The sequence below is a fragment of the Diceros bicornis genome, chromosome 31 (genome assembly GCF_020826845.1).
Source record: "Diceros bicornis minor isolate mBicDic1 chromosome 31, mDicBic1.mat.cur, whole genome shotgun sequence".
Taxonomy (NCBI): domain Eukaryota; kingdom Metazoa; phylum Chordata; class Mammalia; order Perissodactyla; family Rhinocerotidae; genus Diceros; species Diceros bicornis.
In genome coordinates, this window is record NC_080770.1 from 6,961,680 (window position 1) to 7,022,627 (window position 60,948).

At 50.4% G+C, this 60,948-nt stretch overlaps 4 protein-coding genes and 1 non-coding gene across 10 annotated transcripts; 4 read left to right on the top strand and 1 right to left on the bottom strand.

Moving 5' to 3' along the window:
* Positions 1-25,613: 25,613 nt before the first annotated feature.
* SLC29A2 (solute carrier family 29 member 2) lies at positions 25,614-35,300 on the top strand. Of its 3 annotated transcripts, none has more exons than XM_058526341.1 (12): positions 25,614-26,516; positions 26,769-26,850; positions 28,319-28,479; positions 28,705-28,844; positions 29,225-29,359; positions 30,019-30,116; positions 30,325-30,409; positions 30,964-31,100; positions 31,366-31,471; positions 31,572-31,657; positions 32,675-32,874; positions 33,588-35,300. In XM_058526341.1, exons 1-12 carry the CDS (start codon positions 26,488-26,490, stop codon positions 33,697-33,699), a joined length of 1,371 nt encoding a protein of 456 aa, XP_058382324.1. In that variant the 5' UTR covers positions 25,614-26,487; the 3' UTR covers positions 33,700-35,300. The 3 variants fall into 3 exon arrangements, with proteins under 3 accessions (XP_058382324.1, XP_058382325.1, XP_058382326.1); XM_058526342.1 differs by having other exon boundaries at positions 29,237-29,359; XM_058526343.1 differs by lacking the exons at positions 25,614-26,516; positions 26,769-26,850 and having other exon boundaries at positions 28,407-28,479; positions 28,611-28,844.
* A 6,945-nt stretch (positions 35,301-42,245) lies between these two features.
* Positions 42,246-42,327, bottom strand: TRNAS-GCU (transfer RNA serine (anticodon GCU)). The gene has a single exon. It is a non-coding gene; the product is annotated as a tRNA-Ser (tRNA).
* A 499-nt stretch (positions 42,328-42,826) lies between these two features.
* B4GAT1 (beta-1,4-glucuronyltransferase 1) lies at positions 42,827-45,055 on the top strand. The gene is made up of 2 exons (XM_058526344.1): positions 42,827-43,964; positions 44,198-45,055. Exons 1-2 carry the CDS (start codon positions 42,909-42,911, stop codon positions 44,387-44,389), a joined length of 1,248 nt encoding a protein of 415 aa, XP_058382327.1. The 5' UTR covers positions 42,827-42,908; the 3' UTR covers positions 44,390-45,055.
* Positions 45,056-45,382: 327 nt separating this feature from the next.
* BRMS1 (BRMS1 transcriptional repressor and anoikis regulator) lies at positions 45,383-52,723 on the top strand. 4 transcript variants are annotated; one of them, XM_058526351.1, is made up of 10 exons: positions 45,383-45,451; positions 48,342-48,487; positions 48,559-48,649; positions 48,808-48,935; positions 49,117-49,196; positions 49,286-49,382; positions 49,950-50,042; positions 51,253-51,317; positions 51,785-51,824; positions 52,177-52,723. In XM_058526351.1, the coding sequence occupies exons 2-10, from the start codon at positions 48,349-48,351 to the stop codon at positions 52,182-52,184; spliced, it is 741 nt and encodes a 246-aa protein (XP_058382334.1). In that variant the 5' UTR covers positions 45,383-45,451; positions 48,342-48,348; the 3' UTR covers positions 52,185-52,723. The 4 variants fall into 4 exon arrangements, with proteins under 4 accessions (XP_058382334.1, XP_058382332.1, XP_058382335.1 ...); XM_058526349.1 differs by having other exon boundaries at positions 52,456-52,723; XM_058526352.1 differs by having other exon boundaries at positions 49,319-49,382; positions 52,456-52,723.
* Positions 52,724-53,732: 1,009 nt separating this feature from the next.
* Positions 53,733-60,347, top strand: RIN1 (Ras and Rab interactor 1). Its single transcript, XM_058526330.1, has 10 exons — positions 53,733-53,818; positions 53,959-54,139; positions 54,242-54,356; positions 54,450-54,522; positions 54,668-54,759; positions 54,918-55,655; positions 55,966-56,271; positions 56,578-56,709; positions 56,854-57,002; positions 58,183-60,347. Exons 1-10 carry the CDS (start codon positions 53,733-53,735, stop codon positions 58,672-58,674), a joined length of 2,364 nt encoding a protein of 787 aa, XP_058382313.1. The 3' UTR covers positions 58,675-60,347.
* Positions 60,348-60,948: the final 601 nt, after the last annotated feature.

Sequence of the window (60,948 nt, forward strand, 5' to 3'; positions counted from 1 at the left end):
ACCCATAAATAGATCCACACAAATGTGCCCAATGATTTTGGACAGAGGTTCAAGAGCAATCTAATGGAGGAAAGACAGTCCTTTCAACAAATGGTGCTGGAGAAATGGGACATTCACAGGCAAAAAATCGAACCTTGACCTAGTTCACATCTTATACACAAACAAATTATCTCAAAATGGATCACAGACAACATCAAATTCTGGCAAGAATGCGTATATCGCTCATACATTGCTGGTGGGCACATAAAATGGTATAGACACTCTGGAAAGCAGTTTGGCCATTTCTTTGGAAACTAAACATGCAATTACAATACAACCCACCAGTTGCTCCAGGGCATTTGTGAAGATTGATGTCCACGCAACAACCTGTATATGAATGTTTATGGCAGGTTTCTTCATAATAACCCCAAACCAGAAACAACCCAGATGTCCCTCAACAGATGAATTGTTGACAACTGTGGCACATCCATACTGGGGAATACTACTCAGCAATGAAAATGAATGAAGTTCTGCTGCAACAAGCTGGATGAATCTCCAGAGAATTATGCTGAGCACAAAAAGCCAATCCCATGGTATATATATACAATAGAATACTACTCAGCCATAAAAAAGACGAAATCGTCCATGTTGCAACAACATGGATGGGCCTGGAGGGTATTATGTTAAGTGAAGTAAGCCAGAAAGAGAAAGACAAACACTGTATGATCTCACTCATATGTGGAATATAAACCAACACATGGACAGAGAAAACTGTATTGTGGTTACCAGGGGCAATGGGGGTGGGGGGTGGGCACAAGGGGTGAAGGGAGACATATATATGGTGATGGACAAACAAAAATGTACAACCCAAAATTTCACAATGTTAAAAACTATTAAAACATCAATAAAAATAAAAAGCCAATCCCACAAGGTTACATACCATATGGTTCTATTTATATGACATTCTTGAGATGGTAAAATTATAGAAATGGAGAACAGATTAGTGGTTGCCAGGGATTGAGGATGTGGGGAGGGAGAGGGGGATAGAAGGGATGTGGATGTGTCTATAAAATAGTTACACGGATGATCTTGAAGTGATAGAAATGTTCTGTATCTTGACTGTGTCAATGTCAGTATCCTGGTTGTGAGGTTGTACAAAGGTTTGCAAGATGTTACCATTGGGGGAAACTGGGTAAAGTGTACATGGGATCTCTCTGTATTATTTCTTTAAATGCATGTAAACCTACAATTATCTCAAAATTAAAAGTTTAGTTTAAAAGATAAACAAGGAACGTGCTGCAACTTTCCTACATAGCCTTGCCATGAGCTCCAGGCAGTCTCTTGATCTGGCACCACTGTGTCTACCGAGTCATAAGGGCCAAGACGTAGAGCCTTATGTTGCAGCCTGGTTCTGCTGGAGAGTCTTTTCTTGCTCTGGGCCACATGGTAAATTCTTCAAGCTGGCTGTAACAAATTGCCACAAACTTAGTGGCTTAAAACAGCACAGATTTATTATCTTACAGTTCTGGAGGTCAGAAGTCTGAAATGAGTCTCACTGGGCTAAGATCAAGGTGTTGGCAGGGCTGCACTCCTTCTGGAGGCTCCAGGGGAGAAGCCGTTTCCTTTCCTTTTCCAGCCTTGGGAGGCCACCTGCATTCCTCGGCTTGTGGCCTCTTCCTCCATCTTCAAAGCCATCAGGGTAGCATCTTCAAATCTCTCCCCAACTCACACTACCACCTCCCTCTGTTACTTATAAGGACCCTTGTGATCACATTGGGCCTGCCCAGATAATCCAGGATAATCTCCCCATCTCAAGATCCTTAATTTCATCATAGCTGCAAAGTCCCCTTTGCTGTGTAAGGTAACATATTCACAGATTCTGGGGATTAGGACGTAGATATCTTGGGGGGCCAGGGAAGGGGGGCGGGGGAGATGGTTTTACCTACCACACATGGCAAATGATTCAGAGCATCACACTCATATTGGTATATGTCGCCTTTAAAATCCAGAGAGTCCAATCAAGCTTATGCCTCTTTCTTTCTCGTGAGAAATTCAAGTTCTAGCAACTTGAGTACCTGATGTCGATATGTCTTATTATTGGTGATTTTAACTCTGATCACTTGGTTAAGGCAGTGTCTGCTGGGTTTCTCCACTATAAAGTTACTATTTTTCTTTTTGTAATTAATAAATATCTTGTGGGAACAGGCCAAATGCTTTTGATTGCACCAGAGAGCTTAAAAAAAATGAAAACTTCAGGGCATTAAATTCTTGGCTCAAGGCACAAAGCACCAAACAGTTCCCATGCCTGCCCTAGAAGAATTTCTTACCCCAGTAGACAAAGGGCTGGTGTAGCTGAACATTAGAGTCATAATCAACAAGTAAATTGAATTCATACTATTTCCAGGTCTTTTGTGTGAAAGGGTATTGACTGGGAAAATTTGGGAACCTCAAGAATTCAAATGACAACATTTGGGAGGCATCGTATGACACCAAGTATCCTGAACCCCCAAATCTCATACCAACTAAAGCCTGTACTGCCCTTACAAGAGAATGCCAGTTCTCTTCAGGTCCTATCCCCACCTTTCCTCACTGACTTCAGACCTAACTAAAGCCCCTTCCCACCACGCTTCAGAGGGACTAGTACAAAGTCTGATGCAGAAAAAAGCCTAAATGCCAAGGTTTTTGGTTACCCAGAGGTACATATTATATAAGCAAGGCAGGTTAAATGCTTAATCCATTTCTTTACCAGTTTTCAAGATAAAGAGTTGGCGTCTTATCATCAAGCAAAGGTTGCCAGTTATTTTTTTAATATTATTATGATCTCATGGTTTTAAATACATTTGATGGGCTTCCATCCCTTGCAATTGTTACTCTTATTGAAGCTCAAATTACCCCATCTTTGGCCTCTTCAAGTTGGCACCTGAGGTCTTTTGAGTGTGACCCTGGCAGTCTTTGATAGCCTCTTGCTCTCTGGTGTGACAAGATATTCCAGGCTCCAGGGAATTTTGGATCAAACATTACGCACCTTTTATATTTTGCCCAATTACTTTCTCCCAAAATGTGGTAATTTACTAACCTCTTGATGATGCGCATCATTACCATTTAATCTCAAAGGCATTACGGGAAATGAAAGAAGCCAGACCCAAAAGGCTACACACTGCATGCTTCACATATATGACATTCTGGAAAAGGCAGAACTACAGGGACAGAGAACAGGTCAGTGGTTGGGAGGGTTTGTGGGCCGGAGGAGGGGTTGACTCCAAAGTGGCAGCATGAGGGGATTTTCTAAGTGGGTATGGAGTTTCACAATTCTATGCATTTGTAAAAAGTCATATAATATAACTACATGTAAAAAAATGAATTCTACTGGGTGTAACTGTTAAAAATTCCTGTACACACTTAGATCTGTTTGGGAACCCTTAGTCTCTTCAATTCATTTGTTGTCAATTGCTGGGCCATACTCCACTGTTTTGATCACAATAGTTTTCTAGTCTAGATTAGGTTTTATATAAGAAGCCTATTGATAGTATTAATTCGAAATGTACATATAAACTGCACATATTTAAAGGGTACAATTCGATGAGGGTTTTTTTTATTATTTTATTGAGGTCATATTGGTTTATAACATTGTATAATTTCAGGTGTACATTATTCTTCATCAATTTCTGTATAAACTGCATCATGCTCACCACCAGTAGTTTAATTTTTATCCCTCACCATACATATGTGTCCCTTTAACCCCATCCTCCTCCCCGCCCCCAGCCCCTTCCGCTCTGGTAACCACTATTCTGTTCTCCTTATCCATGTGTTTGTTTATCTTCCACATATGAGTGAAATCATATGGTGTTTGTCTTTCTCTGTTTGGCTTATGTCGCTTAACATAATACCCTCAAATTCTATCCATGTTGTTGCAAATGGAATGATTTTGTCTTTTTTGTGGCTGAGTAGTATTCCATTGTATATATACACCACATCTTCTTTATCCATTCATCAGTTGATGGGTACTTGAGTTGCTTCCACATCTTGGCTATTGTGAATAATGAGGCAATGAACACAGGGGTGCATAAATCTCTTTATACTGTTGATTTCAAGTTCTTTGGATAAATACCCACTAGGGGGATAGCTGGATCGTATGGTATTTCTATTTTTAGTTTTTTGAGAAGTCTCCATACTGTTTTCCATAGTGGCTGCACCAGTTTGCATTCCCACTAGCAGCGTATGAGGGTTCTCTTTTCTCCACATCCTCTCCAACATTTGTTGTTTTTTCATCTTGTCAATTATAGCCATTTTGATTGGTGTAAGGTGATATCTCATTGTAGTTTTGATTTGCATTTCCCTAATAATTAGCATGTTGAACATGCCTGTTGGCCATCTGTGTATCTTCTTTGGAAAAATGTTCATATCTTCTGCCCATTTGTTGATCAGTTTGCTTGTTATTGTGTTGTTGAGTTGTACAATTTCTTTATATATTTTGGAAATTAGCCCCTTGTAGGATATATGATATGCAAATATTTTCTCCCAGTTGGTGGGTTGTTTTTTCGTTTTGTTCGTGGTTTCCTTTGCCTTGCAGAAGCTTTTCAGTCTGATGTAGTCCCATTTGTTTATTTTTTCTTTTGTTTCCCTTGCCTGAGCAGACATAGTATTCGAAAAGATACTGCTAAAGTGGTGTCAAAGAGTGTACTGCCTATATTTTCTTCTAGGAGTTTTATGATTTCAGGTCTTACATTCAAGTCTTTAATCCATTTTGAGTTTATTTTTGTGTGTGGTGTAAGATAATGGTCTACTTTCATTCTTTTGCCTGTGGCTGTCCAGTTTTCCCAACACCATTTATTGAAGAGACTTTCCTTTCTCCAGTGTATGTTCTTGGCTCCGCTGTCAAAGATTAGCTGTCCAAAGATGTGTGGATTTATTTATGGGCTTTCAATTCTGTTCCACTGATCTGTGTGTCTGTTTTTCTGCTAGTACCATGCTGTTTTGATTACTATAGCTTTGTAGTGTATTTTGAAGTCAGGTATTGTGATGCCTCCAGCTTTGTTCTTTTTTCTCAGGATTGCTTTGGCTATTAGGGGTCTTTTGTTGTCCCATGTAAATTTTAGGATTCTTTGTTCTATTTCCATGAAGAATGTCATTGGGATTCTGATTAGTATTGCATTGAATCTGTAGATTGCTTTAGATAATATAGACATTTTAACTATGTTTATTCTTCCAGTCCATGGGCATGGAATGTCTTCCCATTTCTTTATATCTTCTTTGATTTCTTTCAATAATGTCTTATAGTTTTCAGTGGATAGGTCTTTCATCTCCTTGGTTAAATTTATTCCTAGATATTTTATTTCTTTTGTTGTGATTGTAAATGGGATTTTATTCTTGACTTCTCTTTCTGCTAGTTCATTATTAGTGTATAGAAATGCAATTGATTTTTATAAGTTGATTTTGTACCCTGCAACTATGCTGTAGTTGTCAATTATTTCTAATAGTTTTCTGGGATTCTTTAGGGTTTTCTATGTATCCATTCATATCATCCACAAACAGTGAGAGTTTTACTTCTTCCTCTCCAATTTGGATACCTTTTATTTCTTTTTCTTGCCTAATTTCTCTTGCCAAAAACCTCCAGTACTATTCAAATAAGAGTGGCGGGGGTGGGCACCCTTGTCTTGTTCCTGTCCTCAGAGGAATGGCTTTCAGGTTTTCACCATTAAGTATGATGTTGGCTGTGGGTTTGTCATATACAGGCTTTATTATGTTGAGGTACTTTCCTTCTATACCCATCCATCCTAAATGGACGTTGGATCTTGTCAAATTCTTTCTCTGCATCTTTTGAGATGATCATGTGATTTTTATTCCTCATTTTCTTAATGTGGTGTATCACATTGATTGATTTGAGGATGTTGAACCATCCCTGCATCCCTGGCTTAAATCCCACTTGATTATGGTGGATGATCATTTTAATATATTGCTGTATTCAGTTTGCTAGTATTTTGTTGAGGATTTTTGCATGTATGTTCATCAGTGATATTGGCCTACAGTATTCCTTTTTTGTGTTGTCCTTGCCTGGTTTTGGTATCAGGGTAATGTTGGCCTCGTAGAATGAGTTAGGAAGCATCCTGTTCTCTTCAATTTTTTGGAATAGTTTGAAAAGGATAAGTATTAAATCTTCTTTGAATATTTGGTAGAATTCTCCAGAAAAGCCATCTGGTCCTGGACTTTTGTTTTTTGGGAGGTTTTTGATTACTGTTTCAAGCTATGTACATGCGATTGGTCTGTTCAGATTCTCTATTTCTTCTTGATTCAGTTTTGGGAGCTTGTATGATTCTAAGAAGGTATGCGTTTCTTCTAGGTTATCCAATTTGTTGGCATATAGTTTTCCACAGTATTCTCTTATAATCTTTTGTGTTTCTGTGCTACCCGTTGTAATTTCTCCTCTTTCATTTTTGACTTTGCTTATTTGAGCCTTCTCTGTTTTTCTCTTAGCGAGTCTGGCTAAGGATTTGTCAATTTTGTTTATCTTCTCAAAGAACCAGCTCTTAATTTCTTTTTTTTAATTTAATTTATTTTTAACAGCTTTATTGAGATACAATTCACATATCATACAATTCACTTATTTAAAGTGTACAATTCAATGGTTTTTAGTATATTCAGAGTCGTGTATCTATCACCACAATCAACTTTAGAGCATTTTCATTACCCTCCCCCCCAAGAAACCCCACACCCATTAGCAATCACTCTTTTCCCTCATTCCTCCAGCCAGCCCTAGGCAACCACTGATCTTTCTTTTCTTTTTTTTTCCCCCCTTATCTCCCCAAAGCCCCAGTAGATAGTTGTATGTCATAGTTGCACATCCTTCTAGTTGCTGTATGTGGGACACCACCTCAGCATGGCCAGACAAGCAGTGCATCGGTGAGCACCCAGGATCTGAACCAGGGCTGCCAGTAGCGGAGTGCATGCACTTAATGCTAAGCCATGGGGCTGGCCCCCCAGCTCTTAATTTCATTGATTCTTTCTATTGGTTTTTGACTCTCTATTTCATTTATTTCTGCTCTAATTTTTATTATTTCCCTTTTCCCTTTGGGCTTTGATTGTCCTTCTTTTTCTAGTTCTGTTAGGTGTAGTTTAAGATTACTTACTTGAGATTTTTCTTGTTTGTTGAGGTAGGCCTGTATTGCTATAAATTTGCCTCTTAGTACTGTTTTTGCTGCATCCCATAAGAGTTGGTATGTTGTGTTTTCATTTTCATTTGTCTCCAAGTATTTTTTTTTCTTTTTTTGTGAGGGAAATCAGCCCTGAGCTAACATCCATGCCAATCCTCCTCTTTTTTTTGCCGAGGAAGACAGGCCCTGGGCTAACATCTGTGCCCATCTTCCTCCACTTTATGTGGGATGCCCCCACAGCATGGCCTGACAAGCAGTGCATAGGTGCGTTCCTGGGATCTGAACCTGGGCCGCCAGCAGTAGAGTGCGCATGCTTAACCGCTACGCCACAGGGCCAGCCCCTCCAAGTATTTCTTTTTTCCTCGTTGATTTCTTCATTGATCCAATGGTTGTTCAGTAGCATGTTCTTTTTTTGTGTGTGAGGAAGATCAGCCCTGAGCTAACATCCATGCCAATCCTCCTCTTTTTGCTGAGGAAGACCGGCTCTGAGCTAACATCTATTGCCAATCCTCCTCCTTTTATTTGTTTTCCCCAAAGCCCCAGTAGTTGTATGTCATAGTTGCACATCCTTATAGTTGCTGTATGTGGGACGCGGCCTCAGCATGGCCAGAGAAGCGGTGTGTCGGTGTGTGCCCGGGATCCAAACCCGGGCCACCAGTAGCGGTGCGCGCGCACTTAACCGAGTAGCATGTTCTTTAGTCTTCACATATTTGTGACTTTCTCAGCATTTTTCTCGTAGTTGATTTCTGGTTTCACAGCATTGTGGTCCAAAAAGATACTTGATATGACTTCAATCTTCTTAAATTTATTGAGGCTTGCCTCATTTCCCAACATATGGTCTATCTTTGACAATATTCCTTGTGCACTTGAGAATAATGTGTATTCTGCTGTTTTTGGACGGAATGATCTATATATATCTATTAAGTCCATCTGGTCTAACTTAAGGCCACTGTTTTCTTGTTGACTTTCTGTCTGGATGATCTATCCACTGGTGTAAGTGGGGTGTTGAGGTCCCCTACTATTATTGTGTTTCTGTCAATCTCTCCCTTTAGGGCTGTTAATAGTTGCTTTATATACTTTTGTGCTCCTGTGTTAGATGCATATATAGCTATGTCCTCTTGGTGGAATGTCCCTTTTATCATTATATATTGCCCTTCTTTGTCTCTCATTATCTTTTTATTTTGAAGTCTGCTTTGTCTGATAGAAGTATAGCTACACCTGCTTTCTTTTGGTTGCCATTTGCTTGGAGTATCATCTTCCATCCCTTCACTCTGAGTCCATGTTTGTCTTTAGAGCTGAGATGCGTTTCCTGGAGGCAGCATACTATTGGGTCTTGTTTTTCAATCCATCCAGCTACTCTCTGTCTTTTTATTGGAGAATTCAATCCATTTACATTTAGAGTGATTATTGATATATGAGGGCTTAATACTGCCATTTTATTTCTTATTTTCCAGTTGTTCTATATTTCCATTGTTTCTTTTCACTTGTATTTCTGACTGCCATTTCAGTTCGGTGGTTTTCTGTGATGGTTTTCTCATTTTCTCTTTTTTTATGATTTGTGTCTCTACTCTGATTTTTTGTTTAGTGGTTACCCTGAGGTTTGTATAAAAGATCTCGTATATGAGCCAGTCCATTTTCTGATAGCCTCTTATCTCCATTAGCCTAAGCACATTCCATCCCTTTCCTCTTCCCCTTCTGAGTCATTGTTGTCACAAATTATTCTTTTTTGTGTTGTGAGTTTGTGACTAAATTGAAGTGTTTATAGTTATTTTTGATGCTTTCCTTCCCTTTATCTTTTATGTTATAATTAAGAATTTGCTAACCTATTCTGATAGCTGCAATTTTCTGATTGTGTCTATCTATTTATCTCCTTGCTCATAGCTTTGTAAACCGTTGCCTTTTTGTTTCAGGTAGGAGGGCTTCTTTCATCATTTCTTTTAAGGCAAGTCTAGTGCAGATGAACTCCCTCAGCTTTTGTTTATCTGGGAAAGCTTTTATTTCTCCATCATATCTGAAGGATAATTTTGCTGGATAGAGTATTCTTGACTGAAAGTTTTTGTCTTCCAGTATTTTGAATATATCATTCCATTCTCTCCTAGCCTGTAAGGTCTCTGCTGAGAAATCCTCTGAAAGCCTGATAGGGGTTCCTTTATAGGTTATATTCTTCTGCCTTGCTGCCTTTAATATTTTTTATTTGTCGTTGACTTTTGATAGTTTTACTATTACATGCCTTGGAGAAGGTCTTTTTGAATTGATGTAATTAGGAGTTCTATTGGCTTCATGTATTTGTAAGTCCAGTTCCTTCCCCAGGTTTGGGAAGTTCTCAGCTATTATTTGTTTGAAAAAGCTCTCTGCTCCTTTCTCCCTCCCTTCTCCTTCTGGAATACCTATAATCCTTATGTTACTTTTCCTAATTGTCAGAAATTTCTCGAAGAATTCCTTCATTAAAAAAAAAATCTTTGTTCTCTCTCCTCCACCACCCGAAGCACTTCTGTATTTCTATCTTCTAATTCACTAATTCTGTCCTCCATAATGTCTGCTCTATTTTTTACAGTTTCTACATTATTCTTTATCTCATGGATTGTATTCTTAATATCCAGAATTTCTGTATAGTTTTTTTTAAGGTCTTCAATCTCTTTGGTGTAGTATTCCTTCTGCTCATTAATTTTTTTCCTGAGTTCATTGAACTGTCTTTCTGTGTTTTCTCATAACTTGCTGGGTTTCTTTATGACAAGTATTTTGAATTCTCTGTCATTTAGATTGTAATCTTCTGTGACTTCAGAATTGGTTTCTGGAGACTTGTCATTTTCCTTCAGCTCTGTAGTGTTACTGTAGTTCTTCATGGTGTTTGATTAATTGATCCTCTGCTAGTGCATTTGTGGTAGTATCAGGTCACAGATTCCACCTGCTACCGCTGGGGGGTAGCAGGAGCTGTTTTCTGATCCTGCCCCATCTGCTGATAGTTGTCCTGGTCCGGCCACTCTGCATTCACGGGGGCCAGCTGCAGCTGCTCAGCAAGTTGTGCTCACACAGGTGGGGCCTCTGTGCTCAGTGGGCAGGTCTCTGTGGCATGGGCAGGGCACTGCACTCAGCAGGTGTGTCCAGCTGAGCTACTGCATTAGGTGGGAGGGGTGCTTTTGCATGGGCCCACACTTTGCTTGGGGTCAGATCAGCTGAGTTGCTGCTTGGTGGGTGGGGTGCCTTGGTGTGGGCTGAGCCACTCAGTGGGGAGCATTTGTGCCAGTGGGGCCGCTGTAGCATGGTGGGCACTCCAGCAAGCCAGGCTACCATTCTGAAAGCCTTCGCGGGAGGCAGGCTGCTCCTGCCTCCACTCACAGTCATGCTGGCAGCTGTGTGAGGATCCACATCCTGGATCACTGCCTCTGGGGAGAGGGAGGCGTCTTCTCACCTACTGCCACTGCTTTCCAGGGATCTAGTCCCCCCAGCTTCAGACATATGGCTGCATGGATCTCTCAGGCATCCTGTTGCATTGTGTAGGGAATCCTCCGTTGGTTAATGAATGTCTGTTTAGTTGTAACTTAGAGGGGAGAGACAGAGGGAAGAGCTCACTCTGCCACGATGCTGACGTCACTCCTCTGATGAGTTTTGACATATATGTACACCCATGAAACCATCACCACAATCAAGATAACAAACATCTCCATCAACCTCAAGTTTCCTCGTGATCCTTTGTAATCTCTTCCTCTCTCTGCTCCCTGCCTGGCCCCATCTCTAAGCAACAACTTCTTTGCTTTCTGTTATTACAGATTTTTGCATTTTCTAGAATTTTGTATAAATGGGACCATATAATAGGTATTCTTTTGGGGAGAGGGTGAGTCTAGCTTCTTTCTCTCAGCATTATTATTTTGAGATCCATCCATGCTGTTGTGTCTTTACAGTAGTTCTTTACTTTTTAATCCTGGGTAGTATTCCTTTCTACAGATATACCATAATTGTTCATCCATTCACCTATTGACAGATATTTGGGTTGTTTTCAATTTTGTGCTATTACAAATAAGCCTGCTATGAGTATTTGTTTACAAGTCCTTGTGTGGACATATGCTTTCATTCCTCTTGGATCTATACCTAGAAGTAGAATGGCTGGGTCATGCAGTAGGTATGTGTTTAACTTTTTAAGAAACTGCCAATTATGTTTCCAAAATGATGGTACCATTTTATAGCCTCATCAACACTGTATGAGAGTTCCAGCTGCTCCTATCATAGCCGACACTCAGTATGGTCAGTCTTTTTAATTTAGTGATTCTAATAGGTGCATAAGTGGTATCTCATTGTGGTTTTAATTTGCATTCCCCTGATGACTAATGATGTCGAGCATATTATACTTGCTGATTTACAATCTGTTCATCTTTTTTGGTGAGGTTTCTGTTCAAATCATCTCCACTTTTAAAATGGGGTTGATTTATTATTACTGAGTTGTAAGAGTTCTTTGTATATTCTAGATCAAAGTTTTTTGTTGGATATATGTTCTGTAAATATTTTCTCCCAGTTTGTGACTTGTCTTATTTTCAACTTGGTATATTTTGTTGTTTTTTTTTAAGAACCATTTTATTTTTTTTATTTATTTACTTTTTTTTTTGTGAGGAAGATCAGCCCTGCTGTGCCTATCTTCCTCCACTTTACATGGGACGCCACCACAGCATGGCCTGACAAGCAGTGCATTGGTGCGCACCTGGGATCCAAACCAGGCTGCCAGCAGTGGAGCACGCGCACCTAACCACTATGCCACAGGGCTGGCCCTTCACTCTAGTATATTTTTAAGATCAAAAATTTTAAATTTTTATGAAGTCCAATTTATCATTTTTTTCTTTTATGGATCATGATTTTGGTGCCATATCTAAGAAAACTGTCCATAACCTGAGATCACAAACATTTCCTTAATTTTTTTTTTAGAATTTTTATACTTTAAGCACTTACAGGGGCCGGCCCCGTGGCTTAGCAGTTAAGTGCGCGCGCTCCGCTACTGGTGGCCGGGGTTCGGATCCCAGGCGCGCACAGACACACTGCTTCTCCAGCCATGCTGAGGCCACGTCCCACATACAGCAACTAGAAGGATGTGCGACTATGACATACAACTATCTACTGGGGCTTTGGGGGAAAAAAGGAGGAGGATTGGCAATAGATGTTAGCTCAGCGCCGGTCTTCCTCAGCAAAAAAAAGAGGAGGATTAGCATGGATGTTAGCTCAGGGCTGATCTTCCTCACAAAAAAAAAAAAAGCACTTACAGGTAGGTTTGCTGTTCCATATTCCACTGTTTTTATTACAGCACATCTATAGTCTAGATTAGGTTTTGTGTCAGAAGCATGCACATAGAGTTTCAATTAGAAATGTAAGAAACTTTTTTCTGATTTTAAAAATAGAAAGTGTTCTTAATTTGATTTTTATTCTTTTATTTTTAACTACACAAATGACACCAGAGAATAAACTGCACAAAAACAGTGAAAGTACAAGCTGAAAGTCACTCTGGCATACACTGTTTTTCATTCACTCAAGAAATCTTGGTTAGCTCACCATTTACATATTAGTTTTCCAATTCAAGGTTCATTAGTCTACCTACAAAAATGCTGTATATGGATTGCCATTGACATTATTACGGCAATAATTTTTTGTGTGTGTGTGAGGAAGACCAGCCCTGAGCTAACATCTGATGCCAATCCTCCTCTTTTTTTTTTTTTTGCTGAGGAAGACTGGCCCTGGGCTAACATCTGTGCCCATCTTCCTCTACTTTATCTGGGATGCTGCCACAGCATGGCTTAACAGGCGGTGTGTCAGTGCGTGCCCGGGATCCAAACCGGCGAACCTCGGGCCGCCGCAGCGGAGCACCACGCACTTAACCGCTTGCGCCACCGGGCCGGCCCCATATGGCAATTATTTTACCATCTTCCCATAGCTTCTTATTCTTATTTCAAAGACAATAAAATGAAAATCTTTGTGTCATGAAAAAAACTTTGTACATGCATAGTTAAGTTTAAAAAATAACTTAGAGGATGCAGGTTCCAGAGACAGAAGAAATTGCTATGAGTTGTGAACCACGTCTTGTTCACCAAGACTCAAATGAAAAGGGTTCCCAAGTGGTGCTAATGTCTTTCAGATGTGTTAGAAAATTGAGGTTGCAGGACAAGTCAGGAGCTTCCTTGTTATGTCTGCACTTCGAAAAGACTCTTTCTTGTAAGAGTTTGTGTCTTTTTTTAATCTACATTCAAATGGCTATCATCATGATCCAGCTTCTTCTTCACTTTCTCCAATTAACTGATCATGGAAATAGCAAGAAAGACACATATGATGTCTTTGACACAAAATCAGAACAGAGTTGCTACCATCTCCCGGTGACTCAACAACTTTGACTTCACCTGGAGGGCACTGGGATGTTTCTCATCTGCTTCAGCTGGGAAATCATTTGGGCATGATGTCCACCTGTAGTCAGGTTCAGCTGATCATCCACTATTTTCATACTGTAGCTCTGCTGTCCTTCACAAATTCCTGCAGTGTTATCTCCAGAGGCAAAATTGATCAGTGTCATTTCAACAGATTTTAAGTCTTCAAATACTGAATCATTTTGCACTGAAAGACCAATGCTTGCACTTAGAATTGTAACTTTATTTCTTCTGCGGTCTTTGAAACCTAGAGTAGTAAATCCAAGAAGTAGCTTACTTGAGAGGGGCCTCCAGTCCACTGAGTGGGTCTTCCCTCTCTGGCTGCAAGATCTGACTCAGTTAACTACACAGTCCAGTGGACTTCCATCTCCCTTGTTTTATTAGCTATCTTGCCAGAAATCCTGTCCCTACCAATAGGGGGCGCTGAAAAGACACAGGAGGAGGACGGGGTTTTCCTGGTTCTGGTGGATCTCCCTTGCCAGTCTCCTGCAGAGCCCCCTTTAGTCCTCAGCTATTAGGCAGGCAGTTTTTCACACTAGGCTCCTCCAGGGCACAGCCTTCTCTAGCATCTGGCTCATGCACAATAGTTTTTCCAGTGACCAGCTCTGCTGAGGTCAGCTTCCCCAGCTCCCAGTTCCTGAGCAGGTGGTGGCCAGCAGTGCCCAACAGCCAGCAGCTGCCCCTGGCATATCCTCTGACAGCTTTGTGATATTGCCAGAAAGGCACTTCAGCAACTTCTCATTGCTCTCTCCAGCAAGGTCTGGCCCCCAACCTGGGGGTGAGGGGTGGGGCCTCTTCTTTGGGCACTGTATCTCAGAGTGCTGCTCAGGGTGGGGTCTGCTCCCTATATCTGCCATCTCTTTGTTCTTTAAAGGTCTCTTTAAGTCTTACTCATAAACCCCCCATTATTCCAATCCCCTGGAAAGAATTCTTTACATTAAACTTTCCCCGTTCAAATTACTGTGTGGAGCCTGTCTCCTGATTTGACCTTGACTGACAGAATAATGTTATAGCATCCTTGGATAATCTTTAAGGCAAGTCTGGCTTCATGGTTCTTTTTCATACGGTCATTAGTTTTTCTGCCTCATTTTTTCTCCCAGATGAATTTCAAAATCAGTTTCCAAATGCTGGAAACAATCCTTAAGCTTTTTAATTACGATAACCTTGAAATAACGTGAAATTGTTGAGAATGGGCATCTTATAGTAATAAGTCTTCCTATCCGGAAACATGAGTTAGCTCCTGAGGTAGGGAATGCTCTCAATAGTTGGGTTTCCTTGTGCTTGCTCGTGGGGAATTGTTTCTTCGTTGGGCTGTGAGCACCTTAAGAAGGGCTTGGTTTCACCAAAGTGGTCTCAGGGCTGCTTCCGCTGGGCTTCCAAGACATAGAAGCAGCCTGGGATTAATTTTTATGATAATTTCTCAGCTTGAGTTTCCCACATAATGGGTAAATTCTGGCTCCACGCCTGCCTGAATATGAAGAAACAATTTTTGCAAGCCGGAGCCACGGCTGAGACAGCTTCCTAGTCGCCTCCCTGGGCCAGAGGGAAGTTTGTTGGTTCTCGTTACAAAGCAATTGCAGCCTTCAAGGATCCCAGCTTTGTGCACGGGTCCCGTTTCCAGCTCATCCCCTCTCAAAGCCTGAGATTTCATCTTTTGTTCCCGAGTGAGGTTAAAAACCAAGCCTTCTCCCTTGGGGAATTTATAAGTAAGTGTTAGACTGCCCCCTTGTGGAAACTCAAGGCAAAGTTGGAATGGCCTTTTCCGATAGTCTGCAGATGTAACAAATTAGAATGGTTGACACCTCCTCCCCACTGTTGATCTATCTGTAATTATCTGAAAAAGCTCCTTCCTGTGTTTAAGGGAGAATACTTCTGTACTGAGTGACAAAAGAGTGGCTCAGGTCCGGAGGACCCCTAGGATGTGAAATAACGTCATTTTCCCAGTCCCTATGCTCTGCTTACATCACAACTACAGCCTCAGAAGGGGAGACCTGAACGTATTCCTAACAGCAGCTCCCTAAATGAAACACAAATTTTTTTGACTGGGAAAATATTAGTTTTATTACTTTTCTTATATTTGTGATTTAAATATTCCAAAACCATATGATTTTATTTTTTAATTCTTTTTATTGAGATCACATTGGTTTATAACATTGTCTAAATTTCATGTGTACATTATTACATTTCAGCTTCTGTATGGACTGCATCGTGTTCACCACCAAAAGTCTAGTTTCCATCTATCACCATACATATGTGCCCTTTTAACCCTCTCTCTCTCTCCCCACCCCCTTCCCCTTTGGTAACCACCAATCTGTTTTCCTCATCTATGTGTTTGTTTGTCTTTCACATACGAGTGAAATCATACAGTATTTGTATTTCTCTGCCAAGACCTTATTTGTGAGGAGATTAGTAAGAGGGGATGATTGTGCAGAAGATAGGGAGACGGAGAAGGAAGAGTGGGAACACACAAAAATGAAGCTTCCATAACAGAGTTCCTGGTGGAGATGGCAGACACTAGTAGAATATTTTTTTTCCAAGAGTTAAAACGTAGGAAACATCTATGATGACACAATTAGCTGGAAGTAATGGAGACATCCAATTTCAAATTCACATTTAAAATGCCTGTTTGCAATCAGCCAGGAGCCAGGCATGACAGTCACCTCCCTGCTGGTTAACAGGAGGGCTTCCCGGGATCCATGGAACACAGGGGGCTGCAGTGCTGTCTCCTTAGGCAGAGACTTATGTGAATCCATCTCACGGCACCTTGTTCTTCAGAAGGAAAGAGCATAGGGAATAAAAAAGAATTTGATACCCCGCCCCCCAAGACCATAAAGAGTCTTGTCTGGCAGGGCTGTGGACAGCCTGGAAGGCAGCAGGAACAGTCTGTCTATTTCCTGGCTTAATGCAGCCTCCTTGGATTCTGTGGGCCACGGGGTGCACGGGCTCTGATGGGTGCCACGCCAGGACCATCACTCCCAACGTAAAACTGAGTCCTAAACTGAACTGATACAGTACTCATCTTTCTCCTTGTCACACTGGCATATTGTAGTAACACGTGCTGCTTAAGAGCGCAGACTCAGAAGCAAGACAGCCACAAGTCTGGCTCTGCCTCTTTCTCCCTGTGAGACCACAGACAAGTGACTTAACGTCTCTGTGCTTCAGTTTCCTCATCAGTAAAATGGGACCGTTAACAGTACCTCCTTCATGAGGTTGTGACAATTAAGTGAGTGGATCCACACAAAGAGCTTAGAACAGTGACTGGCACTTAGTAAGTGTTCAACAAATGTTATTTTTAAGTCTCTAAAAGAAAAGCAAGCAAACAACAATGACAGCACACCACGCCTCTAACCCCTCCCAGCCTCAGGGACTGCCAGTCGCTCAGCTCACAGGCTGCTTCTCCAGCACTCAGGTTCCTCTTTGCTTTTGGTACTTGGGGATTTCTCTTTTCTCCTTGCAAGCTCGGCCTGGCACTACATTTATGAAGTTGGATATTTTATTCCACATCTGCAAGGGTTGTAGTTGACAATATTCAGCACTAGCCTGATTTCCATTCAGACGAGAAGCTCTGCCTTCGTTTCTCCAGTCTTCCTGCCACATGCCACTGAAAGCATCTGAACTGAACTGGAGGGTGTTTTTCAATGGGTTAGGCCCAGCTGCTGAAACAAACAGGCCCCAGAAGTGTTTGGTTCTCTTCCACGTAACAGTTTAGGGTGGCAGGTCCAGGTTGGTGGGGAGCTCTGCCCAATGCTGTGATTCAAGTGCCAGGCTGACATCAGAGCTGCCATCTTCTGCACGAAGTTTCCATGAACCCCTGATTGTGGCCATTCCAGCCCTCAGGATGGGAAAGGGCACGGAGGGCATAGATGGAAGTTTCTATGGGCCAGTCCAGGAAGTGGCACGTGTCACTTCCAGTCAAATTCTACTACAGAGAACTTAGCACATGGCCAAACCCTACTCCAAAGGAGGCTGGGAAGGAAAGTGTAGATGGTGTCATGTGCCCTGCTAACGTCTACTACTACCAAAAAGAGAAAGGATTTTGGAGGATAGTAAGCAGTCTCTGCCACAGAAGAAAAAATACTGGGTCCTACAACAGTGAGGCCGAATTAGATTTGGGGATTGGGCGGGAGAGAGTCAGTAGACAGAATCTCTCTCAGGAAGGATCAGTTCAAGAGGAATCAGTTCTCAGAGGATGAAACACTCATGTCGGCCTCAAGAACAGCAAACTTGGAATATCCTGGGAAGTGAAAGGGTAGCATGGCTGGGGCGTGGTGGGCTGAGGGGAGAGGAGCCAGCTGGGGCAGGGGGTTACAGGAGCCCACTTGGGCAGGCTCTTACAAGCTGTGCACAGACTCAGCTCTAACTCTGAGCACAGTGGGAAGTCATCCATGAGCGTATGCAGGAAATTGACATAATCCGAATTTCATTTTTAAAAGGTCACTTTGGGGCCGGCCCCGTGGCTTAGCGGTTAAGTGCACGCGCTCGGCTACTGGTGGCCCGGGTTCGGATCCTGGGCGTGCACCGACGCACCGCTTCTCCAGCCATGCTGAGGCCGCATGCGTCCCACATACAGCAACTAGAAGGATGTGCAACTATGACGTACAGCTATCTACTGGGGCTTTGGGGAAAAAATAAAAAATAAATAAGTAAATAAATAAAATAAAAATAAAAATAATAATAAAAGGTCACTGTGGCTCTCAGTGCCCAAATCTCGGTTTCTGAATACCATTCTCCAATAAAAGCAACAGGGCTCCTGGGGGGGGGGATGGCTGATTCAGGGCCAGGGCAAGGAGAACACAAGATGAGCCTGGAGCATTTTGTAGTACCAGAAAGTAGGGCAGTACTCAAAACAACAAAAGGATGGGAGCACGTCAAGGGGGCACAGCAGCCAACTTGAAAGAGCTCCCGGTGGCCAATGCTGGAACAATCTGAGCAACGAAGTAAATAACGTAGTGCTGGATTATAACTCAAAGTATAAACTATATATACCCGAGTCCATGGTGATATAAAGAAATGGAGAAGAGACAAATCTCCCTTAGAGAAGAATCCCAAAGAATCTATGTAGCTCCTCCCCCTTCCAGGAGTGCTGAGCCCCGCCCACCTGTGGCTGTGGGCTGGACTCCGCCACCGGCTTTTAAAGGACCAAGTATGGGAAGGAGAAACGGGAGCTGTCTAGAGGATAAAGCTGGGAATGTGACCTTAACCGAGTGATCAGATTACTTCGCCAGAGATGTCTCATTCACATCGGGGACTCTGATACGTGAGGAGAGGGCACCTCACCGCTGTGGTGTTTTGCCCCATTATACCAGTGTAGTCATAGTGAAAACAGAAAAACACAATTTGGGGGACATCCTACAAAATTCCTGAACAGCACTGCTCAAAAGTGTCAAAGTCATGAAAAACAAGGAAAGGCTGAGAAAAGATCATAGGCCAGAGAAGCCTGGGAGTTTAGTTAACAGTAATGTACCTACGTCCGTTACTGAGTTTGGGTTTTGGCAAACGCGCTGCGGTGGCGTAAGGCGGTAACATTAGGCTGAGGGTATATACGAGCTCTCTGTACTATCTTAAAATAAAAGTTGTGTTTTTTTTTTTTTTAAAGTCATTTTGGCAGCAAAAGATAAAATACCTGGGCATAAACGTAACAAGAAATGTGCATGGTATTTGTAAAGAAGACTTTAAAACTCTACTCAGGAACATTAAAAAAAGACGAGTGAACAGAAAGAGCCATCACGTTCTTGGATAAGAAGAGTCAACACTGTAAAGATGTCAATTTTCCAAAAATAATCTACACTTTTAATATAATTCCAATAAAAGTGCAAACAGGATTTTTTTAACTACACAAGCTAATTCTGGAGTTCAGCTGGAAAAATAAATAAGCAAAAATATCAAGGATATTTCTGATAAAGAAGAGTAGTTAGGAGGCACTCTTCCTGCCATACATTAAAACATATGTTAAAGCTATAATAACTAACACATAGCGATGTTGGCACACAAATAGACAGACAGATCCATGGACAGATTAGAAAGCCTAAAAACACACCCAGATATATGTGGGGATTTAATAGATGATAAAAGAGGCATTTCACATCAGTAGGGCAAAGTGGATGATTTATCAAACCATGCTAGCACCCAACTAGGAAAAAATTAGGTAGGATTCTGTGATGGTGAGTTTTATGCATCCATCAATAGAGGAATTACTCTAAAATGTTATGGTTTAACTATACAATGAAACACTATGTAGTTATTTAAAGAAAAGTTTAAGGAGTCTGGCAATATGATTCAGAGAGACTGCTCCTGCCTGATATAGCACAGCTAAAATGCTGGGGAAAATACCAAAACGTCTCTCTGATGAATGGTTCAACTAACAGGAAATGCGAGAGAAATCCTTACTTTTAAAACTTTTTGTTATAAAGAGCTTCAAACCTATAGAAAGATAGACAGAAAAGCAAAATGAACACTCATACACCCACAACCTAGGTACAACAATTGTTGATATTTTGCCACATTTTTTCATCTGTGTGAAAGGGTGAGGGGCCGACCCGGTGGCACAAGCGGTTAAGTGCGCGCATTCCGCTGTGGCGGCTCCGGGTTCGCCGGTTCGGATCCCAGACACGCACCAACGCACCGCTTGTGAAGCCATGCTGGGTGGCATCCCATATAAAGTAGAGGAAGATGGGCACGGATGTTAGCTCAGGGCCAATCTTCCTCAGCAAAAGGAAAAACAAAGAGAGGAGGATTGGGGGGGCTAGCCCTGTGGCGTAGTGATTAAGTGCTCGCATTCCACTGCGGTGGCCCGGGTTTGGATCCCGGGCGCACACCGACGCACCACTTGTCAAGGCCATGCTGTGGCGGCGTCCCGTATAAAGTGGAAGAAGATGGGCACGGATGTTAGCCCAGGGCCAGTCTTCCTCAGTAAAAAGAGGAGGATTGGCATAGGATGTTAGCTCAGCACTGATTTCCTCACAAAAATAAATAAATAAAGGAATCTTTAAAAAAAAAGAGAGAGAGAGAGGAGGATTGGCATCAGATGTTAGCTCAGGGCTGGTCTTCCTCACCAAAAAAGAAAAAAGAAAAAAGTGACAATATAAATATATAATAAGCAAATTTTGATATAAATAAATATAACACATACATAAAGTAGAAACCAGGTATCATGACATTTCAATCCTAATTACTTCTCATACATGCTGAATTTTTTCCTTTTAATTACCAGTGTTCAGAGTTAAGAGTTGGGGTAATGGCCACCTCCAGTGGTGGCAAAGATGGTGGCTTTTTGTTTTGTTTTTGTTTCTTTTTGATTATCATCATGGACTCATGGGTTGTTATAGATCCAGTGTATTTTACTCAATTACAATCATTTTTGAAAAAGAGCTCCCATAAGACTTCTCAACCACAAGGCTGTCCTTACGTGGGTTGGGAGCCAATGAGATTTTGTGACCAACTGAACAAAAAGGTGACAGGCAACTCAGCAGTTCATTGAATTGTTCCTCAACACTTGGCCACCAAGAATCTTTATGAAAGACTCTACAAATGAATTGTTTTCCCATGTTATTAGGCTGAATTACGTGAAACTGACATTTTTGTGGGTAAAAAAGATCAAATATTGGCATTTTCATACGGTGCAACTTAATAGTAAAGTAAAGGGTGATCCCTTGAATTATAGATTGTTTCCTAAACTTCACAGTGACAATGAAGAAGGGTCCAAACATTTTATCTTACCCTTGGAAATGAAATGGCTCTCCAAAGGCAATTCTTTAAAAATATTCTCTTTACTCTTTGGTATTATTGGGGAATTATTTAATTCAATAAAGGAAATATTAGACATTACAATTGAGATATTGCAAAATAATATGATATATCTTTCGTTATATTTGAAAAATTTACCTGCTGGAAAAGATCAATCCTTCTAAAATGAAGGGAATGATCATGGGATTTAAAAATAACCCTTTTTGTAGGGAATTTCCAGTTTTCATTTTTGTAGCAATTTGATGTGAACAGGTCTTAAGAGTCTCTATTTTGGATACTATTTAAAACGACAAAGACACCATGACCAGATTTAAGGATCAGTTTGAACTTCCAGTACTGGTTTGGGTATTAAATCCATCTGAAGCAGGTACGGAGGGTCAGCTAACATTGACAGGCAGAGTTAACTGAGCTTAGAACTATGTTTGAGCCCCAAACATGGTTTAATCAATCTACTTCTGAAAGATTTTGGATCCAACTGTGACTGTCGTCTCCACTTCTTCAGAAAGAACTAAATAATGTATGGTAGCATTTCCAACAACTTATTTATTTCACAGATTCTCATTGAATCTTTGAAAATGCGGTTACGGCAAAAGCAACAAGACCAACTGTAAATATGCCTCAGAAGAAATCCGAGGGGACTCCTTTTAACAGACTTAGAACGAAATATTATTAATTAGTGGCAATAAATAAAATGCAGGGATCTCATTGCATTTATTTATTTATTTATTTATTTATTTATTTATTTATTTATTGTGAGGAAGATCAGCCCTGAGCTAACATCCATGCTAATCCTCCTCTTTTTTTTTGCTGAGGAAGACCGGCTCTGAGCTAACATCTATTGCCAATCCTCCTCCTTTTTTTTTCCCCAAAGCCCCAGTAGATAATTTATGTCATAGCTGCACATCCTTCTAGTTGCTGTATGTGGGACGCGGCCTCAGCATGGCCGGAGAAGCGGTGCGTTGGTGCGCGCCCGGGATCCGAACCCGGGCCGCCAGCAGCAGAGCGCGAGCACCTAACTGCTAAGCCACCGGGCCAGCCCCTCATTGCATTTAATTAATAAAGCTTGCTTTAAAAATACTTCGTATTACTGAAGTCATATTTAAAAATATTTATAACCCAATGACAAGAAATCTACAATATGAAAATTACATGTTGTAATTATCTACTTATTTGAGGATTACCTGGATTTGTAAAAAATCTTACTCGGAAACTTTTCCCAGAAATCTACCTAACCAACTCCATAACCTCTTATATTACTGCTTACTCTTTCCAACCTCTTTTATTTCCTCTTTGCCTACCTAAAGTCTCATGATGGTCTCCGAGTTCTTAACAGACTCACTCTATGTCTTACCATGGGCATGGATGTTAGCCCAGGGCCAGTCTTCCTCAGCAAAAAGAGGAGGATTGGCATCGGACGTTGGCTCAGGGCTAGTCTTCCTCACCAAAAAAAAAAAAATTGATAAGATGGACTTCATTAAAATTAAACACTTCTGCTCTGTGAAAGGAATTGTTGAGAGAATGAAGAGACGAGCCACAGCCTGAAAGAAAATATTTGCAAAACACATATCTGATAAAGGGCTTGTATCCAAAATACACAGAGAAATCTTAAAACTCAACAATAAGAAACCAAACAACACAATTCAAATGTGGGCAAATGATCTGAACACACACCTCACCAAAGAAGATCTACAGATGGCAAATAAGCATATGAAAAGATGCTCATCATTGTATGTTATTAAGGAATTGCAAATAAAAACAACAAGATACCACTACATATCTATTGGAATGGCTAAAATCTAAACCAGTGATAATTCCAAATGCTAGTGAGGATGTGGAGCAACAGAAATGCTCGTTCCTTGCTGGTGGAAATGCAAAATGGTACAGCAACTTGGAAGATAGTTTGAGAGTTTCTTACAAAACTAAACACCGTTTTACCATAGGATCCAGCATAAATGCGTATTGCTAAGTGAAAGATGCCATACTGAAAAGACTACCTACTGCATGATTCCAGCTATATGACATTTCAGAAAAGGCAAAACTATATTGACAGTAAAGAGATCAGTGGTTGCGGGGGATTCAGGGAATGGAGGGGAGAGATGAATAGGTGAAGTTGAAGGGACTTTTAGGGTGGTAAAACTATTCTGTATGAAACTGTAATGGTGACTACATGACATTACCCAGTTGTCAAAACCCGTGGAACTGTACAACACAAAGAGTGAACCTTAATGTAAGCAACAGACGATAGTTAATATAACTTAATAATAATGTTTCAATATTGGCTCATCAATTATAACAAATGTACCACATTAATGCAAGGTGTTAATCATAAGGGGAACCAGGGAATGGGGTGGGAGGGTGAGTATATTAAATTATGTACTATTTGCTCAACTCTTCTGTAAACCTAAAATTGCACTAAAAATAAAATCTACTATGTTTTCATTTTGTTGCTAATTTTCTGAGCCTAGATCCTAACTCAATTTTACACGTGGACACAATGTATCGTTTGAAAGGTTTGAATCTACACAGCATTTTCCAGTAAGGCAGCTACTGTCTACGTAGAGGGACCGCCGGACTTTTTTGTTTGGAACTCTGCCAAGACTTGGTCACTGTGTTAGAAAATCACATCACCCATAGCAGACTAGCCATCTTTGAGTGGTCAGCCCGCCACACGCCTGCACTGTGTGTGCATTTGCAGCCACTGCATTCACTGTGGTTTTATAAAGACGGGCCAGCATCTGTCTGCTTCATTGTGCCTGATCATTGACATATTCAAACACACATTATTTTATTACTAACTACTTTTCTTTATTTATCCTGGGTAGCACAATTAGGATATGATATTGACATTAAAGTTTGTGTGTCTAGATAGGTTTTATTATATGTGAATTTCATTGCAGGAGAGTAACAAAATATTTGTTATTAAAAGGATGAATGAGTCTGATTGAGTTGAGAACCTCTTCTTGAAAATGAAATCCACTCTGCTTATTCAGCCCTCCCACCTGTCATAACCAGCCCGGCTGTCGCAGAGGCTCTGCCCCTTCCTCCCACAGTGCCTGCTAAAGGGATCTATTTGTATATCCCAGAATGTGTCAGCTGGTCTTGGTACAGCCTGTTCTATCCTTGAAATGCCTTTATCCTCTTTGTTCGCTGCAGTGAATGAAGTGTTCACCAAACCTCAGTTTACAGTGTTTCCCAAACCTCAGTTCTTCACCACCTTCCTTTGAATCTTGTGCCACAGCTGTGCCCCACCTCCCATCCCATTTAGTAAATTTTCTCTAAATTATTCATTTTTCATAAATAAATTCTTTTTCATTTCTATTAAATTTATAAACAAATTTATTTTTAAATTGAAATAAATTATAAAAATTATTGTTTTATTTTAACAAATTTATATTTTTAATCTATTTATATTTAATTTTTATTGAATTCTTATACATGTATCTTTTTAATTTAATTATATTTCATTTTTATTTAATTTTAATCAGTTTATAAGCGTCTATTAAATTATGCATAATTTTATTTTTCAAAGAAAAACGTATATCATTACCATAAATAAGAAACTAGCATAAGTAGCCCTAAAAATAAAGCAACTATAAAAACAGAGAGAAGGAACATAAAAGTTTATTAACGTCTATTTAGATAAAATTGTCAGAAGCCCCGAGGCCAGCTCTTTGTTGGAGAGAGAGGGAGATTAACAGGTTTTAGAAACATGTTGGCTCCGAGGTGAGACCTTCCCCCTCGATGTATTCCGAAGGCTTGAAAGCAAAATGAAAAGAGAATAACTTTCTCTTTCAGTGTAATTTAATGCCGTCTCTGTTCTCTCTAAACTCACTCGTACATCATGACAATCCATTTATTCACCGAGCCTTTATAAAATCAAGCACGTGCTACGGACCGGGCAGCGGCGCTGGACATTGGCAATAACTCACAGCAGGCTGGAGAAAAGAACACGAGTACCTGGAAGCGGCCATAAAATTTAATTACTTATGAGAACAATTTGTGACTTAGAGCCTCTCACTTCTCCAGCATCCGCTATACGAACGGTGATTGCAGAGAACACAAACCCGCTCGTAAATTACATGAGTTAGAGCACATTAATTTCAAAATTGCAATGGTCTCTAATCTTTTCAAAGTTCTTCACTGAAAAAAAAAAAGTGGAACGTTGGGTGTATCTTAATATTTTTGATGTGATGTGACCTGGGACCGCCGAAAGTAATTTTTTTTTTTTTTAAGCGTTGGTGGAGGGAGGGCACGAGACAAGGCTGGGGAGAGGGCCTGGGCTCACCTCCGGGTCACCCTTTCCTCCGGAGCCTTTGCTTAACCCCTCACTGCTCCGGATGCAGTTCAGCCTCACCGCCACCAGGAAGCCGGCCTAGACCTCCAGCAGGGCCCACGCCTCCGCTGTGCGCCCCAAAGGCCCGGCGCTTCCTCAGGCACCAGCTGGAGGAGAAGGGTCCGTCTGTCCGTCTGTCTTCCAGGCTGGCCTGGGGGCTCCGCCAGCACGGGCACCTGGCTCTCTCCTCGGCCTCCCGAAGCACCAAGCTCGGCGCAGCCTGCCAGGACCGCAGGCGACAGACGGTCTCTGGCTTCCCCGGGCGCCAGCCCAGCTCGGGTTACACCCTAGGCTGGGGCTCCACAGGCGCGCGGCGAGCCGGACCCTCGGTGGGCTCTGGCTAGCGGGGTCTGGCACCACCTCCGAGCTGGTGGAGCGGGCAGAACACCGCGCCAGGTTGGTCCAGGGGTCTCGGCTGGGGGAGGGGGGTACCTCCCCCCACTGCCTTACGCCAACCCGCCCGCAGGGGTCAGGGACACGCGCCCGCGGAGAGGTGAGGCAGCAGGGTGACCCTCCCGAGTCAGCCACCTCTAAGCTGCACCAGGCGGCCGGGGAGCCGTGGGGTCCCGGGCTGGAGGTCAGGCTGGGCTCCGATGCGAGAGTTTGCAGTCCCTGCCGGCGGGAAGCCGGGAGGGGTAGTGCGAACCTCTGTCCCCGCCCCGGGGGCGGAGCCTAGGTCCGAGCCCGCGGAGCGTGAGACCGGCCCCAATCCGCCCGGGGCTCCCTCCCTCGTTCCCGCCAACGCCTCCTCTTCCTGGGAGACCCGACCCCCCTCCCTCTGCCCACCGCCGGCAAGACCCAGCCTCCGGGGTCCTCCCGCCCTCGGGCCGCGGCGCAGGTGCAGGTGCGGCACTCCACCTCCTCCCACCGGGGCGCATCCCGCTGGGCGGCCATGGCGCGAGGAGATGTACCGCAGGACAGGCGAGTTGGGGACCGGGTAGGGTGCGTACGGGGATCCGGGTGGCCGTGGGCAGCGCAGACCCGCTCCCTTTGGGCTCTCCAAGGCGCAAAGCAAACCAAATGGAACTACAGCTCCCATGAGCCGCCTCCCTTGGCTGCCTGAGCCGCCGTGATGGGGCTTGTAGTCCGCTCTCCGGAGACGGAGGCCTGGGAATCGGGAGGGGCGGCAGAGGCGGTGCGTCCTCGGGGTGACCTTCTGACTGATCCCCACAGCTACCACCTGGTCGGGATCAGCTTCTTCATCCTGGGCCTGGGCACTCTCCTTCCCTGGAACTTCTTCATCACTGCCATCCCGGTGAGACTGACGGCTGGACAGACAGCCCACGGTCACTACCAGCATCTGTCCCTGCAGCCGCCTTGGACCTGGGGCATCCCAGGGGCTCTCCCCACCACGCCGGCTTTGACTCCTCATTATGCCTGTTTGTACGGCTGCAGTCGGGAGCCTCAGAGAGGGGAGGTGCCCCTCTCGCGGCTAGGGAAGGCCAAGCTTTCAGAGATGCCCAGATCCCAGAGGGACAAGGTCACCATCTTAGAAAGTCCTGTAGAACCAGCAATGAGCTACCCACCCACCACCCCTGTTTGTCTTTATTCCTGGGATAGTCACTCCAAAAGTGGGTTACCCAAGCTTTTGGGTTTCTTTGAAATAGCACAAATTACACTCATTCATCCAACAAATAATTAATGTGTACCTACTGTGGACCAGGCCATGTTCCCAGCACTGGAGGTGCAGGAGGAAATATAACAGATGAAGGCTCCATCCCGCCGGGGCTTATATTCTCTCAGGAGAAGGCAGAAATGTGGGGCTGCGTTCTCTTTGGGACTAGGTTATTCATATATATTCAATGCAACAACTTTCCAGATGCCTCTTCAGTGCCTGGAGACCCAAAGATGAATCAGCCCCTGGTCTTGAGTGCAAGATGGGTGCCAAAGAGCTGTTAATAATGTAGCATGACACGTGCCATTTCAAGCTTGGAGCAGAGTCCTGTGGGTCCCCAGGGGAGGGAGCAATTCCTTCTGCTTCACAGAGGAGGTGATTTGTAACCTAGGAGAAGGATATAGGTAAAGCGTTTGTGTTGGGATGGGTAGTGGTAGGAAGGGGGAGGGCATTTCAGGTGGAGATGGCAGGCTTGCCTAGGCAAAGGCACTGAGGCAGGGGAGTGCCAGCCTGTTCAGAGAAGGAGCCAGAGCCTCGGGTGCCTGGAGCTTAGCAGGACGGAGCAGGAGACAGGGCACCAAAGGGAGGTGGGGGTCTGGTTCTGAAGGGCCCCAAATGCTGTTCCAAAACCTCGGGGCTTTGCCCTGCAGGCAATAGGGAGCCATGGGCCGGGGGCAGGGGGAGGTTAAGCAGAGGCGTGACGGAATATGTGTTCTAGAGAGAATGCAGTTGGTCAGCACCTGGGCCAGAGCCTGGCTACAGTAGGCGCTCAATGAACACTCAGGAATCTAGAAGCTGCTGCAGGAGTGGGGGTGGGGGCTGGAACCTGGGCACTGAAGAGGAGGTGTGATTTAAAGATGGAGCAAGGCCCAGGTTAGGGGCTCTCAGGGCCTGGGCTCTGTCCCAGACTTCAGCCGTTCAGTTCAGTGCACATTCATGGAGCTCCGACTGTGTGCCAGGTGCTGGGAACAGGACAAGGACACACAGACAGTCCCCGCAGACATTAACCAAGCAGTCCCAAGCATGCGGGAGGCCGAGGGGGAAGGCTGGGGCTCCCTGAGGGTAGGTTGTAGGGTGACCTGTACCCTCTCCCCCGGCATCCTGGCAGTACTTCCAGGGGCGGCTAGCAGGGGCCAACAGCACCACTGGGACCCTGGGCGCCAACCACACGGGCCCCGCAGATGCCTTCAACTTCAACAACTGGGTGACTCTGCTGTCCCAGCTGCCGCTGCTGCTCTTCACACTCCTCAACTCCTTCCTGTATCAGTGGTGAGAGGCACCCCCAGGCTCCCTCCCGGGCCATCCCTCTGTCATCCCTCCCCCACCCCTGCTGAGGCAGCTCCCTCGGGGCCCAGGGAAGTCCTCTCATCCTTCCTCTCTCCCCCTGCATCTCCCCCCAGCCCCCAGTGTCCAGCCCTGGGCTGAACCTCTGGCCCATGTCCCCCTGCCCAGCCTGGGCCCAGCTGATACCCACTCTGCACCCCTAATGAGCAGCATCCCTGAGACAGTTCGGATTCTGGGCAGCCTGCTGGTCATCCTGCTGCTCTTTACCCTGACGGCGGCGTTGGTCAAGGTGGACATGAGCCCTGGGCCCTTCTTCTCCATCACCATGGCCTCCGTCTGGTTCATCAACTGTGAGCACCGCTGCCCCTACCCGCCTCCCCACCCAGCCCACCCAGGGCTTCAGCCCAGCCTCTTGGTAACGGAAAGGGCCCCACGTATCCAAGAAGGGAAGATAGCACCATCACCACCCATATCCCTGATGAGACACTGAGGCCCAGAGAGAGAGGAAAAGTAATTTGTCCCAGGCCCCGCAGTGACCTAAGAGCAGGCCTCCTGGCCCCTAGCCCCATAGACCTGTGGCTGCACCTCAGAAGAAGGGTCGATGGGGAGTGTTACACCAGAGTGCCCAGACCTAGTCCAGAGTCCCCTGTGCACCCTGCCGCCACCTCCTCCAGGGAGCCCCTGAGGCCTGCCTAGTTGAGTGGCGACCCCCACTCTTGTCCATCCACAGCCTTCTCTGCAGTTCTGCAGGGCAGCCTCTTCGGGCAGCTGGGCACTATGCCTTCCACCTACAGCACCCTCTTCCTCAGCGGCCAGGGCCTGGCTGGGATCTTCGCTGCCCTTGCCATGCTCATGTCCATGGCCAGTAAGTGGACTTGGGCAGCTGGAGGGAAGGGGTGGCCTCTGTGACTCTGGGGTACAGGGAGAGTGTGCCAGGAGTGAGATGCCTTGGGTTCTAGGTGGAGATGGAGGTGTCGGGGTGATGGGGGCTGGGGATTGGGTCTGGAGGTAGGGAGCAGGGCTCTTGGGTTCTGCAGTGTGAGAATGGCCAGGCGAGGCTTGGGTTAACTTGGGGCCAGGGGCAGGATTCCTGAGGCCAGTGCTGGTATGTGGCCTCAGGAGTTGAGGTGGAGGGAAGCGGGCACAGGTTTGGGACTCACATAGACTTGGGTCTGAGTCCCAGTTCTACTGCTCCCTAGCCAGGGGAATTGACAAGGCACTTAACCTGTGTCAGTTTGCCCACCTAACTGATTATTGTAGCTCCCTCCTCAGAGTGTAAGGAGTATGCAATAATAATGAGCAAATAGTAGGTGCTCAAAAAACTGACACATAGGGCAGAGTAAGAGAAGTGAGGGGCTGGGCTGGGACCCTACATAAGATTTCCAAGTTTGTCAGTGAGAGGAGTGGAAGAGGCCGGAAGGTGAACCTGAGAGGTGCTTAACCAGAAGTGGGACAGGAGTTGTTATCTCTGTGGGAGCCAGTGGGACCAGCCACCTCCCCTCTGCAGCTGAAGTTTCTGCACAGGTGGCGTGGATGCCCAGACCTCCGCCCTGGGGTACTTCATCACGCCCTGCGTGGGCGTCCTCGTGTCCATCGTGTGTTACCTGAGCCTGCCCAACCTGGTGAGCCTGGTACTGGGTTCAAGGCCCCGCTTCAGAGCATCTTGGATACAGCCTGAGTCTGAGGCCCTGAGAGAGGCCAGGGGAGGCGGAGGGTCCCAATCCCCAAAGGAGTCAGCCATGGGGGGACCCCAGCCTGGAAGCCACCAGGCTGGGGAGGGATCCGGACACCTCAGCCAAGTGAGGCAGGGCCAATGCTTTCCTTCTACAGGAGTTTGCCCGCTATTACCTGGCCAAGAAACCACTGCAGGCTCAGGGGCAGGAGATGGAGACCAAAGCTGAGCTCCTCCAGTCTGGTGAGCCCGGGACCCTGCTGGGGAGGTGAATATCCAGAGCAGGCTAGAGCCACCTCGGCAGGAAAGCGCTTCCCTCTGTCCCCACCTAGAGCCCTCACCCCTAGTAGCCTTGTGTGAGCAGAGGCAGGAGGGAAGGGAAGTCAGTGGGACTGAAGTCATCCCTGTCGCCCTTTGGGCCTCATTTTCCTCATCTATAAAATGGGAGGCAGTAGAGTTTCAGGCATGCAAGCTCTGGATCCAAGTGCATCTGAGTTTGAATCCTGGCTTCACAACATCCAAGCTGTGTGACCTTAGGCAAGTCACTTAACCCCTTTGAGCCTCAGTTTCTTTATTTGTGAAGCAATGGCGCCGAGATATTCCATCTAAGGTGCTTAAGTCTGCCTGGCACATGTACGCGCTTAACAAATAGTAGCAAAGCCTATTTCCGTTGTTTTTAATTCTCTTTGCCCGCACCTCGGGCTGGAGGGGGGCATCACTTGTTGTAACTGCTGGGAATCTCCCTCCATCGGGCCTGTTTGTCACAGGCATGACCCTGCCCTCCTCTCTTGCCCCAGATGAGAAGAATGGAATTCCCAACAGCCCCCAGAAGGCAGCACTGACTCTGGATCTTGACTCTGAGAAGGAGCCAGAGCTGGAGCCAGAGGAGCCTCAGAAACCAGGAAAACCTTCAGTTTTTGTTGTCTTCCGAAAGGTTTGGCTTGGCTTTAGCCCCCAACCACCATGCCTAGGGCTAAGGCCACTCTCTCCAGCCCTCCCCAGAGACTCTTAGAATGGAATGGCGTCTTAGTTGTTACCTTCTCCACCCCAAGGTGACAGGGTCATAGTGGGTTGGGGACAAAGCTGGGCCAGGCCCCAGGGGTCCTGCTCCCGGGCCAGCCCTTGGGCAGGAGGGTTGGGGCTGAGGGTTGAGCCCTGGGTCTGCCCCACCTTCTCACGTCCCTGCCTCTGGCTTCCAGATCTGGCTGACGGCGATGTGCCTTGTGTTGGTCTTCACAGTCACCCTGTCCGTCTTCCCTGCCATCACAGCCATGGTGACCAGCTCCACCAGTCCTGGGAAGTGGAGTGAGTGGTGGGAAGCAGAAGAGGGCAGGGCAGGGGACGTGCAGGGGAGAGAGAGGGAGGAGGGGAGTTGAGACCAGGACAAGCCCTCCCTCTCTCCCAGGTCAGTTCTTCAACCCCATCTGCTGCTTCCTTCTCTTCAACGTCATGGACTGGCTGGGACGGAGCCTGACCTCCTACTTCCTGTGGGTGAGCACACCTAGGCTGCTGTGATCTGATGCTTATAGGAAGCAATTGGGGATCAGAGGGTGTGAACGAGCACAGAAAGGCGATTTCCCAATAGTCCAACGGGTCGGGTCTGGCGATGGAACAGCAAATCAAGTGGCAGTGAGCACCCGGCCCCTGGAGGTATGCAAGCCCGCCTTGACTGTGAGCTCCTTGAAAGCAGAAGCCATGTCCAAGTGACCTCTGTCCCCAGCATCCAGCCCAGGGCCCAGCCCTCGGTGTTCACAGGCACTTACGTGGGTTCCTGTGCCACGTGAGAGGTTGGGCAAGATTCCTAGTGTTTGGGTTGCTTTTAGCCAAGGCGCTGCTGCTTTAAATGAAATCTTCCAAGGAGACACAACAAATAAACTAGATCAGGGCCGGCCCCGTGGCTTAGTGGTTAAGTGCGCGCGCTCCGCTGCTGGCGGCCCGGGGTTCGGATCCCGGGCGCGCATCAACGTGCCGCTTCTCCAGCCATGCTGAGGCCGTGTCCCACATACAGCAACTAGAGGGATGTGCAGCTATGACATACAACTATCTACTGGGGCTTTGGGGGGAAAAATAAATAAATAAATAAAATCTTTAAAAAAAAAAAACAAAAAACAAATAAACTAGATCCAAGAGGAGCTGCTCTGATCCAAGCCAGGATGGGGCCTGGATCCCCAGCTTCCAATCCCATTCAGCAGCCCTATCTGCCCCAAAGGGGTCTGCGGAACCCCCAGGGGTGCTCAGAGGAACCGAGTTTGAAAACCAAACTCCTCTCCCAGGTCTGCCATGGAGAGAGCACAAGTTGGCGATCAAGAGAGGCAGAGGCTGGCCCCAGGCCAGTCCTTGATTGCTGGGTGGCCTTGGCCCAGCCCCTCGCTCTCCAGAGGCCCAAGTGCTGGTCCTCAGTGGCTCAGGAAGGGTAGGTCAGGGGAAGTGGTAGGTGAGTCTATCGGGGTGCCCCTGGAGCAGAGACTGTGCTCCCAGGGACCACCCTCACCCCAGCTTCTGCCGCAGCCGAACAAGGACAGCCGGCTGCTGCCCCTGCTGGTCTGCCTGCGCATCCTGTTCGTGCCGCTCTTCATGCTGTGCCACGTGCCCGAGAGGTCCCGGCTGCCCATCCTCTTCCCACAGGACGCCTACTTCATCACGTTCATGCTGCTCTTTGCCGTTTCCAACGGTTACCTGATGTCCCTCACCATGTGCCTGGCACCCAGGTCTGGAGGCCGGAGGAGGGCCTGGGGGAGGGGAAGTGGGCCAGCTCTTTGAGGGGGACAGCCTGCAAGGGAGGGCCCATTCTGCTTCCCGCCAGCCCAGCGCTAGCTGTCTCCAAGCCTCGCTAGGGCCACCCTGACGGGTCAGGCCTTAACTGCTGAGCCGGCCCCAGGCCAGGAGCAGGGAGAGGAGGCCTCGAGCAGGGAGCTTTCTGCCTAGTAAAGTAGCCCAGGCATTGGTTCTGGGGGCTCCTCTCTGGGCCTCGGTTTCCCCATCTATGAAATAAATGGATTGAACTGTCATTCCTTAGGGCCCAGCTACTCCCCAAATTCTTAGTTGAAGGGATGCTAAGGTTTTGATCAAAAGCAAGGTTTATGGGCGATTTGCTCTAGAGACGATGGAGTTGAGAATCCAGGGAGAGTACAGGTGATAGGGAGGACCAGGTTGGGGACATTTTGTCAAGAGGGAAGGCAGTGGAGTCTAGAATCCTATAGTATTGGACCCCAGGGGCCTGAGAGGTGACCTTGTCCAGTGGCCTCATTTTACAGATCAAGAAACGGAAATCCAGGGAGAAGGGCCCGATTATAGTGAGCCAGAGGATGGGTCGGCCCAGACAAGAACTGGGGCGTCCTGTTGTAGGAGGGCAGAGGGCGCTGGGGCTGGGTCCGGGTCTGGCCTGGCATTTTCTAAGAGCTCCTACTCCTGTGTGCTCTAGGCAGGTGCTGCCGCATGAGAAGGAGGTGGCCGGCACCCTCATGACCTTCTTCCTGGCCCTGGGGCTCTCCTGTGGGGCCGCCCTCTCCTTCCTCTTCAAGGCGCTGCTCTGAAGTGCTCCGTCCACCGCTCTCGCAGCAGCTCTCTTCTCGCTGCCCCTTTGGAGCTGAGACCCGGCGCAGGGGGCAAGGCAAGCCGGGCTCAAGCCTCTGCTGGGCTGAGGCCCCTTGGTCTGGGGGTGCCAGCAGGAGGCGGGCACTGCTCTCCCTCCCAGGCTGGCAGCCACTTGGGGTGCTGCAAGGAAGAATTCACCACTGGTCATTCCAACCCTCACCCAGGAATGGAGCTGACACAGAGACAGACTGTCTGGACGTGCATAAGACCTCACTGAAAGGGTGCTGATCAAGGAAAAGAGGGCCGAGGGCCATGGCCCTTCCCCACCATCAGGAGTGCGTTTGTTATCACAAGAAACCCTCTTGCTAATCGCCAGGTATCAGAGGCCACCAGCAGAGCCTTGCCGAGGGTGTGGCCGGTATGGCCCCAGCCTCAGGTTCAGAGCAGGAGCTCCTCTTCTCCCCAGGCCTCAGCGATCCCACGGTCAAGTCTCTCGGACCCCAGGACAGAGGATGCCAGGGAAGTTGAGGGAGCATGGGGAAGGAACAGGTGTTAGGGATTTGAGAGTGCTCAAAGGACCCTCTGGGCCTCAGACAGTGTTTTCCTTGCCAGCACTTACTATCTCCACTCCCCAGAGCCCAGCTGGGCCTGGGTCCCAGAACTGCAGTTGGCCTGCGTGCACGCACTGCGCTTTACAGTTTGCAAAGCTCTTCTCTCACTGAAGCTGCACTGAGGCCCTTGGAGGGAGCCAGGCAGGGACTGTGCTCCCCCTTTGTAGAGGCGAGGAAACCGAGTCCCAGGGGGAAGTGACGGTCCGTGGCAGAGCCGGGACCCAGCCCCCAGCTCCCTCCTCCCTGTAGGTGCTGTTCGTCCTGCCCGCCACCTGCTTCTCTTTTCCTCAAAGGGCTCAAGGCAGGAGCCCTAAGCACTTACTCCACCTTTTTGCTGTTTCTCCCTCTGACCCTGCTCCCGGGTCTAATAACCACCCTCTTTATTTGTATAATGAATTCACTGAGTCTTTATTTCCAAAGTGCTTTCAGCTCTGTTGGCTTTGATGAGCTGCGTGGGGTGGGGATGACTGTACCCATTTGACGGATGAGATGACTGAAGCCCTGAGAGGGGCAGGGATTTGTGGGCATCCCTGTGCTGGGCCCTCTCCACCACATCATGGCCAAGGGGTACCTGCCTGCAAGGAGCCCTGTGCTCCTGGGAGGAGCACCTGGCTGCATGGACGACTGTCGCTCTCCCCTCCACCGGTGTCCTCTGCCTCCCCGGCTCCCCCCTCTCAGAAATGGAGCCTCAGAGAGGCAGTCAGCCAGTTCTCCGGAGGGGTGGAGGAAAGGCCTGCTTCCCCACACACCTGTACTTCCTGCACAGCCCAGAGACGAGCGATTTTGCCATTATAGGCTCTGGCCTTTCTGCCCGCTTGCTCTCCTGCCTCCTGTGAACATTCACTGAACAGCTGTTATATACCAGGCCCTGGGCCAGCACAGGGCCCCTTATCAGAAGCCAGAGGCTGTTTTGCTGTCAAAGAGGAAAGTGAGGCAAGATAAGACCTTGCGAGCTGAAATAAAGCCACAGGGCAGACCCCAACTGAGGATTAACTCCTTTGACCACTATTCAGTGTGAGGGCCCTGCAGAAGTGTATAATACAAGACTTCAGAAGAGGAGGCTATTAATCCCACTGGGAAGTCAGGGCAGGGATCCTGGAGGAGGTGTCCCCCTAACGGGGCCTTGAGGGATGAATATGAGTTTGCCGGGCTGAGGTGGTGGAGGAGCAGCCCAGGGAGAGGTACCAGAGAGTGTGGAAGGCATGGACATGGATTATTCAGAGAACAGTAGGGACTTCTTGGGGGGGGGGTGCTGCGGGGAGCCCCTAGGGTGTGAGGTAGGGGGAGAGGATGAAGCTGGAGCAGTGGGTTGAAAACAAATGATGAAGGGCCTTAGTGATGAGGCCTAAAGGGATTAGAGAGAGAAGGAGGGATACAAAAGAGAAGAGGGTGGCCGTCTCTACAGAGGCCATTTAACTTGGTGGTTAAGTGTATGTGAGCTGGGCTGCCCCTGTGGCTTAGCGGTTAAGTGCGCCCGCTCCGCTGCTGGTGGCCCGGGTTCAGATCCTGGGTGCGCACCAACGCACCGCTTCTCCGGCCATGCTGAGGCCGCGTCCCACATATAGCAACTAGAAGGATGTGCAGCTATGACATACAACTATCTACTGGGGCTTTGGGGAAAAAGAGGAGGAGGATTGGCACTAGATGTTAGCTCAGAGCCGGTCTTCCTCAGCAAAAAGAGGAGGATTAGCATGGATGTTAGCTCAGGGTTGATCTTCCTTACAAAAAAAAAAAAAAAAAAGTGCATGTGAGCTGACCCAGAATCCTGGGTTCAAAGCCAGGCCCTTTCACTTACAAGCAGTGGGAATGGGGACTTTCCCAAGTCTGGAGTCCTGGAGAGAGGTTGGGGCTGGAGTAGACATTTACTAATGGGTAGTCGTAGTCCTGGGAGTATCTTGTGCAAACCACTAGGCCTAGCTGTACCCTTTGACTGGGAGTGTGGGGACAGGACCTCAACACTTCCTGGGTCCTCTTCTCCAGCTCCACCCTCAGAGACTGTTGTCTGTTGTACCCAAAAGCCCCCTAGACCTGCCAGACCCACGCTTGCAGGGCAGGCAACAGTCCCAGGGAACCCATCAGTGCTGGTCCGTGGTCATCGGGAGCAGGCCCAGGTTAGGCTGAGCAGTGAAGGATGAGCCCAGAAAGAGGACGCTCACCCCTCAGCTGTCCTTATGACGTCACAGCCTCAAATTCCTTCTTCCCATCCTCCTTCCCAGTAGACCCTGCCCAACTTTCCCATCACATCAGGGTGCCCCTGGCTTTTGATGCTGGAAACAAATACTTGGGCTGCTGGTCTGCACCTGCCTGTCCCTCTCCTGATGCCCAGTCCCCCGGCCACTGCCACCTCCCTGGCCTGACACAGCTCTGCCAGCGGGCCCAGGTTCCCTCAGAAGCAGCCAGTTTCCGTCAACAAACACTTGGAGAGGGCTCCACGTGGAGGGCACTGAGACAGGCTTGGTGGAGGGACAAAAACATTTGAAGGCCAGTCTTCACCCTCAAGTTGCTCACCCTTTTACGAGGAGGCCTCCTGGTTTGTAAATTGACTCAACTCTCCAATTAAAAGGCAGAGATTGTCAGAAAGGACTGAAAAATGATTCAACTATATGCTCTCTACAAGAAACTCACTTTAGAGTCAAAAATACAAATAGGTTGAAAGTGAAAGGATAGAAGAAGCTATTCCACGCAAACAGTAACCAAAAGACAGTTGGGGTGGACATACTGATATCAGACAAAATAGACAAAATGTCAAAAATCATTTAAGAGACCAAGAAAGATGTTATATATTCATAAAAGGGTAAATCCCTCAAGAAGATATCATAGTTATAAACACGTACACACCTAACAACAAAGTCCTTAAAAAATCTGAAGCAAGAATGGACAAAATTGAAGGAGAAATAGACACTTCTATAATAATAGTTGGAGATTTCAATATCCCACTTTCAATAAAAGATAGAAGAACTAGACAGAAGAGCAATAGAAAAGAGGACATGGGGTTGGCCCTGTGAAGTAGTGGTTTTCAGCACTCTCCGCTTTGGCAGCCCGGGTTTGCTGGCTCAGATCCCAGGTGCAGGCCTATACCACTCATCAGCCATCCTGTGGCAGCAACCCACATACAAAATAGATGAAGACTGGCACAGATGTTAGCTCAGGGCTAACCTTTCTCAAGCGAAAAAAGAAAAAAAAAAGGACTTGAACATTCTAGAAACGAACTAGGCCAAACGGACATACACACACCATTCCACCTAAAAACAGCAGAGTATACCTTCTTCTCAAGTGTACATGGAACATTCTCCAGGATAGATCATATATTAGGCCATGAAACAAAGCTGCAATACATTTTAAAAGATTGAAATGATACAAAGTATATTTTCCAATCACAATGGAATAAAACTAGAAATCAATAACAGAAGAAAAACTGGAAACTTCACAAATATGTGGAAATTAACACACTCTTAAACAACTAACAGGTTAAAAAGGAAATCAGGGGCCGGCCCGGTGGCGCAAGCGGTTAAGTGCGCGCGCTCCGCTGCGGCGGCCCGGGGTTCGCTGGTTCGGATCCCGGGCACGCACAGACGCACTGCTTGGTAAGCCATGCTGTGGCGGCGTCCCATATAAAGTGGAGGAAGATAGGCACAGATGTTAGCCCAGGGCCGTCTTCCTCAGCAAAAAAAGAGGAGGATTGGCGGATGTTAGCTCAGGGCTGATCTCCTCACAAAAAAAAAAAAAAAAAAAGGAAATCAAAAGAGGAATTAGAAAATACTTTGAGACAAATGAAAATGACAACACAACATAATAAAATTTATAGGATACAGCGAGAAGCACTGAGAGGAAATTTGTAGCCATAAATGCCTACATTAAAAAGGAAGAAGGATCTCAAATCGATAACCTACCTTTATTCCTTAAAGAAACTAGAAAAAGAAGAGCAGATTAAACCCAAAGCTAGCAGAAGGAAGGAGATGATAAAGATTAGAGATAAACAAAATGGAGGAAAGAAAAACAATAGAGAAAATCAACAAAACCAAAAGTTGGTTCTGTCACTGACTAGGTGCCTCAAGACACTCAAAGGTGGGTTTAGAAGCAATTAACTGTTTTTCCAAGTTGTTTCTTTTCCTTTTTTGTGTTAAAGACATGTAACCACCAACCATCCTGAAACTGACCAAGCCTCACCACAAGAGCTACGCCCATGACCTTTGCCTTATTTTTAACGCAAAGATCTCTCCAGGAGGAGCTTAGGCCTCATTATGGGGAAGCATGTTCTCCAACTGAGCCTGTGCAAGCGAATACCCACCTCTCCCTTTTTTTATATTTTATTTTTTGTGAGGAAGATCAGCCCTGAGCTAACATCCATGCTAATCCTCCTCTTTTTGCTGAGGAAGACCGGCTCTGAGCTAACATCTATTGCCAATCCTCCTCCTTTTTTCTCCCCCAAAGCCCCAGTAGATAGTTGTATGTCATAGTTGCACATCCTTCTAGTTGCTGTATGTGGGACGCGACCTCAGCATGGCTGGAGAAGCGGTGCGTTGGTGCGCGACCGGGATTCGAACCCGGGCCGCCAGCAGTGGAGGGCGCGCACTTAACTGCTAAGCCATGGGGCCGGCCTGCTCCCTTTTGAATATTCATTCCCCAACCAAAATAAAAGCTCCTGCTTCCCTTTGTTTGGGGACGCCATGACTTTGGAAATGATTCCTCATGGCCTCCTATTTGCTGCAAATACACTTTACTTTGTGAGACAACTTCCGCTGGTGTAGAGTCTTATTTAACTCACCAGGAGGCGAGCCCACTTGGTTCGGTAACAGTTCTTTGAAACAATCAACAAAATTGACAAACCTTTGACTAGACTGACTAAGAAAAAAAGAGAGAAGAATTTAAAATTACTAAAATCAGAAATGAAAGTGGGGCCATTACTATTGATTATACAGAAATAAAAAAGATTATAAGAGAAAACTATGAACGATTGTACACCAACAAATGAGAAACCTAGATGAAATGGACAAATTCCTAGAAACACACAAACTACCAAAACTGACTCAAAAAGAAATAGGAAATCTGAACATACCTATAACAAGTAACAAGATTGAATCAGGAACCAAAAACCTCTTGACAAAGAAAATTCCAGCACCTGATGACTTCACAGGCTAGTTCTACCAATCATTTAAAGAAGAATTAACACCAATCCTTCTCAAACTCTCCCCAAAAATACAAGAGGCAGGAATACTTCCTAACTCATTCTATATAACCAGCATTACCCTGATGCCAGAGCCAGATAAAGATATCGAAAGAAAAGAAAACTACAGACCAATATCCCTATGAATACAGATGCAAAAATTCTCAACAAACAACTAGCAAACCAAACCCAGCAGGATATTAAAAGAATTATACACCATGACCAAGTGGGATTTACTCCAGAATGCAAGGTTGTTCAATATGCAAAAATCAATCAATGTAATACATCACATTAATAGAACGAAGGGGAAAAACCACATGATCATCTCAATGGATGCAAAAAAAAAGCATCTGACAAAATCCAACACCGTTTCAAGATAAAACACTCAATAAACAAGGACTAGATGGGGACATCCTCAACCTGATAAAGGGCATTTATGAAAAATCCACAATTAACATCACACTCAATGGTGAAAAGACTGAGAGCCTTCCCCCTAAGATCAGGAAAAAGACAAGGATGCTGCCGACTTTCACCATTTCATCTATTCAACTTTGTACTGGAAGTTTTAGCCACAGCAATTTGGCATGAAAGAGAAATAAAAGACATCCAAATAGGAAAGGAAGAAGTAAAACTATCTGTATTCATAGATGATATAATATATATACAAAAAATCCTAAAGAATCCACACACACACACAAACTATTAGAGCTAATTAACAAATTCAGCAAAGTTGCAGGATTCAAGATCAACACATAAAATTCAGCTGTATTTATATACGTATGATTCTGACACCAATTCTGATGTGTGGCTTTTTTTCCCCACACCAAGAAATTCGCTGACACCAACTGAGCGTCCTCCAGTGCAACTCAATTCTGACACTACGTACCTGGAGATAGTGTCAGATTCCACAAGTTAAGAGCTCAGTCCCACAAGACCGCCCCCACTTCAGATGCCAATTGCGAGTCCAAGTTGTTACCTATACTTCTGACCAACTGGCTATAAATCAGAGATTCCAGAGACCCCTTCCCTGGATTCCATTAATTTGCTAGAGCAGCTCACAGTACTGAGAGAAACCTTTTACTTACTGGATGACAGGTTTATTATAAAAGGACACAATTCAGAACAGCCAGATGGAAGAGATGCATAGGGAAAAGTATGTGGGAAGCAGACTCCTTGTTAATGGTTTTTGATTCTGGTCTTTGATTCTTTCAGGTCCCACTCCATCACTGCCAGTCCCTCTCCCCAGCCAGGCCTCTCTGCCCACAAGAGCAGGCTTTTGGCCTTCCTCTGGGCCTCTCATGTGGCTTTCCTTGATCTTAACACCCCCCCAAGGCCCAGTCACCACTTTTCAGTCTCCCCTTAGACTAGGGCCCCTGGGGACACTTCAGAAGCTTCTTATTTACTCATTCAACAAACACGTCTTGATGCCTGCTGTGTGGCTTGCATTGCAGTGGCCAGGGGGGGCAATGTGGGCAGACGCCCAGGGAAATCTTCAATGGAGGTAGTAAATGGGTACTGTGTGAGCACTGCAGATGAAACACAAATGTTTAAAGCCCCGACAGGAAGGCGCAGGGTTGAGACTTTGGCAAAGGGAGGACTGTTTGCAAAGGGAGAAACACTTTTATGCTCTGGCCAATTGTCACCCTGTGGGAATGCAAGCCTGGCATTGCCAGATCTTCCAGAATTTAAAACAGAAGTTGGAAATGTGAATTATATGTGAAATCTCCTGATTCCCCAAAGTTAACAACTGACGTGATTCAAATTGTTATTTCTAAACACTAAGCAGGTCAAAGAAAACCCCTGTGGCACCAAATCTGCTTCTGAGCCTCCCTGATCCTTATGATGGGATCCACACATACCTTTCTCCTCTCTCCTGGCACAAGTCACCAGTGAAAACCTTCAAGGACAGTACCCTTGTCCCCTGCAAGGCCCCACGCCCGGTGCCTAACACAGCCTCTGCTGCAGAGCAGGTATTATTATTCAGGGCTGCAGAATATAGGTCTCCTGGTCACTTCTCAACTCAACAACCCTGGCTCCCTACTGCCTGTGGAATAGCGGTCAAACCCCTTACCCTGGCATGCGAGCCCTCCTCAGTCTGTCCCAAAGCACCTTTCCAAGATTCACAGGGCTCAAAAAATTATGTATTACATATAGTAATTGATTTAGCAGTCAAAGAACCTGCCTTTCCCCACAGCCTCTGCTCTTCTAAAGAGTCCTTAGATCGTTTATTCCACACTTATTAAGCGCCTTCTGTGTACGCTGGCTGGTGTGAGAATATTCAAGGCCTTCTGCTTAAGTGCGTGTGTTGGGGAGGGAGGTGCGTGGATACAAGGTCTCCGCCCTGGGAGAAGGGCTGCGGGGAGGGGAATCAGTGGGCTGAACAGAGAAATAATTTAAACGATCAAACACCCCTCCCCCCAAGTTCCACTACTTCAGATAGGGAGGGCAGCACCTTCAGGGGGCGTTTCTAATTCCTGCAGTTAATATATTGGCCCCCAATTAGGCATTGGCCAGAATTTTGGTTGTGGTCTTCTAGGTGCCACCCAACCCTTGGCCCTCTTCTGGAGAAAGAAAAGCACACTTCCGACCTTCGCCCAGAAGGTTCAGACACCTGAAGTACGAAGTGGCCAGAGATGTACGACGAACAAAGGGGAGAGAGGCCCGGGCTGCGCCGAACTGCGTCCCATCCTCAATTCCGTGCTCTTTAACCTGCTGCTCCAGAGAAGCGGCATGTGGAAAATTAAGAATGGTCTCCCGCGTAAAACACGACCGACGAGGATGGGATTCGAACCCACGCGTGCAAAGCACAATGGATTAGCAGTCCATCGCCTTAACCACTCGGCCACCTCGTCCCACGTCCAGCACCCCTTTCCACATTCCCTTATCTCTCATCTCCTCCGCACCTTCCGGGACCCCCTGCATCCATTCCTCAGAGCGGACTTCGTAGGACCTAGAAGGGGGAGACGGCAGAAAGAAAACGGCTTTTTGTGTTCCCTTCCACCCGCCGCAGCCGGGAACCCGCGCCATCATTCTCCAAGCCGCAGCCGAGCTCTGGCAAGGTTTCCCCTCCCTGAGCCGGGGGCGAGCTCGCCGGGGTTTCAGGACGCGCTTGGTTCAGGGGGTCGCGCAGTGATCGGGAGAGAGGGGCTATGTGTCTCTGGGAAGCTGGCAGGCGCGGCGGCGCGGCCGCGGGGAGTTTCAGAGTTTGCAAAGCGCGCGGCGCGGGCGGCGAGTGCAGTGGCTCCTCCTCGCGTGCAGGGGGCGAGCTGGCGCGCCTGGAGGCCGGCGCGGGCGGGCGGGGCTGCGCGCGGGGCTCGGCTCGCCTCGGCTCGCTTCGGCCGCGCTCGGTAGGCTGCGGTAAATCCGGGCTTGCGGCTGCCGGCGGAGCCTGCGGCCCGGTGGTCCCTGCTGCGCGCCCTGCGCCCCGAGAGCCATGCAGATGTCCTACGCCATTCGGTGCGCCTTCTACCAGCTGCTGCTGGCCGCGCTAATGTTGGTGGCGATGCTGCAGCTGCTCTACCTGTCGCTGCTGTCCGGGCTACACGGGCAGGAGGAGCAAGACCAGTATTTCGAGTTCTTCCCCCCATCCCCGCGGTCCGTGGACCAGGTCAAGGCGCAGCTCCGCACCGCGCTGGCCTCCGGAGGCGTCCTGGACGCCAGCGGCGACTACCGCGTCTACAGGGGCCTACTGAAGACCACCATGGACCCCAACGATGTGATCCTGGCCACGCACGCCAGCGTGGACAACCTGCTGCACCTGTCCGGCCTGTTGGAGCGCTGGGAGGGCCCGCTATCCGTGTCGGTGTTCGCGGCCACCAAAGAGGAGGCGCAGCTGGCCACGGTGCTGACCTATGCGCTGAGCAGCCACTGCCCCGACATGCGCGCCAGGGTCGCCATGCACCTCGTGTGCCCCTCGCGCTATGAGGCCGCGGTGCCCGACCCCAGGGAGCCGGGGGAGTTTGCCCTGTTGCGGTCCTGCCAGGAAGTCTTTGACAAGCTAGCCAGGGTGGCCCAGCCCGGGATCAATTATGCGTTGGGCACCAATGTCTCCTACCCCAATAACCTGCTGAGGAATCTGGCTCGTGAGGGGGCCAACTATGCCCTGGTAATCGATGTGGACATGGTGCCCAGCGAGGGGCTGTGGAGAGGCCTGCGGGAAATGCTGGATCAGAGCAAGCAGTGGGCGGGCACAGCGCTGGTGGTGCCTGCCTTCGAGATCCGCCGAGCCCGCCGCATGCCCACGAACAAGAATGAGCTGCTGCAGCTCTACCAGGTGGGCGAGGTGCGGCCCTTCTATTACGGGCTGTGCACGCCCTGCCAGGCGCCCACCAACTACTCCCGCTGGGTCAACCTGCCAGAAGAGACCTTGCTGAGGCCTGCCTACGTAGTGCCCTGGCAGGACCCCTGGGAGCCATTCTACGTGGCTGGAGGCAAGGTGCCCACCTTCGACGAGCGCTTTCGGCAGTACGGCTTCAATCGCATCAGCCAGGTGCTCAGAGGGGAAATGGGGCAGGAAGGGTGGTGGGTTCAGGGAGCTATGAGTGGCCCTGAATGGAAAGGAGGCAACGAGGCAGGAGGGATCATAGTTCAGGACGTGGTTGGATGGTGTGGAAGATCCAGGATGCCTCCAGAGTAGTGGGGATGCTGGTGTGCTGCTTTAGGGATGTTAGCCTCAGCTGAAGGAATGTCAACAAACTTGCTGACCTGTCTCTCCCCCCACAGGCCTGTGAGCTGCACGTGGCAGGATTTGATTTCGAGGTGCTGAACGAAGGTTTCCTGGTTCATAAGGGCTTCAAAGAAGCCTTGAAGTTCCATCCCCAAAAGGAAGCCGAAAATCAGCACAATAAGATCCTTTACCGCCAGTTCAAACAGGAGTTAAAGGCGAAGTACCCTGACTCCCCACGTCACTGCTGAGCCCTTCCCTCTCCTAGTCTGAGAAGTCAGCCTCCTCCCTCCTTAGGCCACCCCTCAGGCCTGACAGGGGTGAGAAATTTCACTCCACTTTGCAGTGGTAGCTGTGGTGTTAGAACACTGGACTTGAATATGGGGTGCTGGGATCAAATCCTAGCTTTACCACTAACTAGCTGTGTGGCCTTGAGCAAATCCTGTTCCCTCTCTGAGCCTCAGTTACCCCGTCTGTAAAAAGGGAGGTGAGAATATCTACCTCACAGAACTGTTGGGAGGCTCAGATGAGATGCTATATGTGAAAACATTCTGTAAGCTTCGTACAAATGTAAAGTATTATTAATATTATTACAGTATTATTATTATTAACAGTCTTGGGTGGGTGGGTAGTAGGAGAGCAAAAAGTATGCATGGGACAGAGCTAGAAGTCTGAGTACTTAACAACATGGACTTTTTGGAAAGAAATCAGAGGAAGGCGTTGAATTTAGTTCTTAGGTTTTGGGCAGTAGCCTAAACTTCCTGGTTCTCCCAGCCTTCCGTCCTCGGGGACTCTGGAGAAGGGAAGGGTCTGCAGGTTGTGTGTGTGGTAGTCCGCGATCTCTAACCCTCGAATAGGCTGGGCTGAGTTATTTGCCTGCCAGTGACAATGTGTAAATAAATGAGTGTTCACATCTACAGCTGGCTCCATTACTCTCCTGTACCGGGCGGGCGGGGAGGTCCCGGGTTCGCCCCTTTCACGCCGGGGGTGGGAGATGGCCGCGGACCAAGGGGCGACGGCTGCAAAGCAAGGAAACCACAAGGGCCTTTCCCGCCGGCTGAAGACCTCTGTGCATTTCGGCCGGTTGCTATGGAGACCGGCCCGCAGTATCCCAGCATGCCTTGCCCCGAGCTGTCCAATTATGAGCTCTCCGACGGGCGCCTCCTGATGATGCATACGGAAGCGCAGACAAGCCCCGCCTCCCGGAGAAGAGCGCCGGCGCAGCGCTTCCGGGAGTCCGGCGGCCAATACCCGTAGTTTCGGGGTCCTCTTTGGGAGTCGCGGACGTGAAGCCAGAGGACCCACTCTCCGCGGTGCGTATCGCCACCCCTGGTCCCTGGTTTCGCCTCTTCGGTCAGTCGGTTCGGAGCCGGCCCAATCTCCAGGGCCGAAGGGGAGACTTAACCGGCTGGATGCTTGGGGAGCCGCAGCTGGCTGCGGAAGAGCCAGTGGCGGGAGGCTTCGGCGCCCCGCGGAGGGGCTGTTGGCCTCTTCGAAGGTGGGGAAGAATCTGCCTTACATGGAGGCCTGCCCTCGAAATGGTTACTTTCTGAAAAGATAAATTGCATGTGCACGGCGCCTTACAGTTTGCTTTTCCATCTCTTACCCTTTGCGATCTTTACAACACTTAGAGTAGCAGTGCTTGTCCTTTTTTTGCACCCGAGGTGTGTGTGTGTGTGTGTGATTTACTTTAGTTCACTGAGTAGAATCAGCGACAGCTGGAGAGACTCCCTCCCTCCGCCGCCCTTTCTGGTCCCGAAAGGTAGGACTTAAGTCGCGTCTTACAGAGTAAATATATTTAACGGTTAAGAGGGATTGCGAAATTTGGGAACTGCAAGAACTGAGGCTTGAGAACGGGAAAGATAAGGCTGGTTTGGTGAACCCAGGTTTTCAGGTCAGGTTCAGATCGTTTGTGAAATCATTGAGGAATGTGACTAAGCTGCCCTCTAGGCTAGTTATTTACACAACTCGAATTGGCCTCCGGGAAAGTTAACAGAATATTGGGTTTGCTACCACTACAGGGGCCTGACGCTACCAAGAAGTAAAAGCCAATCCCTGCCCCGCAAAAGTTTGTTTTGTTTAATTTGTATTTGCAAATCCACCAGTTACCAAGTGAGTCAGTACTGTGTTAGGTGAATACGGCGCATGTGCAGCCCTGCCCTGGTGAGGCTTACAGAATGGCTGGGGAGACAGGCATGAGAATGGACAAATAGAGAGGTGATGTAAGCAGATAAAGCTTCCTGGAGGGAGTGTTGTCTACAGTGATCTAAAGGACTACAAAGCAGGGCCCAGAGAGTTTGGGAAAACATCACAGTGAAATAGAAGCCCCCAGCAAGCGGAGATTATCTGTTGAGAGGACTGTTGAGTCTTCCTCTCAGGTGATCTCTTGGTAACATTTGGCCCTGTCACTGCTCCATCCTTCTGAAATTCTCTCTCCCCATAACTTTGAGTTTCTCTTCCTCCACCTCTTGCTAATTTCCTTCTCCTTTGTAGAGGTTGCATCATCTGTCTGTTTGGTGACCCTGGGAGTTCCATCATGGGCCTCTTCTCGCTCCACACATTCTGCCTTGCTGATTTCACCCTCCCTCAAGACCTGAAAAACTCGCTAGATGCTGATGACCAGATTTCTGAGCCCAGATTTCTCTCTGAGGCTTAGATCCACGTGACCCCAGCTCTGCTCCTTCTCTCATTATATGCTACTCACTGTACTTGGAATGTTCCTTCCCTCAACCAGCTCAGCTCCTCGGTCTGGCACACCTTCCTCTGCAAGCCCTCACTGCTGCGGCAAGCTCCAGGTTTCTGTTAGATGCCTCTCCCATCTGCCTCCAGTCTCAGCTCTTCTCACACCACAATAATGGTCTGTTTCTTTGCCTCTCTCTCCCAGGAACTTGTAAACTCCTTGAGGTCAGAGACTGTCTGTCTGTCTGTCACAATTGTGCCCAGTACTACCATAGTGTCTGATGGTACCTAACATATATTAGATTTTTTAGTAAATAGTAGATGAGTGAGGGCCGGCCCCGTGGCTTAGCAGTTAAGTGTGCGCGCTCTGCTACTGGCGGCCCAGGTTCGGATCCTGGGTGCGCACCGACGCGCTGCTTCTCCGACCATGCTGAGGCCACGTCCCACATACAGCAACTAGAAGGATGTGTAACTACAACATACAACTATCTACTGGAGCTTTGGGGGAAAAAAAGGAGGAGGATTGGCAATAGATGTTAGCTCAGGGCTGGTCTTCCTCAGCAAAAAGAGGAGGATTAGCATGGATGTTAGCTCAGGGCTGATCTTCCTCACAAAAAAAAAAAAAAATAGTAGATGAGTGAATAAAAGAAAGACTGCTTAGCAGTGTTTAGTGTTGCTGCAAAGTCAACTAAGATAAGCACTGAAAAATGGCACTAGGTACAAAGAGGTCCTTGGTTAACTCTACAGGAGTAGTTTCAGCCAAGCGATGGTACTGAAATGGACTGGAACAAGCTAGAGGTGAAAGAGTAGGACTAGCAAGGGTGCACAAGGCCTTGAAAGTGTAGATGAGAGGCAGACAGCGGGGAGCAGTTCAGTGGAATGGGGTGAGGTTTTGTGTTGCTGCTTTTTCTAAATGGTGGACAATCCCTGAGCGTGTCCACAGTGTCATAGGAAGGAGCTGGCGAGAGGGAGAATTGAAGATACGGAAGAAATGACATGAGATCCCACAGGAAGCAGAAGGAGATGGGATTTGACCCAGAGCCCAGTGAGAAGACAGGAAGATTGTCGAGTGTTCTCAGGAAGGGAAGTGGAGGGTGTGGAGCACGAGAAGGGGGGAGGAAGTGCATGGTGTATGTGAGAACTGGCCATTAGATGGTGGGGTGAGGAGCTGGACCAGTAGTCCAAGTCTAGTCTTTGCAGGGCTTTGAAAGCCCCAGTCCCAAAGGCAGTGGGGAGCCCCCCTTGGCCTTTTCCATCTTATGAAGCATCACCTTGGCCAGTATTCCCAGGACTGGGATCACTAACAGTGGCCAAGGGCCTGGGCGTTTCTGTGGCTCCCACACTTCTGGAAGATGTGCAGACAGGGCCGCTTGCAGCCTCCCCACCCATCATGTGCTCAGGGTGTGGTGCGTCCAGTCACTTCCCCAGCTGTCCCTGTCTGTGGTCAGGCTTGGTTTGACTCCCCACGTGGCCGCTTTCCTGCTCGGAGCTGCGGGCTGTGAGTGATGGCTCCACTCCTCGCAGAGCCCAGATGCCCGTCCAGCCTCCAAGCAAAGACACAGAGGAGATGGAAGCAGAGGGCGACTCAGCCGCCGAGATGAATGGGGAAGAGGAAGAGAGTGAGGAGGAACGGAGTGGCAGCCAGACCGAGTCAGAGGAGGAGAGCTCAGGTGAGCCCCACACGCACACACGCGTGCCCGCCGCTCCTGCTCAGCTGGCGCTGACTGGCCTCTTGTCCCAGAGATGGACGACGAGGACTACGAGCGGCGCCGCAGCGAGTGTGTCAACGAGATGCTGGACCTGGAGAAGCAGTTCTCGGAGCTGAAGGAGAAGTGAGCGTGGGACACCCAGGGCTGGGTCTTCAGGCACCTGGGGTGAGGAGGTGGCGGGCCTGGTGCTGGGCAGGGGCGGCTGAGGCCCCGAGGGAATGAGGGCACCCGGCACATGCGTGATGGAGGAGCACATGGGTGCGTGGCCGTCTTACCTCCAGGTTGTTCAGGGAGCGACTGAGTCAGCTGCGGGTGCGGCTGGAGGAAGTGGGGGCCGAGAGAGCGCCCGAGTACACGGAGCCCCTGGGGGGGCTGCAGCGGAGCCTCAAGATTCGCATTCAGGTGGCAGGTCTGTGGGCTGGCCCGTGCCCTGGGGCGGCCCCCAGTCCCCCTCCCTCTTCCCTGCCAGCACCCATGGCTCTGTCCCCTTCCTCTCTCACCCTGCCCTGCCTCACCCCTGCTCCCGGCCCCCCTTTTTGGGTACCGGGGTCCCTGGCCAAGCAGGGCCTCCCATCTCCCTCCCTCTGCAGGGATCTACAAGGGCTTCTGTCTGGACGTGATCAGGAATAAGTACGAGTGTGAGCTGCAGGGGGCCAAGCAGCACCTGGAGGTGAACATGGAGGCAGGCCGGGGGGGGGCGGGGGGGACACTGAAGTGGCCACCCTGTCCCGCCTGGCTGAGCTGCCCCACCTCTTCCAGAGTGAGAAGCTCCTGCTCTATGACACCCTGCAGGGCGAGCTGCAGGAGCGGATCCAGAGGCTGGAGGAGGACCGCCAGAGCCTGGACATCAGCTCTGGTGAGGCGAGGGGCCGGCCCGGGCCCCCCTGCCCCAGGCCCGGCTCTGTCTGGAGCTCAGCTTCCCTGCCTGCACAAGGGGGTGGAAAAGAACCTGCTTCAGGGGGTCACTGTGGGGACTGAATGAAACCAAGCGTGGAAGGGCCTTGCCCAGTGCCTGGCACACGGTGGGGGCTCAGGAAGAGTGGGTACCCGCCCTCCTCTGCCCCTGCTCTCTTCCAGAACAGGAGGTGTCATTCTGACCCACCCATGCATACAGTAGCCACAGGCCCCTGCATGTCCACAGCAGCTACATTTATACGGGGCCCTGGGAAGGCAGGAATTGTCATCCTCCCACTGAACAGCTGAAGACACCGAGGCTCATAAAGCACAGTGCCCTCCTTCGCTGGGTTGCACAGCTGTGCAGTCGGGACCTGAACTTAGCTGCCAGCTCCCAAGCCCAGCGTTCTCTCCACGGCCCTGGGAGGTGCTTGATGGGGAGGGCTGGCCTAGCGCCTGTGAGGCTACAGGGTGGGGGTGGCCTGGGAGGACCAGCACCCCGATCGTGACTCTGGTTCTGGGGACACAGAGTGGTGGGATGACAAACTGCACGCCAGAGGCAGCTCGAAGACCTGGGACTCCCTGCCACCCAGCAAGAGGAAGAAGGCGCCTCTTGTTTCTGGTATCCTTCCACCCACGGTGGCCTGAGCCAGGTGGGACAACAGGGTCTGCTCCAGACCCGGAGGAGGTGGTGGAGGGACACAGAAGGCAGAGTCAGACTGGACACATGGTCATTTGGCATCCTGTGGCCGTGTCTAGGAAAATCCAGCTGTCAGGAATTTTTTGTGGGGTCCTGGGTTTCTCCTGGGCTATGTGGCTATAGAGAAATAGAAACATCCGTTCAGTGACTCCCCATAACTTCTTGAGTGAGGTCTCCTTTGAGGCCCGTCTGGCTTTCCCACGATGTGCCTGGGCGTGTCCCAGGCCTTCCCACCCCCACGCCTTTGCTCACTTTCCACCCTCCTCTTGGAATGCCTTTCTGCCTGTCTCTGCCTGCTCAGTGCTCAGTGCTCGTCTCAGATGTTACCTCCTCCTGTTACCTCCTCCGGGAAGTCTCTCTTGGTCTTCCTCCAGTGGCTGTGGCTTCTCTCTCCCCTGCTCCTCTGTGCCCTCAGCTGGGGCACCCGCATCCCATATGGGAGCAGTTGCGTCTGCCCCTCCTTAGGCATGAGCCCCTCAGTCCAGGGCCTGCTGTGCCTTCATCCCTCCTGGCATAGCCCGGCACAGAGTTGAATTGAATTCTCATGCCCCCGCCTGACCCCACTATCCCTGCAGCAACCAGATGCTCAGGACGTTGGCCACCTGGTGATGGGAATCAGGTTTGGGCAGGGAGGGAGGAGTCTGGACTGTAGGACTTGAGGGGTGAATGGGAGGAGGGCATGGAGGCATTAGGTACAGAGCACAGGAGGGCAGAGTGGATGGCCCCCCCTGGGGGACCGAAGGAGCGTTTTCAGGATAGAAGAGAGCAGAGTCTGTAGATGGGGAAAGGGGCCCGATGAGGGCACAGTTAAGGGGATGAGAACAGAAGGAGCAGGTCCCTGAACTGGTGGGATGGACCTTGGCCTGCTGACCTTGAGGCTGGAGAGAGGAGGTGAGGGGGAGCCGAGGGAAAGTCAGGGTGGGGCTCAGTGACCCCGTGGACTCAGCAACATAGACGGTAGCCTCCCCCTGCCCCTGAGAACCTGGGGGCTGAGAGGTAGGAGGTGAAGCCTGAGCTCTGGCCCACCTCGCCACCATCCACGGCACCACCCCCCGAGTGTCAGAGCCCCCAGGCTGAGGCCCGTCACCTGCCCCCCACGCTGGGCATCCTGCTTCCTTGACGCCCGTTGCAGGCCCCTACATCGTGTACATGCTGCAGGAGATTGACATCCTGGAGGACTGGACGGCCATCAAAAAGGTGGGTCCCCTGCTGCCCGCATTGCCCGCCGCATCTCAGGATAGGGGCGGCCAGCGCAGGGCCCGGCGCAGACCCCAGCCTTTATCTCTGCAGGCTCTCCCCGGGGGGGCTGTCTGAGGGTCTGGGGAGCTCTCTGCTCGGCCGTCGGCACCCCTGCCTTCAGTTTCCCGGCATTGCGGTCAGCTCACAAGCCTCCTTTTGCCCGAGGCTGCCCTGGAGGAGGAAACTACCAGGGCGGGTTTGGATGGGGTGGGAGAAAGGCGGTGGGGGGAGACGGGAAAGCAGCTGGCCCGGCCAGGCGTCTGACAAGACACCACCTCAGAGCTTTGCCTAGAAGGGGTCTGTGCTCCCCAGCCCTCTTGGTGCAGCACTGACCCAGCAGCCCCCCACTCCAGAGAGGCTGATGTCGGGGGTGACTTGCCAACTGAAGGCAGGCTCTCAGGGGGCTTTTCTTCTCACCTACCCAGGCTAGGGCAGCTGTATCCCCTCAGAAGAGAAAATCAGATGGTAAGAACCACAGGGATTGTTCTGCTTCCCACTGCCCCACCCCAGCCCAGCCTCCTGGAAAGGAGCCCAGAGAGAGGCAGGGGCCGGGTCAGATCGGTGGCCCGAGAGAGGACAGTCTGGGTTTGAGGGCACTGTGGGGGTGGGGAAGCTCTTGGTTGATGGGGCAGGATTGGTTGGGGAGGGCTGGTGGGCCCACGGAGAAGGGCTCTGGAGCTGCCCTGTGCCCTCCTGGCTTCACTTGCCCTGGGCCAGACTGAGGCCTCTCCTCTCAGTCCCCCATGTGAAGTGACTGCCTCTTCTTGGACCAGCCTCTGCTCACCTGCAGTGATTTCCCGTTCCCATGTACCCCCAGGACCGTGAGCCTGCTGTCCACAGCCAGCAGGCCCCTTGGAGCAGCTGGCACTAGACCCAGGATTTGCATTATCTTGCTGCAGAAAGGCAGACTGACAGGCCCCTCAGGGTCTGCCCAGCCAGCTCTCCAGCGCTGCTGCTGGGCCCTCCCCTCCAGCCACCACTGGTCTGGACTCCTGCCCGTCCTCGGGGGCCTGTACAGCTGTGGCCCGGAGCTGCCCTCGCCGGGCAAGACGGTCTCCTCCATCCCCAACCAGCCCACCTCCTCCCCCTCCCGAAGGTCAGCCTCCTCTGTGCCCTCCCCGACAATGAGGACGTCCCTCGTCTTAAGCCAAAGCAGCATGCTTCTTGCTGACCGTGGACCCGGCTCCCCAGTCACTGGGCCAGTGAGTTGGGCCCCGCTTCGTGGGAACTTTGAGCCAGAAATTATATTTGGGGGGCCTGTCTGTCCTGGCTGTTGCTGGAGCAGGCTCTCCAGGTCTTCTCAAGGCGGTTCTTGGTGTCTTCCTCCCAGATTTGGGGGACTGGAATTAAAACCTTTCCTGGGACTCTGGTGTGGCCTGCATGTGTCTGATTGACCTTACAAGGGAATCGGGGCTCGCCTGGGGAGGTCCTGAGACAGGCAGTCTCTTCGGGGGGTCCCTGGTGCCTTCTCTCACTACCCAGCAGGAGCCTACCCACTCTGACTTGGCCTATACGCTGGGGAAGGTGGGGGTTTCCCCCCCAAGGTGGGGGCTGGGCCCTGGACTGCCTGGTGCTGGTGAGCAAAGTCTGAAGCAGCATGTGGCAGAGGCAGAGCACGTGGCCTCGGGTGGGGAAGGGGGCCGGGTGCTCGGTGGTTGGAGACTGGATCATGTCTGCACCTGCCCCGGTCGCTTGGCAGATTGGCGCAGCAGGCTGGCAGGGCCTGTGCGCGTGGGAGGCAGCCGGCAGCAGCGCTGTGTGCTGACGACCTCACAGCCAGACTCCCCCCTGTTTAGCACTGAGTGTTAGAACCACCCCCAGAACCTCAGTTAAGCAAAGGGGTTAGTTTCCATGGAGACACAGCATCCTTTCTCCATGACAACCTGAAATCCCAAAACCCAAGTTAGGCTCAGGAATGAGTCATTGGTGACCAGTAGGGGGCGCTTTGCCACAAGGCTGACCTCAAGACGTGGACAGATGAGCAATTGACCACAGACTTAAAGGTGCCCCAAGGATGAGGCTTGGGCTTGTGGAGACTGAGACAGGCCCTGCTTAACCCCTTGCCGCCCACCTGTGTGGTTCGAGGAGGCGGGCAGGACTACAGGGAGTGCTGTGTGGAGGCGGCAGCCCCACAGCTGGGGCCCTTGGAGTGGTGCTTACATGGAGGGGAGCCCCGCCCCGCAAGGCTGGCCCCGGAACAGAGAGGCAGCAGGCACTGCCCAGGCCAGTGGACACACAAGAGTTAACTGGCGGGGTGTGACAGGGCGATCCGCCCTCAGGAAGTGTTACTCACCGCCGGGAATGTGAATGCTCTTGCCTTGGGGGCTGGATTCTCTTCCTGAGTCCCGGGAGAAACCGAAGGCGCTCCCAGCCATGGAAACCCCTGGGGAGCCAGCAGCGGGACCTCTCGGAGCCCCCAGCCCGACCAGCTTTGCACCTGGGCACCTGGAAAAAAAAAAGTTAGTGAAGTTGGAGGGGCAGCCTGGTGGGGCAAGGAGGGATGGCAGAGCATGGTCCGTCCCGGGGCAGAGGAGGGGGAAAGGGCTGGGCAAGGGTCCCAGCGCCTGGCCTCCTGCTCAGGTCTGGTGCCTGCCTCCAGGCCAGCCCAGGACTCGCTGTACGACGTGCCGGATGCCGGTGGGGGACAGGCAAGTGGGCCCCAGCGGCCCGGGCGCACCGTGAGCCTGCGGGAGCGCCTGCTGCTCACGCGGCCCGTGTGGCTGCAGCTGCGGGCCAACGCCGCGGCTGCGCTACACACACTGAGGACCGAGCCCCCGGGGGTGAGTCGTGCTCCCAACCCCCACCGGGGCTGGCCAGTGGAGGATGGGAGGGAGAGGGGCTGGACACGAGGTCCTGAGCCTCCGAACCCTGTCCACTTGCAGACGTTCCTAGTGCGGAAATCTAACACCCGCCAGTGCCAAGTCCTGTGCGTGCGACTGCCTGAGGCCAGCGGCCCCTCCTTCGTCTCTAGCCACTACATCCAGGAGAGCCCTGGGGGTGAGAGGAACTGGCCTGGCGGGAAGGGGCTGGAAGCAGTTGTGGGGGGCAGGGGGGTCTCCCCAGAGGACACCCTCACTTCCCATCTCTCAGGCGTCTCCTTGGAGGGCTCGGAGCTCGTGTTCCTGGACCTGGTCCAGCTCATCTGTGCCTACTGCCATGCACGGTGAGCCTGGCCACAGGGCACCTGGTGTCTGTGGGCCCCTGCTCCCCTGGGACACCCTGTCCTCCCCACCCCCACAGGCCCTCTCAACCCCGGCAGCCCCAAGCATGCCGCACTCCTGACTTTCTGCTTCCTCTTCTGGCCTCAGGGACATCCTTCTCCTCCCGCTCCAGCTCCCCAGAGCCATCCGCCTGGCAGCCACCCACAAGGAGCTGGAAGCCATCTCCCATCTGGGCATCGGTAAGGGGTCCCCTGCTACCCATTGCACAGATGGGCAACCTGAGGCCAAGAGGGAAAGGGAAGGCACGCAGGCACGCAGCCCTGAAGCCTGTGCCTCTCGCTCGGTTGGACACCCTCCGTGAACCTCCCTGAGGCCCCAGTTAGTTTCTCTTCCCTAGAGTTCTGGAGCTCCTCCCTCAACACCAAGGTTCAGCCAGGCCCATCTGAAGGCCCACTGCTGCCCCGGCTGAAGTCTCGGTCCCCACAAGAGCTGGACCAGGGCACCGGAGCCGCCCTGTGCTTCTTCAACCCACTGTTCCCAGGGGACCTGGGCCCCACCAAACGGGAGAAATTCAAGAGGAGTTTCAAAGTGCGCGTGTCCACAGAGACCTCCAGCCCCCTGTCTCCACCTGCTGTGCCACCTCCCCCAGTCCCGGTGCTGCCAGCGGCAGCCCCCACCCAGACAGCAAGGTTGCCCCCTCGCCAGCTGCTACGGAGGGAGAGCTCAGTGGGGTACCGTGTGCCAGGGGGCGCTGGCCCCAGCCTCCCACCCCTGCCCTCCCTCCAGGAGTTGGACTGCTGCTCCCCCAGCAGCTCGGAGGAGGAGGGGGCACCAGGGTCCCAGAGGAGCCCGGTGTCCTCACCCCTCCTGGGCCGCCGGCGGCCCCTGCTTAGGTCCATGAGTGCTGCCTTCTGCTCCCTGCTGGCGCCCGAGCGGCAGGTGGGCCGGGCAGCCGCAGCACTGATGCAGGACCGCCGCACGGCCGTGGGCCAGCTGGTGCAGGATCTGTTGACCCAGGTGCGGGCCAGCCCCGAGCCCCGGGAGCTGCAGGGTGTCCGCGAGGCGCTGAGCCGGGCCCGGGCCATGCTGAGCGCAGAGCTGGCCCCTGAGAAGCTGCTGCCGCCCGAGAGGCTGGGTGAGACTCCAGCCCAGGCTTCTGCTGGTTCAGCCTCCTCTCTCCATAATCCAGCTCTTCCCCTTTCCCCTCTCGCCTTCTCTCCACGGTGCCAGCCTGCCTCTCTGAGTCTGTTCTGCTGCTTTACAAACCCAACTTGTCTCACCACCATTCAAGTGAATTCCATCCCCCACCTTCCCCCCAACTCTCCTGTCTCACCAAGAATCCTCCTCCTTTTCATCGCTCCCCCTCCATGACTGTGCCCCTTCTCCCCGGGACTGTGCCCCCAGCCCCGTGATTCCCCTGACCCCTGACTGCCTCTCCTCCACAGAATGCATCCTGGAGAAGTCGCTGCATCGCTCCGTGCTCAAGCCTCTCCGGCCCATCCTGGCGGCCCGCCTGCGGCGCCGGCTTTCTGCCAATGGCTCCCTGGGCCGCCTGGCTGAAGGCCTCCGCCTGGCCCGGGCCCAGGGTCCCGGAGCCTTTGGGTCCCGCGTGAGCCTGCCCTCCCCCGTAGAGATGGAACAGGTGCGCCAGAAGCTGCTGCAGCTGCTCCGGGCCTACTCACCCAGCGCCCAGATCAAGCGGCTCCTGCAGGCCTGCAAGCTGCTCTACACAGCCCTGAGGACCCATGCGGGTATGCCCCCTCCCATCACCTCCCACTGGCCCCCTGTTGAGTCAGAGGCAGGCCCCCCCCACCAGGCAGACTCCCTGAATGGTACGGCAGCAAAAAAAAAAAAAAAAAAAATGAGTCCAACCCTCCCATCTCAAAGATGGTGAAACTGAGGCCCAGAAAGTAGAGCATCCGCTCCCTAGCCCCTGCTCATGGTTGCCATAGAAACCACATTGCCCAAGGCCTGGCAGGTGGAGGGGAGGGTCACTATCTAAGACGAGGAGTGGGGCCCCAGAGGAGCCTGAAGCTTCCTCCTCTACCCTCCCACAGGGGAAGGCGCTGGGGCCGATGAGTTCCTCCCACTGCTGAGCATCGTCCTGGCCCAGTGTGACCTTCCTGAACTGCTGCTGGAGGCCGAGTACATGTCAGAGCTGCTGGAGCCCGCCCTGCTCACTGGAGAGGGTGAGGGACCCCCACACGCCGCCTCCCTGTCAGAGTGGGGCTGGGGTGCCTTAGCGGCTGTGTGGCCCTGAGTAAGCAGGGGAGGGCAGAGGGAGCAGGTCACCCACCCCCAGCCTGAGCTGCATTCTTCCCCTTGTGTGCCAGGCGGCTACTACCTCACCACCCTCTCGGCCAGCCTGGCCCTGCTGAGCAGCCTGGACCAGGCCATCCTTCCCCTGAGCCCCTCCCAGGAGCTGCAGCGCTCCCTCAGCCTCTGGGAGCAGCGCCGCCTGCCTGCCACCCACAGCTTCCAGGTAACAGGGCCTCCACGCCATCCACCCCAAACTGTCCAGCGCGGGGGCTCTGGCATCCTCCAGCACAGTCCCCTCCTTTTCTCAGTGGGACGCAGCAGGGGAGAGGCTAGTCCTGCATCACCCCGCAATAGAAACAGCGCCCCACGCAGAACAAGCGTCAGAGCCGGCCTTTCTAGAAAGAGTACGCCCCCTGTGCCGGCACCCTGCTCAGTGCCCTGGGGATGCAGCCCTGCATCTCCACAGAAACTCCGAAGTAAGGCCATCATTGTCCCCATTTTACAGATGAGGAAATTGAGACATGACAGGAGAGGGAAAGGGACACGGATGGCAGGCTCCAGCCCCCAACTGGGGCTCTGCCCTCCCCTGGACTCAGCCTTCCAGCCCATGCTCCTCCCACCCTCCCATCTGGGCTCAGGCCTGGTGTCCTCAGAGCCAGACGCCATCCTGCCATTCACCTCCTCTCCATCCAGTCAAGGGACCCTTCCTGGCCTTGGTCAATAGTCCAGACTTGGGGGGCCAGCCTGAGGGCATAGTGGTTAAGTTCACACGTTCTGCTTCAGTGGCCTGGGGTTCACGGGTTCCCAGGCACGGACGTATACACTGCTCATCAAGCCATGCTGTGGCAGCATCCCACATACAAAAAAAGAGGGAGATTGGCACAGATGTTAGCTCAGGGCCAATCTTCCTCACCAAAAAAAAAAAAAAAAAAAAGTCTAGACTTGGTAGCCAGATCCTGAGTTCATATCCCGGCTCTGCTACTTTCTGGTTGTGGAACTTGGTCAAGTTATGTCACCTCTTTGTGCCTCGATTTTCTCATCTCTAAAATGGGGTAACAGTACCTACCTCCTGGGCTTGATTGAGGATTAAATGACTTAATGCGGGACAAGCACTTAGGGCACAGAGGAAGCTCTGTCTGAGTAGGATGGTCGGGCTGTAGGGCCAGCTGGGGCCAGCCTTCCAGCCTGCAGCTGGGGCCCACTAGCCCGAGCACATCTCTTCCTTCCTCAGAAGCCCCCTTGGAGCTCACCTCGTCCAAAAAGCTTTTGCCACTTGGTTCTCCCACTGGATTTATCCCACCCCACCCCTGTCCCTGCTAGGCCTACACTGGGACCTCAAGCTTGGCAGCTAGATAGAGACCAGGCAGGGCTGAGGTCTTGTTTTCGCTTCTCCTCCTGCACAGCACCTCCTCCGAGTAGCCTATCAGGACCCCAGCAGTGGCTGCACCTCCAAGACCCTGGCCGTGCCCCCAGGAGCCTCAATTGCCACCCTGAACCAGCTCTGTGCCACCAAATTCCGAGTGACCCAGCCTGACACTTTCGGCCTCTTCCTGTACAAGGAGCAGGGCTACCACCGCCTGCCCCCCGGAGCCCTGGCCCACGGGCTTCCCACAACCAGCTACCTCGTCTACCGCCGGGCAGAGCGGCCTGAGACCCAGGGGGCCTCACCTGGGGCTGCGGCAGAGGAGGGTGGTGGGGAGCCAGAGGCAGGGGGCAGGGAGGAGGGGAAAGGGGGCCCTAGAGATGGGGACACCGTCAAAGCAAGTCCCAGGGACAGCAAGGGAGAGTCGGAGACAACTGCCCAGGGGGCTGAGGGGGTCAAGGGCCAGGCCAGGGGGAGCCCTGCTCAACCAGGGGCGCCAGAGGCTGAGGGAAGTCAGGCAGCAGAGGAGTAGCTGGGAGTGGCCAGAAGGGTCATTTGGGGCAGAAAACTCTGATCCTGCTGGGACAGCCTTTCAGAGCCATCAGCCCCAGCAGCCAAGGCCACAGCTCCCTTAGCCTTCCCCACCCCAGGCTGGGGTCCTGTGTCTGCCACCACCTCTGTCTGCCATGTATCCCCATGTTCACACTGCTGGAGGAGCGCCTGACTGGCCACGTCTGGGGCATTGGAGTAAAGTTGAGGGGGTTTGGGGGGCTCCAGACCAAGGCCCCAAGGCCCTTTGCCCCTTGTCCTTCCCCAGCAGCTGGAGGCCAGTCAGCCTGCAGTGGTGAGTGTGCCCAACAGGGGACAAATCCACCAGACTCCCAACCTGTGGCTGTGGAGGAGGGGTACAGCCCAGGGCAGGGCCACAGAGCAGCCCCTCCAGGCGGTGGCTTCAAGGCCCTGAGAGGCTCCACCCACCCCTGGGTGTCAGGAGGATGCAGGGAGGCAGCAAGGGCTCGGGGACCAGTCCTGCCCCGACCGCCTGGAGAACCAGCACCTCCAAACCTCAGTGTCCTCACCTGTAAAGTGGGGGTGCTGTTGTTGCCCAGCCTTCTCCCAGAAGTCTTCTAGGGGCCAAAATGGATGGTTTTGCTGCAAAGCAGAGCTCAGACTAGGGGAAAGGGGAGGGAAGGAGGTGGGATGTTAGCAACCCCCGCCCCCATCCCTCCAAGGGTCTGTCCTCTGCTCTCACGAAGGGTGACGTTCTCCAGTCAGCCCAGGGGAGAGCCTGGAGATCAGGTCCAGCCGAGGGACCACCGGCTTCCAGTCTTTCCCCAAGATGGGAAGGTCTCACAGGCCCTCTGGGGTCCCAGGGGAATTGGAGACAGGCTTCCGAACTGGAGGGGGGCTTGGAAGCCACTTTCTCTGCTCTTAACTCTTTTGGACCTCAAGAGCTTTACGAGAGGCAGGGTATGGCTTATTACCCACTGAGGTTCGGGAATGTGACTCCTAAGGTATCACACAACAGGCCATTAGGGGTTCCCCCACCCAAACCAGGATGTCAGGTTCCAACTACGTCCTCTATTCTAAGCCGCCAATAAATTAACCTCAAGGCTCAGAGCAAGCAGCAAATCTGAGCGAAGAAAATGCCATCAACGACCACAAGGGGACGCACGTGGCCCAGGAGGCTGCTGAGTGGGTGACCCCCCGGGGGCGAGGGCAGCTCCAGAGCCGCAGCAGCAGGTGGTCACGGGCTTTGCACTCCCGCCACTGCCAGGCAACCTGGGGACGATGTGGGGGCTGGGGCTGCCAGCCCTCCGCTCCCTTAGCATCAGGGGTCACTCCCTGGGAAGGAACCATCCTCTGGTGGAAGGACCCCAGCCGGTGTCTGAGGTGCTCCCTTAGGTACTGAGCACAAAGGGACATCAGCCCACATGTCAGACAGACAGGACAACTGGAAGGTAGAAATCCCGGGCATTGGGATTTCAGACAATCCAGATACAGCCCAGTGCAGGGCTCCCGAATTTCTCACTGGGCCCCCGGCAGCTCTTCCCTCCCCACTTCCACGCCCCACCCCACCAAACTTCTCGCTGGTCGGGAGTCTCCCCGTCGTTCTTTTGTATGTCCCCTCGCCCTACCCCGCGCCCCCCAGTGCCTCACACAGTGCTGGGCACTCCGTAGGCGCTCAATAAATGCTGTCCACTGCTTGGAGTTTGATACCTAAGAGTGAAGGGCGGTGAGGTGGGAAGCTGGGAGTTTAAGGGAGGGCTGGGTTCTGGGAACCAAACACAGGATGCTTCAAGTTCAGTCCCAGAGGACGGACCTGGAGGGCTTGCAGGGGTTGCTCGGAGAACCCCAGGGCCAGATGTGGAGCTGGTCTCACAGGCGCTAGGACTGGCCGGGGCTTCTGGGCCCCTGCCTTGGGGACTTTGGCAAGCCCTTCCTGTGCTCAGTCCTAATTCCTGGCCCTGGGAATTCGGCATGTCCCCAGCAGTGGCTCATTGGAGCACTGCCAGGCCCCGTCTGCTGCCTGAGTCTTTTGGTTTATCCTCTCAAGAGACTCAGGGGTCCAGGCCAGGTAAATCAGCATGACCAAGGGTCATGAGACGGGGGTTGGGGCTCCAGGCAGCGCAGGCAATGATAGGCCGGTCTAAGACTGCTCTTATTATCCCCACTTGACAGATGAGGAAACTGAGGCTTGCTCAGGGAAAGTGGCTTGTTACAGGGCAAAGGGCTTGGAGACCAGGTTCTGTGGAACTTCGGATTCTGCAGTCCTCCAAAACAGGACACATTTACTCGTCTCCTC

Excerpts from the sequence above, each read along its gene's own strand:
- SLC29A2 (XM_058526341.1), top strand. The coding sequence starts at position 26,488 with ATGGCGCGAGGAGATGTACCGCAGGACAG. Across the intron at positions 26,517-26,768 it reads GGAGATGTACCGCAGGACAG|CTACCACCTGGTCGGGATCA; the intron begins GCGAGTTGGGGA and ends TGATCCCCACAG. Across the intron at positions 28,480-28,704 it reads AACTCCTTCCTGTATCAGTG|CATCCCTGAGACAGTTCGGA; the intron begins GTGAGAGGCACC and ends CCTAATGAGCAG.
- B4GAT1 (XM_058526344.1), top strand. The coding sequence starts at position 42,909 with ATGCAGATGTCCTACGCCATTCGGTGCGCCTTCTACCAGCTGCTGCTG. Across the intron at positions 43,965-44,197 it reads GCTTCAATCGCATCAGCCAG|GCCTGTGAGCTGCACGTGGC; the intron begins GTGCTCAGAGGG and ends CTCCCCCCACAG.
- BRMS1 (XM_058526349.1), top strand. The coding sequence starts at position 48,349 with ATGCCCGTCCAGCCTCCAAGCAAAGACACAGAGGAGATGGAAGCAGAG. Across the intron at positions 48,650-48,807 it reads TTCTCGGAGCTGAAGGAGAA|GTTGTTCAGGGAGCGACTGA; the intron begins GTGAGCGTGGGA and ends TCTTACCTCCAG. Across the intron at positions 49,197-49,285 it reads GGGCCAAGCAGCACCTGGAG|AGTGAGAAGCTCCTGCTCTA; the intron begins GTGAACATGGAG and ends CACCTCTTCCAG.
- RIN1 (XM_058526330.1), top strand. The coding sequence starts at position 53,733 with ATGGAAACCCCTGGGGAGCCAGCAGCGGGACCTCTCGGAGCCCCCAGC. Across the intron at positions 54,140-54,241 it reads TGAGGACCGAGCCCCCGGGG|ACGTTCCTAGTGCGGAAATC; the intron begins GTGAGTCGTGCT and ends GTCCACTTGCAG. Across the intron at positions 55,656-55,965 it reads GCTGCCGCCCGAGAGGCTGG|AATGCATCCTGGAGAAGTCG; the intron begins GTGAGACTCCAG and ends TCTCCTCCACAG.